Source organism: Nyctibius grandis, chromosome 1, assembly GCF_013368605.1.
Source record: "Nyctibius grandis isolate bNycGra1 chromosome 1, bNycGra1.pri, whole genome shotgun sequence".
NCBI classification, from domain to species: Eukaryota; Metazoa; Chordata; class Aves; order Nyctibiiformes; family Nyctibiidae; genus Nyctibius; species Nyctibius grandis.
Genome location: NC_090658.1, coordinates 90,781,983 through 90,853,736, shown reverse-complemented (window position 1 = coordinate 90,853,736; position 71,754 = coordinate 90,781,983). Strand labels below are relative to the sequence as shown.

The 71,754-nt window shown below is 40.4% G+C and overlaps 1 protein-coding gene across 5 annotated transcripts; it reads left to right on the top strand.

The window, feature by feature from the left end:
• Positions 1-11,163: 11,163 nt before the first annotated feature.
• Positions 11,164-70,766, top strand: ZNF292 (zinc finger protein 292). 5 transcript variants are annotated; one of them, XR_011049803.1, is made up of 9 exons: positions 11,164-11,428; positions 42,145-42,299; positions 42,826-42,904; positions 44,465-44,600; positions 54,628-54,830; positions 57,632-57,768; positions 59,023-59,164; positions 60,889-68,317; positions 70,010-70,766. XR_011049803.1 is itself a non-coding variant. In XM_068419553.1 (9 exons), exons 1-9 carry the CDS (start codon positions 11,267-11,269, stop codon positions 70,039-70,041), a joined length of 7,959 nt encoding a protein of 2,652 aa, XP_068275654.1. In that variant the 5' UTR covers positions 11,164-11,266; the 3' UTR covers positions 70,042-70,766. The 5 variants fall into 5 exon arrangements, 3 of the variants coding, with proteins under 3 accessions (XP_068275654.1, XP_068275577.1, XP_068275458.1); XM_068419553.1 differs by having other exon boundaries at positions 60,889-67,801; XM_068419476.1 differs by having other exon boundaries at positions 60,889-68,022.
• The last annotated feature ends 988 nt before the right edge of the window (positions 70,767-71,754 follow it).

Genomic DNA, 71,754 nt, shown 5'->3' with positions numbered 1-71,754 from the left:
TTTGGAGTCGGTCCTGAAGGGCAAAGGAGTCCAGGAAGGCTGGAAGTGCTTTAGAAAGGAATTGATAAATATTCAGGAACAGGCTGTCCTGGTGTGTAGGAAGACAAGCCATCGGGGAAAAAGACCGGCCTGGTTAAACAGAGAACTTAGGCTAGAACTTAAGGAAAAAAAGAGAGCCTACTTGCTCTGGAAGAAGGGTCGGGTAACTCGGGAGGTCTATAGGGGTGTTGCCAGGTCATGTAGGGAGAAGATTAGAAGGGCAAAAGCTCAATTAGAGCTTGATTTGGCTGCTACGGTCAAAGACAACAAAAAAAGCTTTTACAAATACATCAACAGCAAAAGGAGGGTCAAGGAGAGCCTCCACCACTTGCTGAATGAGGAGGGTAGTGTAGTGTCAGGGGATGAGGAAAAGGCAGAGGTGCTCAATGCCTTCTTTGCCTCGGTCTTTAATGTCAAGACCGGTTGTCCTCAGGAGACTCGGCCCCCAGAGCCTGAAGTTAGGGACGGGGGGCTGTGTGAATCCCCTGTAATCCAGGAGGAGACGGTTAGTGACCTGCTGTGCCGGCTGGACACCTACAAGGCTATGGGCCCGGATGGGATTCACCCCAGAGTAATGAAGGAACCGGCAAATGAACTTGCCAAACCACTCTCGATTATCTACCAGCAGTCCTGGTTAAATGGAGAAGTTCCAGCTGACTGGAAATTAGCAAACTAACGCCCATCTAGAAGAAGGGTCGGAAGGATGATCCCGGGAACTATAGGCCTGTCAGCCTGACCTCGGTGCCAGGCAAGGTGATGGAACAGATCATCCTGAGTGCCATTACACAGCACATGCAGGACAATCGGGGCATCGGGGCCAGCCAACATGGATTCATGAAAGGCAGGTCCTGCTTGACCAACCTGATCTCCTTCTATGACAAAGTGACCCGCTTAGTAGATGAGGGCAGGGCTGTGGATGTAGTCTATCTAGACTTCAGTAAGGCATTCGACACTGTCTCCCACAGCATCCTCCTAGACAAACTGGCTGCCCGGGGCTTGGATGAGTGGACTCTTCAATGGGTTAAAAACTGGCTGGATGGCCAAGCCCAGAGAGTGGTGGTGAATGGGGCAAAGTCCAGCTGGCGGCCGGTCACTAGCGGTGTTCCCCAGGGCTCAGTTCTGGGGCCGGTGCTGTTCAATATCTTTATAGATGATCTAGACGTAGGGATTGAGTGCACCCTCAGCAAATTTGCAGATGACACCAAGCTGGGTGGGAGTGTTGACCTGCTGGAGGGTAGGAAGGCCCTACAGAGGGATCTGGACAGGTTAGATAGATGGGCCGAGACCAACAGCATGAGGTTCAACAAGAACAAGTGCCGGGTCTTACACTTCGGCCACAACAACCCCATGCAGCGCCACAGGCTGGGGGAAGAGTGGTTAGAAAGCGGCCCGGTAGAAAGAGACCTGGGGGTGCTGATCGACAGCCGGCTAAACATGAGCCAGCAGTGTGCCCAGGTGGCCAAGAAGGCCAATGGCATCCTGGCCTCTATTAGGAATAGTGTAGCCAGCCGGTCTAGGGAAGTGATCGTCCCTCTGTACTCGGCACTGGTGAGGCCGCACCTTGAATACTGTGTCCAGTTCTGGGCCCCGCACTTCAAGAAAGATGTTGAGGTGTTGGAGAGAGTCCAGAGGAGGGCGACCAAGCTGGTGAAGGGTCTGGAGGGTATGACCTATGAGGAACGGCTGAGGGAGCTGGGGTTGTTTAGCCTGGAGAAGAGGAGGCTCAGAGGTGACCTTATTGCAGTCTACAACTACCTGAAGGGAGGTTGTAGTGAAGTGGGAGTTGGCCTCTTCTCCCGGGCAACTAGCGATAGGACAAGAGGGCACAGCCTCAAGCTTCACCAGGGGAGGTTCAGGTTGGACATTAGGAAGAATTTCTTCTCAGAAAGGGTTATTAGACATTGGAATGGGCTGCCCAGGGAGGTGGTGGAGTCACCATCTCTGGATGTGTTTAAGAAAAGACTGGACATGGCACTTAGTGCCATGGTCTAGTTGACATGGTGGTGTCAGGGCAATGGTTGGACTCGATGATCCCAGAGGTCTCTTCCAACCTGACTGATTCTGTGATTCTGTGATTTTGTACGAACACACCAGCTCAGTCCCAAAAGAAGCAGAGACACAGCAGCATCTGCCACATCTGAATTACTAAGCTCAGCTGAGAAGCAAGGCTTGTCACCAGAGTCAAAGACATATCCTGGTGCAACTGTATTGCTCCTGTACCCAGGACCAGCACAGCTTAGGTGCCTCTGCACATGCCTCCCTGCTTGGCGTGGAGCTCGCCCGACCAATCTGCCCAAGGCCAAAGACAAGACTCAGTGCTTGAGGGTAGGCTGGCACACACCCTAGTTTAACACCTCGGCATGCAACCCGCTCACACCCAGCAGTGACTATGCTCACCTCTGCTCTCCTTCCCCACCAACACGCTCTCTCCTTCTATCCTGGTATGCTAGAAGGGAGAGATAATTTCCAACAAGAAGACGACATTCAAATACAATTTAGAGCAGGGGATCACACCAGGTCCCCGACTGAGTAGTCTGCAGTTGTTTGCAGGGCAGCCGCTGGTGTGAAGTCTCATTAACTTTGGTAATGTAGCAAGTCCCAGTGATTTCAGAAGCATTTAATCATGCACTTACACGTTGGCTGAGCAGGGGAGGACATAAGCACACATGCTTTGCTGATTACAACAATTTTTTTGACACTAAGCACACACACTGCAGAATGATATCGGGATTGTCAAGTGCAAGCTTAGAGAGCCCAGCCCTTGATCCCATGATACTTATGGAAAAAAAAAAAAGTTAGAGGTGTTTAAGTTAGTGGGCTGTGACAAAATTCACCACGAATGTTCAGAGAACTAGCTGAAATAATGTTTGAATCATCGGTGATCATTTTCAAGAAATAAGAGCAAACAAGGAAGGTTCAAACCCTAGAAAAGTATAAATGCAATACTTATTTTTAAAAGAGAGGATGGAGGACTTAAAGCATTTTATACCTGTCAGCCTAACTTTTACCCCTTAAAATGGAACAAATTAATAAATAAAGAATTTGTAAATACCTGGAAGATGATGGTAATTATCAAAAAACATTCTAAATGGGTTTGCCATGAAAAGAATTGTATCAATTGACACTAATCTCCTTCTCTGACAGGATAATTGCTCTAGCAAATAAGTGCAAATAGCAGATATGATGCATCTTGACGATGATGAGCTTTTGACACTGTCCCACACAGCTTTTTCCTAAGTAAGCCACGATAGGGCGTTTCAGAGGAAATTAGCAAGCTGGTAGGTGCACAACATTTGAAAAATTGTTCTCAAAGTGCAGTAATTGATGGTTTGCTGTCAATCTGGGAAAGTTTCTCTGGAGGAGAGCCACAGGACTTTGTCCTGGGGCCAGTTTTATTCCCCACATCCATTAACAGCCTGGGCGATGGCACATGGGTGTGCTGACACAGTTTGGTGGTGACATCAGGTTGGGGAAAGGGGCAAAGTGCTTTGAAGGATGGAAATAGCACTAAAAATGGGCCTCAAAAAATTGAAGCAGCAGCCTAAAATCAACCAGACAAAATACAAACCAGACGACGCTTTGGTAAGAGAAATCTAATGAGGGAAGAAAGTTAAATATAGAATAGAAAACATCTGCATAGGCAGAAAACAATGTGGGAGATCACAAAATAAAGAGTCAACATTGTAATAGATGACATGAAGAGTAATTATTCCACTTAACTCCGCTCTAGCAAAGTCCCAGGAAGTGTTGCACTGGGTTCATCATTGGTCACTGTACTCCAAGAAAGATACTGGCAATCCACCAGAGGAGGAAGTACGACAGCAAAGAGAGTTTAGGAAATACCAACTGTGAGGAAAGCTGAAGGAACCGGGTTTACGTGGCTTAGAAATAAGAGCACTAAATTGAGAAATTAAGAGATCAAGGTGGAACATTATAGCAGCACTCCAAAATGTAGAAAGCTGCCCTAAAAGATTCGGTGCCCATTGTTCCACCGTGACAACTAGAGAAAGGACAAAGATCAGACAAATTCGCTGCAGAGATTTAAGTCAGGTATTATGAAACCATTCAAACAGTTAGGATTGCAATGCATTGAAACAGTCTATTTCAGAGGCTGTGAAATCTTCCCTCCAGAAGTCCTGATCCTGCTTCTTTTGAAATAGCACATAGCAACTTTGTTTGTATGATTAATAAAAATATGAAAGGTGTATGTGGTCATCAGTGAGTTTGAAAGGTCTGTTTGGTCTCTGTAAGCCAAAAGTTCCTCACCTCCTAATAACTCTACATCGTTTCAACTCCACATCACAATGATTCAATGTTTCTGTAAGCACAGGCTGGAACGGCAACAGGATCAGACCTACATTTTTCCTTACACAATGGTGCCTAAGTAACAGAATGCACGTCTCAGATCTTTTAATGTAACATAATTTAATGCAGTTTTTGTATGTGAATAGTATGCATAAATCACTGCAAAAGAACTGCTATCTCACTGTAAGAAGAGAGCTGCTAAACTGTGTGTCCTAGACAAAGGAAATATTTTTCAAGTGGTTTGCCTCAGGGGGGATTTATATGGAGGAAGTTAATGCATTCCAGCAAGAATCTCCATCACTATAATACCAGTGGATTAATTGTAAGTAAAGCTAAAGCTGTGAGTGAGGAAAATCTGCAGCATAAGGAATGCTGATGAGAAGTGTGGGATGGCTGTTGAAGATAAATACATAATTTGAAATTAATTTTATTTAAAAATGGTTATATTTTTCAGCATTTTGTTATTCCCATGACTAACTCTCAGCTGTAAGAAAGAGTTTTTCATTTTATTCCAAGAAACCATTTTTTAATCAAGAATTCATTACATTTCCATCTTTTCATTTTCACTGCAGTGGTTTCTTTCTCTGTGCAATGGTTTTATCATCTGATTGCAATCAATATTGCTGTAACAGGCAGTACATGTAGCTCATCATCCGTCAGAGAATGGTAAGGGATTACAGAGCATTTCTACTACCCATTCTTAAAAGCCATCCCTCCACCTCCTCCTCCTGCCCTTTGCAGGCTGTACCTTTTTTCCTTCTATTGACACTGGGATCTGTATTACACCAAAGGTTTTCAGTATTAATTTGCCTAAAAATTCAATTAAATACTCTCTTTTAAAAATAAATAGGTTGCTGTAAGACATACTTTCAAGAAGCATTTTTATGCCTTATCACAGCAAAGAGCTGTGTGCCACTACTAGGTAATAAACTGATTATAAAATAGCTAAATCACAGAGTCAGGAATGCAGAATGCAGATCAACATGAAAAACAAAATCTTATTTTAATTGACCTCACACTTACCAGCAAATTCTTCCTTTACCTTTTAGCAGGATATTCACAGTTGTTATTTTAAATAAACTCTCTCCCTACCCTCCCCGAGTTGTTCACAACAACTGCCCTATCCTGATGCCCAATCCCTTTCTTCTGTGCTCATGAAAAAGATGCAGTTCTTAGACACAAAGCTAAAAACAAAAAAAGTGTTTCTGTGGAATCCTCCTAATTTAAATGCCTATCTTGTCAAGTGGGGAAAGGAATGAAGAAAACAGTGCTATGATGGGAAAACATATCCATCTCCTGGACAGCCTTTCTTTCTTCTAAAGATTTTTTAAAGTATAGACAGAACTCTCTTAGATTCTCTCAACAAAAATAAAACTATCGAGGATTAAGGCAGTGTGCATTGGGCAGTGAAAAAGGAAAATGAGAAACAGAAAAGACAGTTGGAAAAGTAGAAAGGCACTGTTAATTACAGGTAACAGTATTGTGGTTTGTATTATATAATGTAAAACGAGAACACAACTGCTCCCCTGCTTTTAAGATAGCTCAAAAACTATTTTGTAAGATTCCTTTTAGAGAAAACAGCTCAAGTCATGACCCAGGCTTATTTTCAAATGTGCTGTCCTCCCTCATCATTAATTTGCTCCCTCTGGAATAGAAGGATTCTCCCCGCAATCTGAAAATGGATATTGCAAAAACTTTCTCCTTTCCTCCTTCCAGCTCATGAAGAAGACAACCTACAGACCACATTCTGCACAGTTGCTTTTTTTTTCTTGCTGAGGGAAATTTAGACCACTTTGGTTAGAAATAGCACTACTTATTGTCTAACATGATAGCTATGTCTGTTTTGACATATTCAGCAATCAGTTAACACCAATTTTTCTTCACACAGTATCACCCTTTAGCATGAAAAGCTCCTGTCCTGATGCTTACTTTCAGTGTTTCTAGACTGAAATCACACTTTTCACCTTTTGTTTCACTAACCTAAATGAACCATTTTCATTCTCCTCTCATAAAACACATTTGCCATTTTACTGATCATCCTTTGAGTCCTTCTCAGTACCTCCTGCAGTGCGATCAAATCTTTTCTGAATAAGAGAGACCAGAATGGCACAAATTGTTTCAGATGAGACCAATGCTTTTATCTGCAGTATCTAATGGAAATAACTGACCTGTCATGTGATTTTAGTAACTTTCTTTGCAGCTGGATCACATCTATGACTTGGTCATCGTCAATAATATGATCAGCACTTCCTACCTACTGCCATCTCCACCTAATGAGGTGTCCCCCCCCAGCAGAAAGTACTGCTATCGGTCTCCTTGCACATTGTGTTATTAAAAGGAATCCATTCTATTATTTAGGTTCTCAAGGTCATCCAGTCTTGATCCCTCTCATACTGAAAGTGTCTCACTATTTTGTGTCATCAGCACATTTCATTATTACAGCTCATGTTTTTGTACCTACATCATTAATGGAAATTTCTGGCTGAATAAAGATCTGCTGATGTTTCAGATGGGTATGCGATCAGTTTTTCGCTTTCATCTCAAATCTGGAAACATTCGTTTTCTTATCTTCTTTCTCATTAGCCCCTGCTTTAATTTCCTTTGTAAGGAAACTCAGCTGGGCTTCCGACAATTCTCACTTTATTCTTACCCTTCTTAATATTTTTCAAGCAATCATTTTGTTCCATTCCTTTCAAGCTTTTGATTGTTCCCAATAACCCTTTTGAAGTGGCTATTTATCCAGCTGGGACTGACTGTCCCTCTTGTTTGAGATATGAATTCCAGATACTTTTTTTGCAGAGAGACTTGACAGATGCGAAGCCTTCTCCACATGCAAGTCCTCAACCACCTAGATCCTAGATGCAGTTGTCATCGCTAACTCATTCCCTGAATTTCTCAAAGTTCGACCTTTGAAATTAAGAACCTTAGTTATCAACCTACTTTTGCTCCAAGTAGTATTTTTCCTATTAATCTTACAAAACTATTTCTCTCCAGACTTGAACCCAAACATCTCTAGCACATCTTCATGCTCTCTAACAGAAGCTCTTTGCCATATTTCCCAAATACTGACTCAAGTTCTACTTTCTTTCCTATTGCTGTTTCTTTCTTTAATATCTATCACCCTGCAAATTCTAATCCTCCATCGATCCCCTTTGCCTCCCAAACAGCATGAGTGTTTTAATATTTGTGTATTCCTGTCCTCATTTCTATTGTTACATCTTTTGTTATTCCTAAAGGATCTAGTTCTGTTGTCTGGGCTCCAATGATACACAACTATCACAGCTGGTTCTTGCTAGCACGACATTCTCCCTGGAAGAGTCTAGTTCTTCCTCCAACGATCAGCTACATAGTGTCTAAGCAACATTCTCACTACTATTTCAACCCTTTTTCCTCGCTGTCCATCATTCTAACCTCTTGTACTCCTGTGGCTATTCACTTGATCTTCCTCTTCCAGCATCTTAAAACCAATAGTGTGACATCACATAACTTGTTTCTTTTTTTTTTTTAAGCTATTTCAAACCACTAATAGGTAAATAAACCACATACAGGGGAGCTTAGATTGTGAAGAGTCCTTTTTCTCTTATGCATCTCTAGCCAGGCCCAGCATCCCAAAACATACAACCAGAGTGTCTGAAGAGCCATAGGAGATGCCTCCTCTTAATGACAGGTTTATTTGAGACATGAGAATCAAAGTGTGGAGCTAGGAAAATACCACACTGTGGAAATACTGAGTTGGTCAAGGAAGTGGCAAGAGTAAGAGAGGAGGGGAGAGTGTACCTGAATCCCAAAGGAATTTTTGATGAGGAGGAACCTTTACTGCCACAAGCCCTTATCTTAAATCTTTATTTCTGACACACCCTAATAAAAAGCCTGTCAATTCCTCTTAACAAGAAATTCCATTTTTATACTGGTGTAAAACTCAGGTCCTTCCCCTTCCAGTCTTCCATCCTTTTTCTGTTCCTTTTCACAGTCTCCACCCTCTTTTTATTCCTTGGACTGTTTTGGTTGGTTTGTTTTGTTTTTTTTCTTTTCCCTCATGGGATTCATTGTCCTTCCCCATACGCACATCTTCCTTATCTGCTTCTTTCTCCTCTGTTTTCCAGTACAGCAAATGCCTTCCTTGACTATATTTCCCCTGCAATAGTAAGCCTCCTCTCTCTTACATTCACATTCTTTCACTGTAGCATAGTCTGTCCCACAAGTCCATGGAGAAAACAGGTATCTGAAAAGACTGTCTTCTCTGCCCAATCTCCCTCCCTCCTGTCACAGTCAGGCACCAGCTCTTCTCTTCGATTAGCTCTGTCTACCACAGTGTAGTTTCTGTCAGGATTCAAAGCCAGGACAAATACCACAGCTTTGTATGCGGTCATGCCCAGTATTTTTTACCTCTTCCTCAGGCCACCACCACGCTTGCCTCAGTAGCCGTCATCATATTCTCACTGTTGTCAAACAAACAAAAAAACCTCTTCCCTTATTCACTGCTGTTTGTGGTCATTCCTTCTACTTACTAATTCCTTCCTTGGTCTCTTAGGTGTAAGCTTAGCAATTAACTGCCTGGGAACTGTGATTAAAGACAGGAATCCTCCCTTGCACAAGGCCCCCGGAGGCCTAAGTGCAAGTCCTCTTCAGGATAGGACAGCTGAAGGACAGGCTCCTTTCCACTTGATCCTGGTGAGAACAAAACAACCCACCCTTACCCTACCATCTCTGAGTGCTAACCTTTTGCATGAGCAAGAAACTCATGCTCCACATTTCTCCTTCCTTCCTGGCCTGGGCTCAATTCAGAAAACCCTCTGGGCAAGGAGGAAACAAGAGGGCAAGCTAAAACAAGGACAGACTATGAATACGAATTTGGCTATTGTGGTTTACCCTTAAGTGAAAATAATTACAAATAGCGCAATATAGGACTGAAAGAGTTATCCAGAGGAGAAGCTATTTTATCTCCTACAGATAAATTAAGTGATTGAGAAAGAATAAATAGGTCTTTGTGCAGTTGTTTCTAGTATTTGCATCACTCATTAGTACTGGTGTTACAGGCAGTTTGGTGGTAAGTAATACATGCAAAACAGTTAAATTTTTCTGGTACTACCTTAAGTCTTAAATGGGAAAGCTGAAAGTTTTCTCTGCTTCTGCTTGGGACAAAATGGGTTTAATGTACAGTAAAAATCAGAAACTTTAAAAGTTTCAGGCTTACAATGGCAAATAAGATATTTATTTGGTTGCTTGTATGGGAGACTAGAAACATACTACTTTGGGTTTACTGTTATGACCCAAAAAGTGGTTGGTTTTGGACCAGACCCCCAAACTTGTCTCTAAAAATTTGCATATTCAATACTGTCACTGTGTACATCTACACTTGCAGACTAACGTTTCTGCAATCTCAGAGAAACCACTTTTCTTTCCAGCTCTCATTTAGTGTTCATTCCATCATATGCCTCAGCTTTCAACTGTAGCACCACTTTTCCTTCGTGACAAAAAAAAGAGAACATAATCATCAAATCAGTCCAATGGTCATACAAGGTAAGTTAATGGGCGTAGGATATCATACTAAATCTGGGTCCGAGCAAGACCAACTGACATACTGAGGAATCTGCAACTACAGTGTCTTCCAGCCAAAAAAGTGTTATACCTGATTTAAGTTAGTGCAAAATACCAGAGCATTCCTCATTTTCCAGATGATGTGAAATGCCCAGCTTACCACAGTGTACCTTCTCTCACTGCTGGCTAACAGAAATGATCCAGTCCTGACAGTGCTCTCGCTGCACTAATGCATTTCCTCCTCAATTCCTTGGCGAACACTGGCAACGCAAAGAGTATGAAGCCATCAACCTGTGTAAACCTATACAGCCTGGAAGACTCCAAAACATGTATCCACGCTAATTCAGTGCCCATCAGGTCCATCTTTTCCTGCTCATCAAATTCAATGCCTCAGGCCAATCTCCAGTATTTCTAATACTTGTGACAGGCAAAAGAGTTTCCTCAGCTTCTTCGGTAGATGCAGGGGAGGTCAATGCACATCACTGGACCTTTCTACTCTTCTGAGTACATCACCAGTCTGTGAGAGGGAGCTCGGCCCAGCACCAGGACTGCACGAGCAACAAAGACCTCCAGAACCTCCATCTCTCAACTGCTTCATTCGAAGAGTAAAGCCGTACTTCTCACTTCCAATTATAATAAATGCAGGATGATGCAGGCAAGAAGAAGACAACTCGGCAGCATCCTTGAGGCTAGCAGTCCCATTGTTTCCCACAGAGGAAGAAAGAAGAGGGAACAACATGCAACAAAACTCCAACGGTGCTGACCATGGCTGACTCAGCAGAAGTTGGTGCCACGCAACACTCCCAAGCAGGAGTGGGGAGGAAATAATCCATTCAGGCCCCTGGGGAGAGCCGCAGCCTCGCTCCAAGCGACGACGGTCAGGAGGAGGCTGTAGCTCTGGTATGACCAGGCCACACATAAACTGTCGCCACCTTAAGAGCTTGAAGAATAGCAGCGCGAGCTGCCCCAGTGAGGCCCTTCCGCAGCAGCCCCGGGAGGCATGGCCGCCGCCACGAGCCCCGGGAGGCATCGCCGCCGCAAGCCCCGACCGCCGCCATTTGCTGCCATTTCCCGCCAAAACGCGTCGGCCGGAAGGCGCGGAGCGCCGTCACGTGGCCCCGCGGCCGTTGGGCGCGTGACGTTACGTCACGTGACGCGAGGAGGCCCCTCCTCCTTGCCGCTCTCGCCCCGCCCCGGCCCAATCCTGCGCCGCGGGCGCTCCCCCCCCACTCCCCCCCCCCCCCCCCCCCCGCGTTGCCTGGCACGTGACCCCTCCCCGGAACGTGGCATTGTGTAATCACGTGACCTTGGTAACGGAGCGGGGAGGCCAGGACGTGGAGGCAGGGACGGGGGGGCTGCGTACGCGACGGAGCGGGGTGCGAAGATGGCGGACGAGGAGGCCGAGCAGGAGAGCGGCAGCCTAGGTGGCGACCTCCTGGAGCTGCGGCGCCTGCGGGAGCGGCTGGTGGAGCTAGAGACAGGGCTGCGGGAGAGCCCCGAGCCGGCGGTGCAAGCGGCTACCGAGTACTGCAAGCAGCTCTGCCAGGTCAGGCCGCCTCTCGCCTTCCCTTCCCTCCCTGCCCCCGCCCGCGGTCTCCCCTCCCCCGCGGGGTGTGTGTGTGCTTGTGCCCGGGTGAGAGGGAGCGCGGAGGGCCGGACGGGAGCAGCGCCGCCCCCGCCGGGGCGCCGGGGGTGGGGGGAGCCGCAGCCAACGGCCCGGTGCGGCGGTTGGCCCGGGCGGGGGGAGGGGGCGATAGGAGTTAGTGCTCTGGGCCGGGCCGGCCGCCGCGGGGCGATGAACGCCGCCGCCGCTGCTCATTGTGGGCTGAGATGAGGCGGCCCGCCCCCCTGCGCCGGGAGCCGCTCCGGCCGGGCCCGTAATCCCCTTCCCCCGCCTCTCCTCCCCCCCTCCCCGGCGGCCGCTCCGGTTCTCGCGGTCTCTAGGCCCCTTTGTTGTGCTCTGCGGCTCGGCTTATCGAAGGGCCCTTTGTTCCTGGCGGTGGCGGACCGAGGGCCCCCCCCCAGCCTCCCCGTCCGCTTCCCTCCCGCACCCCTCCTCCCCTGGAGGCGAAGGGAGGGAGGCGGCGGTCCGGGCGATGGGGGCTCCGCTTCTCCGCCGAGGGGCCGGGGAGGAGCTGAAAGCCCGTCCCGGGGCTCCTGCTCTATGCCCGAGCGCCTCCCTCCTCCCCCCGCCCCTTCCCCGCTCCCTTCCCTATCTCGTACCCTGGAGGGATGGCGGCGTCTTTGCCATCCTGGGAAAGAGAAGGCGGTGGGGTGGTGGTGGACTAAACTAAGTCGCCAGCGATAGTGGCAGGTCTCTAGGTCTGCGATGCTGCTCTCCGTTTTCTCACCCTGTCAAGGGAGCGCGATCCCACCTCGGGAGAGGGCTAGAGGGCTCCTGAGCTGGCTCTGGCTGCAGCACCATTGTGTGTGATGGTTCTGGCTGTGGCGGCCGCCGGGAAGAGGCCTGCTTCCCCAGGGCTTGGGCTGCTCCTGGAGCAGGGGTGCTTGCAGGTGTTTCTTCTGAACTGGTGACCCTGCTGAGTGTCCCTTTCTATAAACAAACTTTGTGGTGCTAGCCCTACAGTTAAAACAAACTGCTCTGTTGTATGTGTCTATACATCACCTGGATTTCTCTTAGATGTCCTTTCTCAGCTAGCATTAGGTGTGAGACAATGCATAGAACAAGTTGTTAAATGTTTCAGGCCACAGAAATTCACAGAAACCACTACTTCTGTAGCTTTACTATGGGTTTAATAGTGTATCTGATGAAATTGATAGTGTTTGTTTACACATTACTGTCACCCATTCACGGAACATAAGCAAATTCTTAAAAGGTGGAAGGGGTAAGAGTGAATTTACGTGGTCGATTTGAATTGTGTTTTATTTGTGATTTTGTACCTGTTTTCTTAAAGAGTTGACTCTTGGTGGTAGCCATTGTAGCATGCTAATTTACATGTCTGTCACTTCTGTATTAAACTGGGCTCTACTTTTTTGCTAACCAGGGAGATTCACTACTAAGTTTTTTAAGCATATTCCTTTCTCTTGTTTTATTTCATATACACAGGAGTCATATTTCAGGTTCTTTTTCTTTGGTTAAAATTTACCATATAGTATGTATTTGGGTAGAATGTCCGTTTAGATGCACAGAAACAAGATTGGTTTATGTTGGTTCAGATCACTGTGTTCTCAGTCTATTTAATCTTTGTGCCTGCTTTCTTAAATTCATACACTAGGAGGTGGAAATCTGTGTTTCCTGGCTCCAGCTCAACTTCTGACTTATGAATGAGCTGTTCATTGAACTGAAGTAGTTGGGTAGGTGGGACTGAAGACACCATTCTTGTAGATTACTGGTGTCTAAAGCAGACGTATCACTGAAATTATGGTTGCATGTGCTTAGTGAGTGGCTTCAGTAGTTGATTGATTGATTTAAAGTTTAACAAAAATGAGTATTCTTATTATTTTAATGACTGTTGCAAAAGGCCATTGTAAGGCCCAAGTTTACTAATTTTCTTAAACATACACCTTTTAAAAACAAGTCTCACTGAACAAAACAGTTATGTAGAAAATGACTTAGATAAAAATCCATGCTGTTTTGAAATGAACTACTGTCCCTTCTGTACCAAGATTTATAGGAAGGCTGTGTCTGGTTTTGCAGGCTGAAGACTGATGTGTAACACCGAGAGTTGAGATATGCCATTCAATATTGAAAGATCCTGCTTTTCCGAGGATCTTAAAATGTTTAAACTGAGGTCTAAACAGATGCTTAATGTATTAAATAGTGTTGTTTAAATAGGGCAGGTATTTTTTATATTGGTTCAACAGAGATTTTTAAATCTGTTCACCTGTGCTGGTGGTGCCAAAATACTTATTCAGCCTCTTCCACGGTTTTAATCCTTTATTGAGGCGAACACAAAATAGTATTCATGATTCAAATAGTAGGCTTAGCTACTTAGCTTGCACTGCATGACACAGGTTATAGAAAATTCACGTAATAGTAAAAGCCATCTCAGAAATCTCTTTTAAATAACAGTTTAAAGACATCTGCCATGATTTCTAGAATAAAGTCTTTGAATATATACATGTGAAAGAATAATTTGACTGGTCCTATATACAAAACTTAGTGTCTTATTTATATACTAAGTCTGGAAGTGCAATGCTGAAGTTTTAGCATTTATTTCAGTATGGTTTATCCTGCTTTTTTTTTTCATGCTTAGTTTCTAGGCATGAAATAACTGCACAAAACTTGGAAAGTCTTGTGCCCTTATTTTATTTTGCCAGGTAGTGACTCTGGAGCCATAGCAACCACATAGCTTGTTGCCATAAATCAACTTTTAAACTTTTTTTTAATGAAGTGGGTAGCATAATGTTTGAGAAATAAGCATATTTTCATACTGAAGGAAGCTAAAGAATGTGCAGTAAAGTATTGAAAGATGCTTAGGTTCAAAGGTGAATAAGAGATTTAAGTATTCTACTCTCATTAAATAAAGGGAGAGTTGTACGGCCAAATCCCGTGCCTGGTTTTGAAAAATCTCAATTTGAACTATTTCAGTGTTTGTAACCCACAGTGTAGTACAACTGCTACGAACACAGAAAAACAAGAGCTCTTGTACCTTGACAGAAAATAAGATTGTAGAACTGTTTTCTTCTCTTGTAAGAATAAAACTTACTTTAATGTGTTTTATGTGCAGCATTTCATTAGCTGTAAGTATTTTTGTGTTTTGCTGCTGGTTGCACTGTGAAATGATGCAATTATTCTTAAATTTTAAGGGGATTATAGACTGGACCTTAATCCTGTGCCATATGTGTGTGAATGTAGTTGTGTTCACCATTGTCAGCATGCAATGGAGAGCATTATTTTTAATTATTATCAAGTGAAATTCACATCGGTACAGATATATGTAAAATGACTTTTTAATTGTGATTCATGATCTTCTATAGCAATGTGGTAATTAGCAAATCCGTTACAAATGGTTATGTTGTCACAAACAATATGTATGCAGACTGGGGCAGACAAAACAAGTATCTTCAGCTGTAGTGACTAAACATTGAAAGTGTGAATTTTGCAAGAATTCAGAATGGTCCAAAGAAAGATTGCTGTTCTTGTCACCAAGTGGTGGCTAATTAGATTATTTTCAAACTTTGCTCTTAAAGGTGATCTGTTGATTGTATTCAGTTAGAAAAGACCAAAATGTTTGGATTTTTTTCCCTGATGGGTATATCGGAGCTCTTCACTATGGACTGTGTTCCCTTCCAATGGGTCATTACCTAATGTAACTTTTATTGTCTTAAATACCAAATTGCAGGCTGGTAACAAATTTTGTTTTGTTGCTAGTTGGTTGTGAAATCTTTGTGGTACATCTGCTTATCCTGACTGTGTTTCTGTAGTTGACATGTTTCATATTTGAGCTTATTAGTCTTCCCTCCATTGTTGTTTTTGACTTTTCATCTCTTTTCTGAATCTGCTTCTGAGGTTTTTTCTTTTTTTTTTTTTTTTCCCCCGTCTTGCTATACTTTGTGGTACAAATTCTCCAAAACTGTAAGATGGTCAGGTTTGTTGTACTGATATACAAGTTCTCAACATATAGTGAGCTCCAAACAAGTTGTCAACATAGAGTGAGTCCAAAATATTTGGACTGTTGTGCTATCCTTCCTCAGCAACTTTGCCTGTACTTTTTGTGTCATCTGTTGGTTGATTTGTCATGTCTGCCTTTTATGAGGAAATCCTGTGTTAAAATGTTAACAAGCGTGCTTAGCTGTCAACAGACACATTCATATCCTTCTAGTGTAGACAGTTTACTCAATATTAACCTAGGATCTTCTTGACACTAGAAGCTAAAGTGTAATGCTGTGGAAAAATGGGAGGGCAAAGGTTTTTAGCTACTTAAAAAACCCAAAACTTATTTTAAAAAAAGCTTGGTTTTAACTGATGTGACTGCATAGAGTTTGTTCTAACTGTTTTAAACTGATTTTTATTGTGTTGAAGTACTAGTGAAGTATTAGTTGGGGAACACATGTATATTGGTCCTACTCAAGACCTTAAGGTCCTACCCTATTTTTTTTTCTTGTGTGCTGACATGCAAAGAGTAGATCTTGGTGATTTTGGGGAATATATACTGTACTAATCCAAATATAAGATGTCCTTCCTGAAATCAAACAAATGTAGCTCTACATAAAAAGCTTTTTTTTTTATTACATACCTGTAATCAATATACAATACAGTTATAAAGTTTTCACTAACGATTTGTTTCCGTTGGAGGTTAGTCTTGTGTTCATCTCTTATACCTTCCTACAATTGACTTTCAGTTTTTACACCTCACAGACTTCGCAACTTTCTGGTGCTGTCGCCCTCTTCACTGTTGTCATCTTCCTCCCCTTTAGTCTCTGTATTCTCAGCTTCCTCTTCAGACTCAAGATGACAGAAATAATCTTCAGTTCCGTCCATAGAATTTGAAATAAAGCCTTTCTTAAACCTTTTAGTTACAACTCCTGGATTTATCCAAACCCAGTCTGTCTTAATCCAATGCCAAAGAAGTGTTTCAGTAGGCTTCTTCATTTTTTTTCCTGTAGGAGTTAGAGTATGTTCCCTTGTCAAGAGTCTTTCTGTATATAAAGACCTGAACAGTCTTTGAAGGGCTTATTTGCTGTTTCATCAAGCATCTGCAGTTGTGATGTCCTTCCTCCTGATGTGACCGTAAGATTGGTATTTACTGACATTGAAAAATGCCATCAGCAAAATGTCAGGTGCCCTTTTGATACAAGTAGAAGACATTTCGTCCTTTTCTTAATATTGTACCTGGTCTCTTACTCCAGACAACATTCATTGAACTCTTCATTGAGTGTGTAGGTAGACATCCACCCTCAATTTTGTTTGGCTCAACAGCTAATAGTGAGCTTTACGTAATATAGTCACAAACTGCTGGAATGTGAATGTTGGTAAGGTTGCTATTTTTTGAGCTTTCAGTTTAATGATTTCATGTGTAACTAGGTCTCTGTCTCTTCTTTTGAGTATGCACAAATTCTACAACTTCTACTTCTTTAAGTAAAAAGTGTTTTCTTTTGAGTCCAGTGAGTGATTTCTACACTGAGATAACCCTTAAAAGCTTCTGTTTTGATGTTTCCATCTTTGCACATTTGCCTCCTCCACCCTGTATTCCTTCCTGGTCTCACAGTTGCTGGTTTTTTCTATATATATGTTACTACGAATGTAAGATTTCCATCATATCTTCTAATACTTTTCCATTTTGCTTTTGTACCTGTGACCTTCAGATGATCTGCTATTCAGGGAGAAATGTACAGCTGCTAGAAATCACAAGGAATCCAGTAAACTATATAGTACACCACACAGATTCCCAAGTGCATGAAGAAAAACAACTGTCATTGCTGTGTCATCTCATGCAAACTCTGACCTGCCTCAGGCATTTTTGTGCTCCTTCATTACTGTAAGACCTCCTGTGTCAAACAGTCATCTTATTGACCTGAGGGCGGTGTGGAAATGACACCCCTTAATTTTTTTAAGTTCAACTACAGGCAGTCAGGGAAATTGTCTTGCTTTCAAATAAATATGGTATGTGTGCATATCTGGATATAATGTGTATGTGTTTAGAAAAAAACACCCTCGCTGTTTAGACTAAGTCTAACCAATGAGCATAATTGTTCTAGTCCGTGTGCTCAGTAATGGCATCAAGCCTCAGCATCATGCCAGATTGGAGCTGGTCTTCATTAGAACTTCTGAGCTCTGTACTATAAGTTTTTATTAATACAAATTTTCCTGTGTCAAAGTAAGTGGGTGTGACTGAAATAGTTTATTTTTTCTACTTGTGTATCTCTCTGAAAATCAGAATCTCATTGATTTGCTTTTCTACTCATGCTAACATCTAAGCTTTCTGCCATGCTGTCAGTCCTTTTTTTTTTTTATTTGGTCGTGGTAATTTTAGTCAAATATGTTAGGGCCTGAAAAGTACCAAGATGTGATACATGTTGATTTTTTTTTTGGAGAGATATCTAATGTGTTCAGGCAGCAAGTTTAGTTCAGCGTGTGTTTAGCTCGTGTCTTGCCAAGTGTAATGATCTTGTAAAATGTAGCTTTCTGTAGTTTATTTGAATTGTTTCCCAGTTACGTATTATGTTACTTGAACAACCAGAACTGGTGCAGTTAGTTTTAGATGTGTGTTTTCTTTATAATCTGCTTATGAAAAAAGCCAAATCTTTAATAACAGCCTTTTCGTATTATTGTTGGGCAGAGGAGAGGAATCTTAAACTCATTTAGGTTAAATATCTGCTGCAATACAAATCAAGTCTTTTCATTTTTGTAAATGGCTGTCAATGTAAATGGAATCATTTGTATTCTTGATTTTTGAATAAATTGTTTCTTCTGTATTAAAATTTCCTTAAGTATAGGTAGGTGGTTAGGAAAGAACAGTCATAACATTGTGGTTTAGTTTTGAAAACTTCCCTTTTGAGCTAGCTGGATTTGGCAGTATTTTCCCGATATGGAACACGTATCTGGAAGAGATCTCACTCAGCTAGACCATGATTCCAAAGCAGGATTAATTATTGGTAAGCCATAGCTGCAAATGCTTGTTTAACCTGTTCTCCAAAATTTCCCGTAAGAAAGATTCCAAGAAAACTCCCTGGATAATACACTTTAGTTCAGTTTTCTTTGCCTTCAAATGTTGGGAGGTTTTTGTCCCCTACAGTCTAACTGTGATTTATCCTATCCCATATAGACATGGAAAGTAGCATATGCCTTTTCTGTTGGAAGCACCTTATATATTCAAGGCTATTTTCAGTCTTTCTCTAGTTTCCACTTTTGTGAACAGAGTTCTTGCAGTCCTTGATTTTAAATTTTTCTTTTTTTTTTTCCCTTTCCTTTTTACTTTGTTACTATATCCATGTAATCTGTGTGGTTTTGAAGTACCTACCTGCAGGGGAGGTAACAATCTAGTAACAATTTGGTAAGAAGGTGACAACCCATGTAAGACTTAAATCCTAAGTACTTTTCCTATAAAACATACTATTTATCCTTCCAGGTACAAATAGTCCAGAGAAGAGTGATAGTTCTCAAAAGAGTAACAAATTAAGGTAGTTAAGAAGATGACAAAATGTAGATGGAGGGATTAAAGTTAATAAAACTTCAGAATCTTTACAAAAGCTCACCTTTCTATGTAAGGTGCTGCATATCATACGAAAATCAAGCATTTTGCGTAGTTACTGTGGGAAAGAAAAAAGCTTTCAATTTGGCAAATAGATACTTCGTTTCATAGTTACCCTAATGCACAATTTAAAGTTACTTGATGCTTTTACTAAAGTTATTAAGAAAACCCCTCCTATCAACAAACTACCATTTCTCCAATAAACACTTTTAGCCAAAAGTTAATCCTTACACAGTATGAAGTGTGATTACAGTTAGTTTTCCTCCATAATAACCTTGATTCATATTACCCATCAAAGACTATGAGGCATTCTGCTTTACACAGTCCTTCAGCCATTTAAAAAAAAATCTGAAGACCTTAGCGTAGACTTCAATTTACCCATAGTAGTTGGCTGTAAACAATAGCTGCACATCTATGCTAGCGTAACTAAACGTATTAGGTACTTTCTGTACTGGCACATACATTCCTGCCTTTACCTTTTCCCACAAATCCAAACTTTTTTCCCCACTTTTGAATAATGTATATCAATAACGGCTAGGTTGCTTTTTAAAACTACGATTACTGAAGATTCACTGTATAAAAATATGAAATATTGCCTATGGGAAACATCTTCCTTACTGTGCAGGACTGTACAAGAAATATATATATTTGTTAATATTAATGTTCAGAAAGGCATCTCGTGTTATCAAAATATCCACGTTATGTGTCTCAGTTTCTTGATAAGGAAGTTATGTATCTATTTGAATGTTCAGTCCATTTTCTATCTCTCTTTTAATATTTTTTTTAATTGCTGTTTCGTTAGAGAATGAATACCTCAAACCATAGATCTTGAGGGAAGGCAGCAAAAAAAAAAAAAAGTGCTTTTCTAGGGTATCTTTGCTTCCATTGTGACTAAGAATCAGGGAATTTAATCTGGCCTTTTCCATTTACTTTGCCATTTAAATGTCATATTTTTTTACTCTAGGCTTTATGCAGACATACTATATATTGTAGGTGGTTTCTCGCTAAGACTTCCCTAAATTAGGGTTCAAACTGGAACTGTTAGGAGACATCATCATATTGTTGCTTCAGTGTGATTTATTACCTAAACTGACATACAAGCCAAAGAACTGTTTCAAATCCATATGTGTATGGAGCATATCTTAAAGAAATAGTGCTCCAGGCATTGATTTATATCTATCAAAAATTTTTTGTTAGCATTGTTTTTAAAGGTCTCCATATAAATCCTTGAGCAGTTGCAATACAGTGTCTATAATTCTTTAGTTTTCATGAGGGAAACTAGCATGACATTCTTAGACCATCAGCTTCTCTAAAATGATGATGTACAACAACTTGCAAATTTTTTAGATAACAGGTAAACAATGTGACTTGAACCTATCTTTTGAAATAGTGTTCCCCATTTTGTTAGGTCTGTGCTTTTGCATATGTGAAGAACAATGTCTAGCATTTTAAGAAGGGTGCAGGTGGTTTTTTGAGGTGTGGAATAATTTTTTTTCTATTGGTCCTTCCAAGTATGCATTAAAGACAACTCCATGGTATTATTTCTGGGATCTTTCATCTCTAAGGATGAACTGCACTGATTTCATTTGGGAAGAGTTAATCTAATAACACCTAGTACTTGGCAGAACAAAGACATTCAGAAAGAAGGTATATGTAACATCAAAAAGGCAATGGAGCTTTATAAAATTATTCTCTGAAAATAGGCCTGATCCAATAGGAAATTGGACTAAACTTGCACAAACGTGCCTGTAGTTTTTGGTAAGAATATTTTGATCAAATTTCTTCTTCATCTTCTCTTCTATAACTGTTGTACAGTCTTCTGGGATGTAATATTTCTGGCTTCTTGATTCCCTGTATGAAGCTAAAGTAAATTAATCTTTCATCAGAGAATCAGGAAAATCCTGTGCTAACGTAGTTCTCACTTGATTACTTTGTTAATTATTCTGAGCTAGTCACACAATTCTGTATCCTTATAGGGACTCGTGTAACATGGACAACTTCTGCCAAAGCTCCACCTGGCTTCAGATACTGACTCCTAGTGTTCGTTCTCTCCTAACTGCTGGACAGATGCATTTGTTGCTTTGAGAAACTGGATTAAAATTCTTTAGGATAAAGACCAGTCCTTATTTTGTAACTCCCCGTTGTCTTTTGGGTTGAGTATAGTAGTTAACAGTTTTTATTTGAGCTGGTAGCGAGTATGGTGTTGCAGAATAGAATTTGGTAGGACTTCTTTTGTTTTCTGTTATTCAAAATGATGGAGAGAATTGATTCTGGTGAACAGATAAATCCTGTTTGATATTTATATATCTAATACACTGAATACTGTTTTGATGAATCAGTAAAGGACTGATCAGGCATTAAATCAAATTATGAGTGAGGAGTTTCTCAGTCTTGTGATTCCTACTTGTCTCAGGAGCTTGTGATAATATACAGTTTTATAACAGAACGAACACAAGGACGAGGACAAGAAGAGAGTAAATGTTCAGTATCACAAAAGACAATCTGAACTTCATTTTTACTTTAATCATTGGAGGGTATCTGTTATGAAGAGAACAGCTGGGATAAAAAGTAACTTCTGATTACAAATCCATAATAGTGAAGATGATAAAACTTACATATCTGAATTCGACAGACCTGGAACTTGTATAATGTTCTAGTTGGAACTGGCATGGCAACTGAACCCTGCCTTTGGGTACGCAGCCAGATTTCATGAACCACATCAGTGTGATGGCAGGAGCTCTGAGTTCTGCTTAGGGTTGCTAACATATTCAGGAGAAAGTGTAATCTTGGCTCCTCTCCTTCCTCACACATGGACACAGTGACAGTACCTCGACACATACACAAGGACACACTTGGTTTTTAGACTCTGAATCAGGTAGACGTTGCCTTGTTCTTCCATAGGAAATGCAGATCAGGTGGAAGCATCCTTTGGGATGCCAATTTGACTGTGCTGAATAGACAAGATTAAAATGGCAATTAAGTAACCTTTCTACTGAGGAAGAAGATTATCTTAAGTTCTCATCAGACTTAAAAAGGTTTGAAGTAGCAGTTGGAGAAGTTGCATTCAGCAGATAAAGACAGCTCATATGAAAATGTAACACAGATGAACTACAGAAGTATTTGTAATGTCTCATTTCACTTGACTGAGAGAGCAGGTTCAAGTGACCTATATTGCAAGAAATGCATGTATTTTCAGATTAGGCACAGTTATTTCTGGCTATCTTCCTATTTTTAATCTGTCCATATGCCAGTCTGATAATTAAAAGAATAGGTAAATCAGATTTCCTGGCAGTGGATAAAAGATTACTGTAATGAACATCCCACCACATTCCTGAAATGCCTGTTTAATAGCCAACTGCTGAATATTGTTTTTAACTAAACAGATTAAAACATGAAGGTTGGGCTCACAACATTAGATGGAGACCTGAATGAAAACCTGAATAGAGAGAAAAGTAGCCTAGGACTATGACAAGTTCACTTGTTATGTAAGGATGCAAGAGAGAAGTTAGATACTGCTGACAAGATCAGAAGGAGAATATTGAATGCAAAATGTTGAAAGATTAAAGGCAAGCCTAAAGAAGGATAATTTCTACTACTTCATATGACAAAGCATGAGGCTTAATGAAGTTATTTCCAGGTATTTTAAATAATCTACTTGTTTTAGAACAGTTTACGGATGTAAGCAGAGACTGTCCATTAATTTTCTAGGTGTTTCTGCTGCTATTTCTAAAACTAGCCAGGTTTTGAATCTTAAGCAAAACAGTGACTGAAGAATAATGGGAGGAATAGCACCAAGGTAACTTCTCTTTTGTTTTGCCTCTTTCAGTTAGCAATCTGAGCTCATGCAGTATGTTCAACATACCCAGATGAAAAACATACGAATTGCTTGTTCCTTTGGACTTATATTTGGGGAGAGAAACATCTCGCTGTTGGTTAACAGAAAGTTCCATGTTTGGCAATTAACTTTCCAGAGTCAGTCATCTCTCTTCCTTGCGGTGTTTTGTGTGATATTTTCTTGGTGATGGTAGATGACATAATTACTGTTCTGAGAGTTGTAGCAGCCTTGAGCCCTACAAGCCTTTATTCTATTTCTGCTTCTGTATCTGCTGAGGTGCTTTTTTTCAAACCTTCCTCCAATGTAGACTCTGCCTTAGAAGTGTACATGTATTTTTGGATGGCAACTTACATCTGTCCTGGTTTTGTATCTGTAAATTGGGGGCAGTGGTACTTCCCTGCTATTCAAAGTTACATGCATTAGAGGACACACCTGGATTTTTTTGTTATTGTTACTTTATCTGCCTAGTGAAGTAGAAATAGTTGGATTAGAGGCATGGTTGACTTCTTATGCTTGTGTGCTAAAGACTCAGGGCGTTAGTGTCCTTACAAATTGAATTATAACAATAAACAAAAAATCTCCAAAAAGTTAATCTTAAGAGTGAGTTTCTTTATGTTGTCATTCATCATTACATGGGTTCTTCCTGGAATTAGTCTTAACTCTTTACCAGAGATATGCACCAGGAGAGTGAGTTAAAATCAAGTAGCTGTAAAGAACCATGAAGATCATTAACGCCTTAGGTGATGTAAATAACTGTAGGGAAAGGAGAGGGGAGTTCAGATAATCAGTGCACTCTTGCATCTACAGGAATGTTGAAGTTTGTTTAGTTATTACATATTCATGGTAACTAGAGCTGTGGTGAGATTTATTGAAAAAGAAAAAAATTAAAATTTCCATGAAGGAGACCTAGGTAGATGTGGTTATTTGGGGAGAATCTTTTTGGGCAAGTAGCTAATCATAGTTCTTATTAGCTTCCTATCTTTTTTCCTCAAGTTTCATGTTTTGTAATTTTCATGGAATGATATTCAAGAAACTTATTTTGCATAATAAACTACTATGTATAATATATATACACACATTATTTAAACTACTATATAGATGTATGAATGTGTGGGGATTGAACAGAATGAAAAAATGACTCATTCATTGCAGGGTAGTTGATCACCTCTAGTGGATTTCAAGTGTGTTCTATTTTTTTCTATTAAATCAAAATTAATTAAAAGTTAGTATTGGTTCTTTAGCAGTTACCTTTTCAGTGGATGTGTGTATTTCTCTGAACTTATTTACTATTTCTGAAAACTCTCCAGGAGGATAGCTTGCTTTCAGTATGGATATATGCATGAGTTACTGCAAGATAAATGTACAAGGCTTGATTTCTTGCTGTTTCTGTGGATCTCCTTTTCCCTTTCTGGTGAGGCTTGAGCATAAAACTTAGATCTGTGTCTTTTTTTTTTCCAGCAAAAAAAATTGTGCAGCTGTAATTCAGTTTGTTCTTTGTGTTCTGGTTTGATAGACAACATTTCAGCTTTACGTGGTTGTTCTGAAAACTCAGACTGAATTAAAAAAATTAAGAGTATGGTGAGAGGAGAATGTTTATTTAAAAAAAAATGCCTGAGGCTTGTAGATGGGTAGCATTTTGCAATGCTGCTTTGCAGATTACCTTTAAAACTGTTTAGGAAACTAGTCCTTGAAAGTATTTGAGCTAGTGGTTTTTTTGTTTAGGTAACACATAAACACATTAGTTCTTAATAAGCGATGGTTATCTGTACCAGAGAGTTAGTACATATGTATCTGGGTACTGAAGATACCAATAATAAAAATCAGTGCCATCGTGGAGGTGGTACTTCACTCTAAGTACAGAACAGAAGGTGGTTGTTTTTCCCCTCATGGAAGGAGAAACTGTAATAGAGACAAGAGTATGAAAACATACGTGCGGATGCACTGTGACAAAACTGTCTCTCTTTAGTAGATGAATGAGAAAGTAAATGGTTGAAATAACAGTTTTCAGATAACGTAACATATATAGTGGGTACATTAGCACTCTGGGTCAGACCAGAAGTTCACTTTGAAAGTGATCTTATGATCATTCCTGCTTACCATACTTCGTTTCACATTGTGGAGCGCCTTTGCAGTGGGGAAATTGAATATATTTTGGGTGAAACTAAACCACAAGCTGTGCTTCAGAAGTGATTGCAGGCAGTCTGCTTCAGCCACTAATAGGTATCCAGTTAATGGAACCAGCTGAAAGCTAGTCCAAAATAGTATCTCCTGTGGTGGATACACTGGGGACTTGGGTTCTCAGCACCAGCTTTTCTGCTGTATGGATCTGCTCCTTATACAGTGCATTGCACTGAAGTGCTATAGTCATTGTGAGCTTTTTGTGGACCAGCATGTAATTGCAAACTCCAATTTTGGTTTTGAACTTAATCTCTGAATGAGTCTGTCTTGACTTTGTGAGTATTGCTTGGACTCACTAATTCAGTACTCACTAATCTTGACTTCCCTTTGCTTTCAACCGCAGGATAGAGAAGCCGTTGGTGTTAGGATGGGGGTGTAAAGTGTAAAAGCAGCTGGAGTTTTCTGTTTGAAGGAAAAAGAACAAACAGTGGAGAAGACTGGAACTGCAGACTATCGATGGAGGAGTAGTAATGGGAAAAAAGATATGGCATAGCTCTGCACCATGCCTGCAGAAATTGAGAAGGAAAACAATTGCTTAAATATCTTGTAATAAGTGATGGAATTAAGAGTCTGGCTTCAGTCCTCTCTTCTGGGCACAAGTGAATATCTCCATTAGAGTTAAAGTAACATCAGCAGACTCTTCAGCCAAAGACATCTTGGCTTTCTAGAGCTGTACTTTGCTTAACCACCTTATAGTGAAACAATTCAGAAGGCCCATTCAAAGTAAAAATAGCACATAAACCACTTAAAATCTTGAAAGGTTTTAAAAACTAAAACTGAGTAAAAATTGGGATTGGTGTTCTTTGATTGTAACCATAATTTGAACAGTACTTGTACACTAGAAAAGATAATCATATTTGATTATGTCATCCTTAGTTTTGTAAATGCAATCTCATATTCTGTACCTGCTGAAGTTTTGCTGTTCAATCCTGGGTTGTGTTGTATTATAATAACAAATATGTAAGAGCTAATACTGTCACAGCACTTGTCTAGCTGCAAGATCAAGGTAACAGTGCTAAGCATTGGTAAGCAAATACTGAATCAGTTAACTAGTACCAGTTTTAATCTGCCTAATTAAACTGCTTTGGAAATTAATTGAAATACAATGCTGTAAAATGACTTGTAAAATGACCTGTCTGTGCACAGTTCTAAATAAATAGAAATTGATTTTGTTAACTCATATTGATATGACCTGATTCTTTATTTTGGTGTAACTATGAGGGCAGCAGTGTTTCAGATGGTGCTGTTCTCTCTGATGCTTCTAGTGGACAGGTTTGAAATATCCATGCTTTTGCTTGTAGGGCATCCCAACTAAAAAAAAAAACAAAATGGAAACAGGTCATTTATGTTTAAGGTTCTTTGTTGGAGGCAAAGGTGAAAGGGAAATGAAGACGGATTATGATTATGGTGATAGGGAGAAATGCCTTGATCAGAGGGTTGTCATACCACAGAGAAAGGAACAGATACTCTTCCCCCCCGCCCTGCTTTCTAAAATGGGCAGGAGGTATGATGGGGTTCATACTGTATGTAAACATTTAGCTTACTCTTTTAAATGCTTTAAAAATAATCTGTTGTAGTATTTGTTTCTAATGCCTTAAATAGAGAAGTCTCATGCGCACTCTGAGGTAGACTTGGTTTAAATTAGACGTTGTATTAGTAAGGTTTTTTTAACATGCAGAGCTAGTTCAAGAACTATTAAAGTCTTTGCTTGAATATTCTGTTAGATTGACATCTTAATTGAGTAGTCTGTCCTTGCACAATGTGGACATAAATGCTGGTTGCATCCCAGCTACTCCTTAGCTGCCTCTAGTCTCCTCCAATTAAAGTGCCTTTCGTGGCAACCTTAACCGAACAACTTTTTTTAAAAAAAAAGTTTTAAAAAGTCAAGACTCCTGTTTTTTGTGTGATTAAAGGCTTGTTCTCCATATTCTGATAAAACACTGAACAACAAGGAGGAGAGAAAGCAGATCACCAAAAAAAGGAGATATCTTCAGCTCTAGGAGCTGTAGATCATCGAGGCTGAGAATAATGGTATTTCAACACCTGTAAAGATTGTTTTGGTGTCCCTTTAGGATATAACTTTGCTATAGGACTTCACGAGGAGATCACCTGGTGCTAATGCATTGGTACCAAAGCCTCTTGACTCCAGAGATGTCTATACTGGGATATCTAATATATTTTCAGTATCCCAACTACTTCATTAAAAAGAAAACATGTTATAAAGCTATTCTCAACCAGTCAGTCCATTTTCCTCATGGTACAGAAGAGACACGTCACAGGCAATGTTGCTGCGTTCACTTAATCGAGTTCTGATGGTCTAGAAATGCTTCTTGAACCAACTCATTTTTGGATGCTTTGACGACATGACTGCCAAGTGCATTTTCTTTTGCTTGTCGGTCATGCCTACTATTATGCTAGTCATCTTCTAAATTACAGCGGATTCTTGGGACAGGGATGATTTCAACATTGCAAAGCAGGAGTAATGCTCCACTTCGACAGATCTGTTCCCTTACTTACACGTTTGTTTTTATTTTACCAGTTCAGTTCCATGACTTGACTTTTCATTTGATTCTGTAATGATACTGGCACAGGCCTGGAGTTGCACAGAAGAGTCAAGGCCAGAAGTCCAGCTTAGTTTGTAAACTATCATAAATTGCACCTTAACAGTAGACTGTTACCAGCTTTCCAGGAGTTTTGAACAGTGCTATTTTCACCACATGCTCAGTTCTTTAATGGTTGCAGCAGCCAGGGAGATTATGCTTCAGGTTCACAGTTTTACTCTGAAAAACACACCCCTCAAAAATGAACTTCATTTGAATGAGATGAATGTCTAGCTCCAGCCCAAGAATCAGCATATCAGCTGTGTTTCCCAGAAAAAAAAACCTTTTTCTTGTTAAGTCAGAAGACATCATCAACATCATGATTGTTTACCTAGCTACTTGATCAAGAATACAGATCAAGTCATCATGTTCCTCATGTTTCATCTCTTAGGATTCAGGGGCTTTGCCATGAACTAAGCTGTCCTGCAATTAGCAGCACTTGATTAGTCTCCAGTACCCATGTTCTGTTGCTGTTTAAGGGCTTGTCACCTCTGCATGCAAGTTGAGAAATTCCTTCTTGCCTATCCTAAAAAAGAATAGAGAGCATTTCATCCTGTTGTCTTTATTCCTGGAAAGCAGTGTCTTATACAGTGGACATTCGGTGTTTGACTCCTTTGATAAAGGTGTTTTATTTCTCACCATATTGTTCTGTCCCTGATCTGAGGAATTGGTTTATGTATAATAAATTTACATTCTTAAATGTAAAGGTGAATGCATTACATTCTTAAAATACAGTTGTGTATATTTGAAAGGTAGTTCTTGCTCATCTGAAGTATTACACAAGAAATTTGAGGAAGTGAGAGTTGAAATAATTGCAAGCAGATAGTAACATGGAGCTTTTAAAGGTCAGGGTATTAAAGTTACCACACTCTTTTTGTGCTGTTCCTTAGCTGACCACAGGCAATATGTTTCATGAGCTGAAGGAAATAAATACATACAGCCTTGTATTTCCCCAGTTTGCATGGAAAAAGAAAACTACAAATGATGAGTAGTACTTGAGCAGTAATTCTGTGTTATATGGAGGAAACAGTACATGGTACTACAAATTCTACTCCCTTTCACAGAATCACAGAATCACAGAATGTTAGGGATTGGAAGGGACCTCGAAAGATCATCTAGTCCAATCCCCCTGCCGGGGCAGGATTGCCTAGACCATATCACACAGGAACGCATCCAGGCGGGTTTTGAATGTCTCCAGAGAAGGAGACTCCACAACCTCTCTGGGCAGCCTGTTCCAGTGTTCGGTCACCCTCACCGTAAAGAAGTTTTTCCTCAAATTTAAGTGGAACCTCCTGTGTTCCAGCTTGCACCCATTGCCCCTTGTCCTGTCAAGGGATGTCACTGAGAAGAGCCTGGCTCCATCCTCTTGACACTTGCCCTTTACATATTTATAAACATTAATGAGGTCACCCCTCAGTCTCCTCTAAGCTAAAGAGACCCAGCTCCCTCAGCCTCTCCTCATAAGGGAGATGTTCCACTCCCTTAATCATCTTCGTGGCTCTGCGCTGGACTCTCTCTAGCAGTTCCCTGTCCTTCTTGAACTGAGGGGCCCAGAACTGGACACAATACTCCAGATGCGGCCTCACCAGGGCAGAGTAGAGGGGGAGGAGAACCTCTCTCGACCTGCTGACCACACCCCTTCTAATACAGCCCAGGATGCCATTGGCCTTCTTGGCCACAAGGGCACACTGCTGGCTCATGGTCATCCTGTTGTCCACTAGGACCCCCAGGTCCCTTTCCCCTACGCTGGTCTCCAACAGGTCTGCCCCCAACTTGTACTGGTACATGGGGTTGTTCTTGCCCAGATGCAGGACTCTACACTTGCCCTTATTATATTTCATTAAATTTCTCCCTGCCCAACTCTCCAGCCTGTCCAGGTCCCTCTGAATGGCTGCGCAGCCTTCCGGCGCATCAGCCACTCCTCCCAGTTTTGTGTCATCAGCGAACTTGCTGACAGTGCACTCTAATCCCTCATCCAAGTCATTAATGAATATATTGAATAGTACTGGTCCCAGAACCAACCCTTGCGGGACTCCGCTAGACACAGGCCTCCAACTGGACTCAGTCCCATTGACCACCACTCTCTGGCTTCTTTCCTTCAGCCAGTTCACAATCCACCTCACTACCCGATCATCCAGACCACACTTCCTCAGGTTAGGTGCGAGGATGCTGTGGGAGACCGTGTCAAACGCTTTACTGAAATCAAGATAGACCACATCCACAGCTTTACCATCATCTATCCACCGGGTTACGTCCTCATAAAAGGCTATCAAGTTGGTTGAGCATGACTTCCCGTTGGTGAAGCCATGCTGAGTGCCCCTAATGATCCCCCTATCCTTGATGTGCCTAGAGACAGCACCAAGAACAAGTTGTTCCATCACCTTTCCGGGGATGGAGGTGAGGCTGACCGGTCTATAGTTACCCGGGTCCTCCTTCTTGCCCTTTTTGAAGACTGGAGTGACATTCGCTTTCCTCCAGTCCTCAGGCACCTCTCCCGTTGCCCACGACTTAGCAAAGATGATGGAGAGTGGCCTAGCAATGACTTCCGCCAGCTCCCTCAGCACCCGCGGGTGCATCCCATCAGGGCCCATGGATTTATGGACGTCCAGGTTGCTTAATTGGTCCCTGACCCAGCCCTCATCAACCAAGACAGATTCCTCCTCTATCCTGACTTCTTCTGAGGCCTCAGGGGTCCGGGGCTCCTCAGGACAGCCTCCAGCAGTATAGACAGAGGCAAAGAAGGCATTCAGTAACTCCGCCTTCTTTTTATCCTCTGTCTCCAGGGCCCCCACCTCATTCATCAGTGGGCCTACATTGCCTCTAGTGTTGGCTTTACCTGCAGTGTATTTGAAGAAGCCCTTTCTGTTGTCCTTGACCTCTCTTGCAAGGTTTAATTCCAAGGAGGCCTTAGCTTTCCTAGTTGCCTCCCTACATCCTCTGACAACAGACTTATATTCCTCCCAAGTGGCCAGCCCCTCCTTCCACGATCTGTACACCCTCTTCTTCCACTTGAGTTTGCCCAGCAGTTCCCTGTTCAACCATGCAGGTCTCCTGGTACCCTTCCTTGACTTCCTACCTGTTGGGATGCTCTGATCTTGAGCTCGGAAGAAGCAGTCCTTGAATGCTAACCAACTGTCTTGAGCCCCCTTACCTTCTAGTACCCTGTCCCATGGGATTTCCCCTAGCAATTGCTTGAAAAGGCCAAAGTTGGCCCTCCTGAAGTCCAGGGTTGTGATTCTGCTAGCTATTCTGTTCCTGCCACATGAGATCCTGAACTCTACCATCTCATGGTCACTACAACCAAGGCTGCCCTCAACCTTCACCTCTTCAACCAGACCCTCCTTGTTAGTGAGGATAAGATCCAGCAGCGCTCCTCTCCTAGTTGGCTCATCCACCATTTGCATCAGAAAGTTATCATCAATGCACTGGAGGAACCTCCTGGACTGAGGATGGCTGGCTGAGTAGGCCTCCCAGCAAATGTCAGGGTAGTTGAAATCCCCCATGACAACCAGGCCCTGTAATTGAGAGACTGCTCTCAGCTGCCTGTAGAAGGCCTCATCACCCTCCTCATCCTGATCCGGTGGCCTGTAATAGACACCCACAACAGTATCACCCCTGCCAGCCTGCCCCTTAATTCGCACCCACAAACTCTCAACTCGCTCCTGATCCGCCCCTGGACAGAACTCAATACATTCTAGCTGCTCACTCACATAAAGAGCAACTCCACCACCTCTCCTTAGCGGCCTGTCTTTCCTGAACAAGACATAGCCATCCATGACCACATTCCAGTCATGCGAGGCGTCCCACCAAGTCTCTGTAATTGCCACTAGATCATAGCCCCCCGACCGAACACGGATTTCTAACTCCTCCTGTTTATTCCCTTTGTTTTCACCTTTGTTGTGTGTTTTTAAAAGGCAATATCTGGCAATGGATCCAAGTTTATCACAAGATCTAATGTAGAAGACAGCTGTTTCCGAAGAACACCTATTTAAATCCTATTAATTTGCATATCTCACTCTCCTTTTCTTATAGTCAGGTAATAGTATCACCACAGTAAGGTGATTTATTCCTTTAAATAAAAACTATGCCTGTCTTTCAGGATATGGACTAACCATTTACTTATTTCTGTGTGCTGTGTGTATATCTGGCATTCCAAGCTAAATTAAGACAATTACAGAATCACGGAATCAACCAGGTTGGAAGAGACCTCAGGGATCATCGAGTCTAGCCGTTGCCCCTACACCACCCTGTCAACTCGATCGTGGCACTAAGTGCCATGTCCAGTCTTTTCTTAAACACATCCAGAGATGGTGACTCCACCACCTCCCTGGGCAGCCCATTCCAATGTCTAATGACCCTTTCTGAAAAGAAATTCTTCCTAATGTCCAACCTGAACCTCCCCTGGCGAAGCTTGAGGCTGTGTCCTCTTGTCCTATCGCTAGTTGCCCGGGAGAAGAGGCCAATTTCCACTTCACTACAACCTCCCTTCAGATAGTTGTAGACTGCAATAAGGAAATTGTCTGATTTTTTCAGTGTCTGAAAAGTTACATAGGATTTTGACTAGAAACATCTTTTCATGTACTTTTTAGAAAAGGAAAAATAAATATTTTTGGCCATTAATGGTTTTGAACTATTTGGCAAGAATAATTATTTGAGATTTTTTCCATAGCAGTCTAGTAAACTCAAAGTCTTAAACAGGCAAACTTTAGACATTCAGATACAGAAAGAAATCATGGATATATCTCTTCCTGTGCTTTTCAAATTTCTCTTCCCTATGTTATAATCTTCTAGAGAGAAAAAAAATACCACAGATCAATTTTATGTATTGTCTCACTGAATCGAGAATAATGAAAATTTATCAGAACTGTTTGAATGTAACAGTATTCATACAAGATTGAAAACTGAGAAATAAAGCTGGTACGGACTGTACAAAACCCGAGAAAGAGTTAAACTAGGTTCGATGGGGGAGGGGGATAAGACCAGGGCAGCCACAAATGAACCTAGGGGTGACAGGCCTGCATCAGGGGCAAGGCCGCTAGCCCAGCTGAAGTGTGTTTACACCAATGCACGCAGTATGGGCAACAAACAGGAAGAGCTAGAAGCCACTGTACAGCAGGAAGGTTGTGATGTGGTTGCCATCACAGAAGCGTGGTGGGATGACTCTCATGACTGGAGTGCTGCTATGGATGGCTATAAGCTCTTTAAGAGGGACAGGCGAAGCAGGAGAGGCGGTGGGGTAGCGCTATATGTTAGGGAGTGCTTGGACTGTGTCGAAATTGAGGAAGATGGTGAGGATGACAAGGTTGAATGTTTATGGGTGAAGATCAGGGGGAAGGTCGGCAGGGCGACATTATGGTGGGAGTCTGTTATAGACCACCCAACCAGGATGAGCAGGCAGACGAGGCATTTTACAAGCGGCTGTCGGAAGCTGCCCGGTCACCAGCCCTTGTACTCGTGGGCGACTTCAACTTGCCGGATGTCTGCTGGAAATGCAACATGGCAGAGAGGAAGCAATCTAGGAGGTTCCTCGAATGTGTGGAGGACAACTTCCTCATGCAAGTGGTAAATGAGCCCACTAGAGGAGGGGCCCTGCTTGACCTGTTGTTTGTGAACAGAGAAGGACTAGTGGGAGATGTGAGGGTCGGTGGCCGTCTTGGGAGTAGTGACCACGAAATGTTAGAGTTTTCGATAGTGGGGGAAGTAAGGAGGGGCAAGAGTAGAACTTCTGCCTTAGATTTCCGGCGGGCAGACTTTAGCCTGTTTAAGAGGTGGGTGGACAGAGTCCCTTGGGAATCGGTCCTGAAAGGCAAAGGAGTCCAGGAAGGCTGGACATGCTTCAAAAGGGAATTGCTAAATATTCAGGAGCAGGCTGTCCCAGTCTGTAGGAAGGCAAGCCATCGGGGAAAAAGACCGGCCTGGTTAAACAGGGAACTTAGACTAGAACTTAAGGAAAAAAAGAGAGCCTACTTGCTCTGGAAGAAGGGTCGGGTAACTTGGGAGGTCTATAGGGACATGGCCAGGTCGTGTAGGGAGAAGATTAGAAGGGCCAAAGCTCAATTAGAGCTCGATTTGGCTGCTACAGTCAAAGATAACAAAAAAAGCTTTTACAAATACATCAACAGCAAAAGGAGGGTCAAGGAGAGCCTCCACCACTTGCTGAATGAGGAGGGTAGTGTAGTGTCAGGGGATGAGGAAAAGGCAGAGGTGCTCAATGCCTTCTTTGCCTCGGTCTTTAATGTCAAGACCGGTTGTCCTCAGGAGACTCGGCCCCCAGAGCCTGAAGTTAGGGACGGGGGGCTGTGTGAACCTCCCGTAATCCAGGAGGAGACGGTTAGTGACCTGCTGTGCCGGCTGGACACCTACAAGGCTATGGGCCCGGATGGGATTCACCCCAGAGTAATGAAGGAACTGGCAAATGAACTTGCCAAACCACTCTCGATTATCTACCAGCAGTCCTGGTTAAATGGAGAAGTTCCAGCTGACTGGAAATTAGCAAACGTAACGCCCATCTAGAAGAAGGGTCGGAAGGACGATCCAGGGAACTATAGGCCTGTCAGCCTGACCTCGGTGCCAGGCAAGGTGATGGAACAGATCATCCTGAATGCCATTACACGGCACATGCAGGACAATCGGGGCATAGGGGCCAGCCAACATGGATTCATGAAAGGCAGGTCCTGCTTGACCAACCTGGTCTCCTTCTATGACCAAGGGACCTGCTTAGTAGATGAGGGCAGGGCTGTGGATGTAGTCTATCTAGACTTCAGTAAGGCATTTGACACTGTCTCCCACAGCATCCTCCTAGACAAACTGGCTGCCTGGGGCTTGGATGAGTGGACTCTTCGATGGGTTAAAAACTGGCTGGCTGGCCGAGCCCAGAGAGTGGTGGTGAATGGGGCAAAGTCCAACTGGCGACCGGTCACTAGCGGTGTTCTCCAGGGTTCAGTTCTGGGGCCGGTGCTGTTCAATATCTTTATAGATGATCTAGACGTAGGGATTGAGTGCACCCTTAGCAGATCTGCAGATGACACCAAGCTGGGTGGGAGTGTCAATCTGCTGGAGGGTAGGAAGGCCCTACAGAGGGATCTGGACAGGTTAGATAGATGGGCTGAGACCAACGGCATGAGGTTCAACAAGAACAAGTGCCGGGTCTTACACTTCGGCCACAACAACCCCATGCAGCGCTACAGGCTGGGGGAAGAGTGGTTAGAAAGCGGCCCGGTGGAAAGAGACCTGGGGGTGCTGATCGACAGCCGGCTAAACATGAGCCAGCAGTGTGCCCAGGTGGCCAAGAAGGCCAATGGCATCCTGGCCTCTATTAGGAATAGTGTAGCCAGCCGGTCTAGGGAAGTGATTGTCCCTCTGTACTCGGCACTGGTGAGGCCGCACCTTGAATACTGTGTTCAGTTCTGGGCCCCGCACTTCAAGAAAGATGTTGAGGTGTTGGAGCGAGTCCAGAGGAGGGCGACCAAGCTGGTGAAGGGTCTGGAGGGTCTGACCTACGAGGAACGGCTGAGGGAGCTGGGGTTGTTTAGCCTGGAGAAGAGGAGGCTCAGAGGTGACCTTATTGCCATCTACAACTGCCTGAAGGGAGGTTGTAGTGAAGTGGGAGTTGGCCTCTTCTCCCGGGCAACTAGTGATAGGACAAGAGGACACAGCCTCAAGCTTCTCCAGGGGAGGTTCAGGTTGGACATTAGGAAGTATTTCTTTTCAGAAAGGGTTATTAGACATTGGAATGGGCTGCCCAGGGAGGTGGTGGAGTCACCATCTCTGGATGTGTTTAAGAAAAGACTGGACATGGCACTTAGTGCCATGGTCTAGTCGACAGGGTGGTGTCAGGGCAACGGTTGGACTCGATGATCCCTGAGGTCTCTTCCAACCTGGTTGATTCTGTGATTCTGTGATTCTGTGAAGAGCCTGTCTAGTGCAAGGAAAGTAACTCTTTGGGGCTTGTATGTAGTCTTGTTGCTTTGCAAACAATGCCCAAGTGAGTTGCTCTGGGTAGGGTGCAGTTTCTGCAAGAGAACAAGCAACTGACACTTTTCTTCAGCTGAGCTGATTAGTAACGTTCTGAGGTTGCTGAAGAATAGTGAAATGAATTAGAAAATTAATTCAGAAGACTCTTAAGAAAGCAAAGAGGAGAATTTTATCTTTATGACCAGTGAAATTCTTGGTAGTTTACTTACTAGTCATATTCAATTCATAAATCATTAATTGAATGTATATAAAACATCTGTGGCCAGTTCTTAATTTTCATACTGTTTTAGGGGAAATTCTGGTTGCTCATTTCAAAAAGCGCATTAAACAAAGTGGATCTGAGCTGCATGTTTTTACAAGTATTGGCATATAGGAGATAAAATTAGGGAACATAGAAACAGTGCACACATCCTGCAAGGCAGCTGTCATGAAAGTCACTGCTTGTATTATTATTATTCAAAGAAGAAATCAGATAAATCTGCTCACGTTGTCCTACTGATTTCATGCAGTAGTTTAAGAGTCTTAAGACAGTTACAGTGTCAGGCACATTAGGGCATACAGCATCTCTCTGTATCTGCCTCTGTATGATTATACCAAACTCGGGATCCCCAATTCATTTTCATTTGCTCGTGATCCATCTAATGATACAATGCTGTGGTCATTAGAGCATACCTGCATTCTTCACAGAGGAGAATCTTAAGCCAAGAAAAGGTTCTTAAATCACATGCATGGTTGATACGTGAGACCTGCTTCACTGGTTTTATGTTATCCTCTTTCTTGACTGTAGCCTTCACTTTCTTTTGAAATTTCTGTTGATGCTAGCAGAATTGTAGCCATTCTTTACCAGCTTTGAATAAAGCTTGCCCTATTTTCTTGCATCAGACCCTTTGCTGGTTCCTGTGAAAGCATCTGCTCTTTTGAATCAGTCAGTTATTGACAGGTGCTGGAGGAGTGAGTAGTGGGGTTGTACCAACTGAAGGGGAGCCCTGCCTTCGTGGGAACGTGCTCCACGTGAACATGAAGTGGCAGAGTGGTCTCACGGAGAAGTGCTGTCGCTCCTGAGTCAGGCTGTTCACGTGGAGCTCGGTCATCATTAGCTACCTCTCCCGCTGCGGATGTTGGCTTTGTGGAGGGAGTTCCTGCAGCCACTCTTTGTGCGCAGCTCCTAAAGGGTCGTCTCCAGACAATTTGGTTGTATCAAGCTTGTTGCTTGGACTCTTCTCCTATGTGGATGTGCTTGAGGAAAATTGCTGAAATAGAGGTTTTGCTAGTTACTGGAGTGGTTTGAGAGGTGCAGCTTACCTGTATGACCACTCTCTGTCACTTTCCCTGCCTCTTAGGCCCTTGGGCTTAGCAGGGATTGGAAATGGCAGTCCCAGGTATGTTCCAACGTATTTAGGTAAGCTTGCCCTTATTCCAGTACCTACAAGGGTAAGTAAGAATCTGATCTTAAGAGATGAAGAAACATGTAGATGTGGACTGTATGTGTGAAACTCTGGTTAAATAGTAAATAATGCCTTCTTTTAGTATGAAACTTATTTTAACACAGCTTTGGTATTGTAGGGCTAGTTTTAGCCAAGAAGGTTGCTCAGTATAACATTTGAAAGTAGAAAAGCATCCTCTGGTGGGTGCACTGCTACTGCAATGTTCCCTGTAAGGGTTCTGATAAAGACTGAAAAAGATAAAATGTATTGTCTGAATATTACCCATGGCTAAATATTTTCCACAGTTTAAATCACAGATATAATACTTATTGATTTTTATTGTACAAATTGAGATAATTCTGTTTTTTGGAGCATTCTTGACTATGTAAGCTGCTGCTGAAATAAAATGCCATTTCAGTCTCACAGAGGAACAGTACTTTGCTGCTGTACTCTGAATACAGTACTTGGCTTGATTAACAAGCATGTCCTGACTAGGGAGATAAATAACTTAATGAGGCCCAGGGCTGGGGGTAAAATTCTTTCTTTTTATGGTTGTAAGCGGAGCACAACAATGATTCATTAAGCAAAGCAGAATGAATTTGATTTTCTTTGTACAGTGGCAGTGCTCTGCAGTCTGGGGACATCCAGACAAGGAAATCTGTCATACTGGCAAATACTTTTGAAGGGCGTGGTAGGTGTAAGTGCTTAATATAGTTCATGTAATGGCTTGGAAGTGGCTGTTCTATATATATATATATAAGATTAAAATAGAGCTATTTAATGCTGAAATTAGTGCCACTATGTTATAGTGCAAACTGCTTGCTTTATACAGAGTTTGCCTCTGTACATGCCACTTTTAAAGGACAGTATTGGTAGTAAGAGTTCACCAACATAACAAATACTTTTTGTTAGGTGGTGGATTCTGAGAATTTGCCAATGTGTTGATTATATCTACTTTTATTTTGGTTTTGGTTAACTACTACTAAACATCATATTTTCAAAATTAAATCTTACTTGCTTCAATTTATCCATATTAATCGGAACGTGGATTGGAGTAGTGTTGGTTGGGCTTTCATAGGTTCTGAAAGTGCTTTTGTAGTTCTTCCCCAATCCGATTTTCTGGTATTAGTGACTACATACTGTAAAGTTCTGTAATTATCTGGGAGAATTTGAGCTGGGTTCCGTCATAATGGGCCTGCGGTCTTCAGTATCCTCCCTTGTGCAAATTGGATGGTGATACTGCCTAGCTGGAGGTTTTTTAGCACGCTGGCTACCTATAAGGTCTCTCTTTCCTGCCCCATGAAACTTGAGATCTTCTGATCTGGTTGTTACAGGTCTCCATGGTCACTTGGCATGGCTTGCTTTATGGATCAATGTCTCTCTACTGAGGCCATTAGTTTCTTCTTTAGGTTCTAGGTGTTGCTGTCTTTGCAACAGCTGGTGAGAATCCTCTTGATAATTCTTCAGTCACGCTTGTCAGATGACCAATTGCTTAGTTACATCTCCCTGCTTCCTTTTCCTTCCTCACCCCTTTCTTCTTCCCTCTTCTGCTCAACTATACACTTGGAGAGTTTCAGGATAAGTTGTCCTGGCTTGGTAGCTAACTTTGAAATATCCTTCACTTGCCAAAGCTTGCATTAATCTTCCTAGATATAAACTTATGTTACTGGCAGAAGCTATTTGGCAGATACATGATGGCCGCCAGCTCTGTCAAGTTTGGACCATCAGCTGGATAAAACTGAATGGCAGTATATGCAACCTGTTACTGCCTTGGTCTGATAAGTTATCTACTACTTGGGGTTTTTTTTGGTTTGGTTTTTTTTTTTGTGTGTGTGTGTGTGGTTTTTTTTAAATATTTAGTCTAAAAGGAGAAATATGTTGTTTCAAATTAATCAAAAACCAAAAATAATTCATGATGATAACATTAGCTTTAACTATTCATCTGCAATCATGAAGCTGACACCCTGTTTGAGCTAGGTAGCATTCCAAGCAAAGAATTTTCCCAGCATATTTAAGAATCCATATGAACAGTAAGATATACTGAATGTTTTATTACCATGTTTGTCCCTCTGTTATTCAATGTCACCAGGGACTTGTTTTCACATTTCCTCTGTGCAGGGAGAATTGTTTCTTTTAAGCAAGTGTAAATTTGGTTAAGCTGTAATATTCATTTAACGAAAAGCAGTTGTGTGTTGTTTTCTCCAGTGCAAAAATACAAGTCATACCCAAGCACTTAAAAGAAGGAAGAGTTTATTCCATGAAGAAAAAAGATTATACAAGTATGCTTTTTATTTTAAATTTTCTATAGTACTACACTGTGAAAGGTGCTGCATTGATTGCTGTACTGTATTCTTAACAAGAAACAACATCAAGTTAAGGAGAAAGGGTTTCTTCTGCAAGTCTGGCATTCACATAAACCTGAAGCTTGTCGCATTCACTCTTTTAACGTGGATACTTCTGTCAGCTGGACGAGGGGAAGGAATCATTGCCCGTTCCGTCCAAAACATTGCTTCAAGACCCAAAGAGGGAAGGATGTAAAATGTACTTTCATAGGCTCTTTTCTTTTCAGCTTTGCTGTTTTACCACTAGCATCTTTAAACATGTCTATGACAAACCAATAGCTGAAATCATAGTACATCTGGTAATGTGAGTATTTGGGCAGAAGGAGACTTTTTACTGGGGTTTCTTTCAAGATTGTTTGAAGCCAACTCCTTTGTTCTGACCTGATTATTCTAGTGCAATGATCAAAATTGCTAAATGGTATTGAAATAGATGCTTGCTAACATTGTTAGCAGCTTGTTTATCCAGTCCTCCTTTGTTGCTTCTTTCATGCTTCTGCTGTATTTTACTCTTCCTTGATTTCTCTGTCATGATCCGTGGTGCTTTTTTGCTGCTGTTAGGAGAGCATCGTATTGGGGTTACAGTAAAACAGACAATATTCCAGCTGGGTGCAAGGTTCCAGTAGGGAGCACTAGATGCTGCAGCAGCATCTGCTGCTGCAGCAGGAAGGTAGCGTATGTAACTTCTTTTAAGGTGAGTGTATATTAAGACGTCCTTTTAAACCAAAACAGGTTTTAATGCAACAGTTTGTCAAAAACTGCATATTTCTTGCCTGTTATATCCTTGACTGGGATACCCTTGGTCTGTGTTTTGTCTGTGCTGTAACCTGGCTGCAGTATTGTGACTGAATAACCACATTAAACAGTTTTCTGATTCACTTTAATATAGTTGACATTTTTTATTGAGAGGATTTATTTTGGACACTGCCAAATATGAGAATTTTAAGTATGTTCTTTAATAGTACCACTAGGTAACACACTACAGAAATCTTACATAGACAGGGCAATGCTAAATTTAACTTGCGCTAGACGTAGTAGAGTTGAAGAGAGGAATAAACTTAGTTTTGCTTTGTCTTGTCTTTTCATGTGACTGACTTGACCTTCCTGAAGAATTAATGTTTGGTTTTCTTACTTTCTAATACATAAAGCCAAAGACAACTTGCTCAAAGTCCAATTTTATCGTTTGAGTTTCATTATATCCCAGACATAGCAAATTCATTGATTATTACATTTGCATATTAAAATGAGTTGAGAGCCAGTTTGTTCTGGTTTTTGTTCAGGTGTGGGGGGGATTCTGTAGCAGAAGAGCTTTATTGTCCAGAGGGCTCTGATTTTCCGTACCAGAACAAACCTTGTCAGAATTGAACCAATATTGTCAAAATTGTTTTAATTACAGCTGATGTTAATAAAAAGGGGAACCATGACTTTTGCTAAATGGCCTTGACAGTATGAGGTGTGTAAAATACTTTCACACTGACAAACCTGATTTCCTTCTGTGATGAAATGGTAGGTTCTGCAGGTGAGGGGATAGCAGCAGATGTTTTTCTGCCTGACATCAACGAGGCCTTGGGCTTTGTCTCCCATAGTATCCTTATAAACAAATCCATGAAATAGTCCACTTATCCCTTTATTGAGAACATGTGGGACTGCATCTAGGTACTGGTCGGGGGGAAATCCCAATAAGTGGTAGTCAGACTCAGAAACAGGTTGCCCACAGAGGCCGTGAAGTCTCCGTCCTTCAGGATACTGACAGCTACATCGGACATTACTCCAAACAACTTATTCTAATGGTCCTGCTTTGAGCAGGGTGTCGGACTGCTGTCTATTACTCTGAGCTTTCTGCCTGTTATGCTCCTCAAGAAGCAAACAGCAAAATTGATCATCTTAATAAGAAAGGCTGCAACCTGCTGTAGTGTAGAAATTAGTTTGCAATCCGTTAAGCTGTCCCAGGCTTGAGAGCAGAGATCCGAGGGAAACATGGTTTGGATGCTGACAGGAGAACCATACTAGCTACTCTACCTTAATATTTGTCTGAGCCTGAGTTCCCTGTACCTGATTGAAATGAACGGAAGCCTTTTGTACTTTGGGTGGTGGTGGTTATTCCATCACTCTCATGAGTTTTATTTCTAAACCATTGTTTGTAGGTATTCATGTGGCAAAGTAGGAAAACAACTTCTTGACTAATGAGTTTTGGGTGTATATAATGCTGTCTTTAAAATGCATAGTTCATATTCCTTTCAGGACCATGTAAAAAGCAATATCCTGAAAATACCTGTATCAGCAAGATGGCAAGAGAGGAAATGTAAAACTGTTCCAAAAGTAGACAAGTTAAAAGAAAGGCTAGTGCTTTCAAATTTACTTGCTTTAGAAGCTGAACTGTAGAGTTAAATATCTAAAGAATGAGTTTTCAGTCCCTTAAGTATGTTACATTCTCAGATATGCTCTTCGGGCTTTTGTATTTAGAAAATATGAATGTAAACTGAATTTTACAATGATACAATAGGGGGAAAGTGTCGGTCATAACATTTTTATATGATAAGAGAATGATTTTTGTGTGGAGTTTTAAGTTCCAGTTGTTAATGAAACAACACATTTTAAGGAAAAGGGGCATATTTTAAGAACATGTAATTCATATTACAGGAGATAAAGGAGATACAGGTAATCATTAAGAAGCGTAGTCTACTAGTGAGGAGTATAAAACTAAAAACTTACATGTGTTCCTGAATTTTGGTGTTGTTTGTTCCTCTTCCTAAACAGACTTTGCTGGAATATGCGGAGAAGTGGAAAACATCGGAAGACCCTCTGCCCCTGTTAGAGGTGTATACAGTGGCTATCCGAAGTTATGTTAAAGCACGACCTTATCTTACCTCTGAGTGTGAAAATGTAGCCTTTGTGCTTGAACGTTTAGCACTGTGAGTATGTTTTTCAGTTACTAAAATCAACCTGTATGCTATTAACTTTTGCACTGCCTAAATGCTTTCCCAATCCAGTTCGCAAGTTACAGAAATTCTAAATAGGTTGGGAAGCACCTTCTTTCCTCATGGTGAATGTTGTATGTGAGAGAGAATATCTTTGGTTGTTGGAAATGGACCAATCTTGAAAGGAATCTTCTGATATAGGACAAGCCAACATCCCTGGCTTGAAACACTTCGCTGCTATTGATCTGCATGCAATCTGAAAGTGCATCAATTTACACACAGTGTTACAGGGTTGAACTTCAATGATAAATCCTTTTTTTTATTAGTAGTAGTTTTTAGAGAGTTTGCTTTTACTCTGCAAGAGTGTCCATGACCACCTTTTCTTTATATGTTCAAACAAAACAGACTTGTATGGCTTTAGCATTTCAAACAAATAACTGGGTACTAGAATTAAGAACTGTTGATTATACATTTTAAAAGCCAAAATTTGTGTCAAATAATATTCCTGTTTGCCTTCCAGAAGCTGTATTGAGCTTCTACTGTGTCTGCCTCTTGATTTTCCTGAAAACAAATGGGAAGAATTTCAGGCTTTTGTACAGGTGAGTTTGATTTACAAAATGAAGACTTAACGGCTTTTAAGAATGGCTTGGAAACTTAGGGATATTAAGTATGTAGCATGTATGTAGGCTTGTTTCCTGGTGGCTGATAAAGATCAAGCCCTTCAGCTGGAAATGCTATGTACCCTGCAGTAATTGCTGTCAGCCATATCAGTTGTCTGTCATAGTTCGTGTAGTAGCTTTGGAGAAAAAATATGTTTAGATACTTGAAAGAAAGCTCATGTTTTAAAAGATATTTGTCTATTAACACTGTTAGAAATGAAATAATACCATATGAAGTCATTCTTTTTATGCACAGTCTAGGCACAGGTTGCCTAGAGAGGTGGTAGATGCCCCATCCCTGGAAACATTCAAGGTCAGGTTGGATGGGGCTCTGAGCAACCTGATCTAGTTGAATATGTCCCTGCTCACTGCAGGGGGGCTGGACTAGGTGACCTTTAAAGGCCCCTTCCAACACAAACTATTCTATGATTCTATGGTTCTTTGCTATTTGTGGTTGTACATTTGAGATTTATGATGAGTGAAAGATCTATTGATACTGCAGGATTGTTAGATCTCCCACAGGGCACTAGCAGGTTAAGGATTAGAGCTCTGCTTTAATGGAGGGTGTTGAAACAAGTTCTGCTCCTCAGTATTTATCGGAAATATGTAGTGGGAGGTCCTGCCTACAGTTTGGGGGCGAGGGGGCGGGGAAGTGGGGGTTAGAGAGAAGGAAAGAATACAGTTACCTCAGGTTTCTCAGCCTAAATAATGTAGGAAGATGCAAGGCTGATTTTTTAGAGTGAATTTTGACTAGCAACTGCCTGATGTAAATCAGTTCTGAAGAGGTATGTTTTGTCCCAGGACGTTCCACAGCCTTCAGAGCAAGGGGAAAAGTAAAAGAAGGTAGAGATGACCCTTTCTGGTTTTTTTAGGACCAGTGTTAGTTGCACATTGCTATTTAAGCCACAGATTTTTCAAGGTATTTAATTGATCCCAAGCATCCCTCTGTTTCCTGAATCTATCCTAGTATCTAAATAGCAGTAGAAACTATTTTAATTGATTTTAAGACTCCAGCCTGCCTTCATCGTATTTGCATAGAACCATGTGGTGAGGTCTTAAAGCTTAAGTCTTTCACCTCTACAAAAATACTTTTTTTTCAGTGTCTCCAGTGCATAAAAATTGAGCTGCTGAAGAGGCTGAAAAAAGTAAGAGTTTAGGCTGCTGGTTCCAGACCAATGTGTGGACCAGAGAATTTGCTCATCTATTTTTAAAAGGGAGGCCTATTTCAAAATATAGTTTCAGAATTTTAAGAAGTAGCCCTGTTAACAAATCTCAAGGCAAGTTTGGGGCACTCAATCTTTTTGGTTTCTCTGTCTAAATCTTAGGCAACGGAGGCAGAAGTAAAACCTATATAGGCTGAATATTAAGATTGTTTTGTTGTACATTTAACTCTTTATCTGGTAAGGGGTTGTTTTTGACATAAGGTATAAAGGAGTATAAAAGGCACATATTCTTAATTTTTTCTTAACAATACTTTGTTTTGTAAAATATATCCTTCAGGTGGCTCATAAAAACTTGATGGAAAATGGCAGCCAGGAACTGCATATTTTAACTACACTTACACAAGAGAAAGGAGTGTGGAAGAACCCAGTGTTGTGTGGTATTCTTTCCCAGGAACAGTTGGATCCAGATAAAGGTAAAATTTAAAATTATAGTTTGGATAAAATATGCCTCATTTTTGTAATGTATTGAAATATTATTATGATACATGGATGTGTTTTGTTGAATATACTCTATGTGATAATTTATAAGCTATATAAATAAATATACTTGTAGCATTATCTGACTTACTAAGACACTATGTTCCTAGGAATATAAAAGTAATTTAATGTTGGTATTTAGTATAAAATGTAGTCATAGCTGCAGATCTTGCGTTATTTTCTTTATAAGCCATGTGAAGGGAGGTTACGTACAGGATATGTTACAATGCGGTAAGTTTAGTACTGGTAAATAAAAATTACTTGACATAAACCAAAAAATAAACCCCACATTTTTTTAAATGAGTATGGCATTTACTCAGTTATGAAATGCAAAGAAGGCCATTACCAAAGATTCATTTAGACCAGAATTCTGAGCATGGCTAACAGCAGTTGCATAAGGAAGAGTATATGATCAGCAAAGGCATGCAATGATACTTTCCTGATGTATTATTTCCATTGTTAATTATTTGCAATTCAAAAGTGGTATCCTTGTGTTAATAAATTTTAGCTAATTTTTTTTTGATTCTTTGCCTAATTGGTTTTAGAATCTGTATGAACCATCACAACTAAGCGTCTGTGGCAGAGTTACACAGTTCTCATGTCAAGTAAAGTAGTTCCTCTTACTGTCTGCCTCCTTTTAGCCTGATGCCTGCTTATTTCGTGTGATATTCTCTCTTTATTAAAAAGTAAACTATTCTTGCATCTTTTAATGAATGCATCTTTTCGGTAAGACATGATTCGTTAGACTGCTGTCATATCCCATCTTCTCTCTTTTGCAGTGTCTTTATTACATACCTTCTTCTTGCTTTACTGTTCCATTCCTCATGTGGGGGACCAAAGGTTTATTCAGCAGTCAACATGCAGATGTACTGATTTGCCACTTCATTCTGCATTCCTTTCAAAATATTTCCTAATATTAGACTTGCTTCTTGACTGAGCGTTGAACTGATGTTTTCTTAAAACTGTCTGGTTTAGTCCCGATTTCTTTCTTGAGGAGTAGTACCTGTTTCAGTGTTAGGATTTTCCCCTAACACACAGCATATTTTTCTGTATGTACAATCGGGAGTGCATTTTTGCCTCATGAAAATCACTGGGGTTTTTATCAACACTTTAATTTTGTCTGTTACGCCGTGTTATGGAGTGCAGTCCCCTTCAGTCTTTCACAGTTGGCATGCTTTTACTACCCTGTTTTTATCAGCATGTTTTATCACCTTGTTCTCTAACCCCCTTTTCCAAATATTTATGAAAATGCTGGACAGGAGAGGTCCTGGTACAGATCCTCAGGGAACCAACTTAGAGTTTGTTTTCTTTTTTCCCTTTTTCTTTTAACTGATAATCATCCATATAAGGATGTTCTTTTTACTACCAAGATAGGTTGGTATCTTTAGGGGTTTTGAGCACCTTCTTTTAATGCCTTTGGAAGATTAATTGGATCTCCCTTATTCATGTTATCATAACTCCCTCAGATAAGTCCAGTAAATGTATAATGTGATTTTTTTTTTTTTACAAGTCATGCTTACTCTTCCACAAGATTTGCATTTTGTCACTTCTTTTAATAGTCTATTGTGCTTCTAATGCAGATGTTGGATTGGTATGCAGTTCTCAGAGTCCCCCAGAGTACTCTTTTACTAGTTCTCTTAACAGTAAGGTACTTCTGAGAGAGTGGTTTAATTAATATTTTACTTGCCTTATATTTGAGGCTTTTTAAGAACTCTCTCATGAATCTGGTTTTGATAACTATTCATTTTATCAGTGTTTTTCTCTGAAGTTTTTTACGGACATTTCAGGATTCCTTTTACTCCTGAATGCTGTTTACTGAAAGATGCTTCTGGTTTGGGCTGACTGACTCATTCCTATTACAGTTATTATTTGTCTCGATGGCAGAAAACGCTACTTAACTAAGCGCAAGTATGTGTCATGATAAAACGTCATCAAAAGTAAGAGCTACCCCTTTTGCAAAGTAGGGAAGGCAAACAGCAGTGTGGGTGATATTCAGGAGGAGGAGAGTTCTCAAGCCACCCATTAGCTTCGTAACTCTGAGTTCTGTCCACTGGAAAATGGGTAACAAAGCCATTACTATCAGGGTGCTTGGTGTTTAGGAAGTTTGTCTGGCTTTTTTGTATTTGGAAGCCTTATTAGCCTCCCCATCCAGGTAACAATGGCAATGTGCAAACCATTTTTGACATCTGTACTGGCAATTTTTGTGGTTTGAGACTCAGTGATCCTGGATATAAGTTTAACTTACTTTCGAGGAATTAGCTTCCATCTTAATGTCACTGGGAGCAGTGCTGAATCCAAGCTGTAGTTACCCAGGGCACTTGTGTGGGAGACCAGAAGATGCTGGGACACTGAAGAATTTTGTTTTTCTCAAAAATTATTAAATCCTGCTGTTTTGCTTTTTTAAGAGAGGGCCACGTGAAGGAACCTTCATCTTTTTGAGTGAAGATGGGCAATCTTTTGAACAAAATAAGAGTTGTCTGTGGTTTCAAGGTATTTTCTTGTTGGGGTACAGGTTGGTAGGTTAGATGATGTTTCCAGCCTGGAGATTGTCAGTCAGCCTTCCATCATTTTCAGTTTTATACCATGTTTCATCCATTCAGCCAACATGAACCATTTGGTTGGGGGTGGAGTGCCATCCTGTGGATATGTTTGGAGGTTTTTTCCCCGCCTTGTATCAGTGGCAAGATTGTCATACTAATTACCCGTATTTTTGTTACTCAGTTGACAAGCTGTTTTCTAGCTATTGTCATCCTTTGTAATGCATTGTTTAGTGTCATCTTCTTGCTAATTTGAAGGATATTTTAGTAATACCAAAACTCCATTGCCCAAAGAGCTGTCTTTCTTGTCTGTAATCCAGCCCCCCCACTGGCCACGACTTACCATTTTTCAGTGGGCAACTGTCTCTCAGCAGTCTTCAACCTTAACTCCAGTCTAACAGTCTTTGGAATATTTGTAAACTTCAATTACAGGATTCTGGTTTTGTTCTTAATGTTGCCCTTACCATTCACTGTTTCAGAAGTTCCCAAGTATTTAAGTAGTCGTCTTGTTACACTGGGGTGTTATCATTTGGCAGATTTGATCAACTGGGTCTTTGAGTAATGGTTAGAGTAAACATTTTATCTGTTGGAGATGAAACAGCTAGTTGAGACTGGTGGTGTTTTTCATAAGCTTTTCTTGTCTGTATTTTTTTTCAGTTGTTTCTTTATGTTTGTTTTATTTTATTTCAGTCTTGGTAGTCTCAATTATGACCTATTCAGAATAATTATAACCTATTCAGAATCTTTGACATAACTGGATATCTGCTGTATTTTCAGCTAGTGATTCTTCTTGAAGGCCTCTGTTGTTGACTCCTGAAGGTCAGTTTGCCTCTTTGTGTCTCCTGGAGGAAGCACAACTAGGTGTCTGTTTCATCTCAGAGACAGATTCTTTTGAATTCCTCTATTTTCAAGTTGTACATACTCAGGACAATAGTGTGAGAGGCAAGTTCATTTTCTCTGACCACACAGCACAGCTGGCTCTGATTACAGTCAAGCAAATGCAGGCTTGTCTGAACTGGACTATTCTCTTGCTCCCCCAGTTTTGGGAATGGATTGTTGCATGGGTTCCACCTAAATATGATCAGGAAGTACTCGCTTCCTAAGATGTTGGGGACATTGTTCTCTGAGTGCCATGTCATTAAGTAATTGCCTTACTCCTGACTGCCTTGGGCACAGCTCAATTTTCTGATGAATGTATGTCTGTAAGAATTCGTGTGCTAAGGAGATCAAAAATAGTAGAGGATGGGTACCCAGTTGTTTGAAGCACTGATGAGAACAGCATGCCTGTCACTAATTTTTTTGATGCTGATGGGTGTTACTGCATTACTACAAGATGTTCATACATTATTATGATATAAAATAGTAAATCTGTCTTGAACTGTACTGCAGAAACTACATACCTACAGTAGATACAGATTTATGTGTGTGTGCACACATAAAATCTTTTGGCACCAGGAATATTTTCCAGCCACTTGATTTGTCACCTGCTTGGGTGACAAACATTGGCATTGCCCTGGATTTTTAGCCCATCTCTGACCACATATGTTGGGGAACCTGGCTTAAGTTACCAGATTCTGTCCAATAGATGTCACCAAATAAAAGAGAATCTCCTGTTGGGAACTATTGTAATGCTGATACCCCACTTGAGTTTTTGAAGAAAATTTGTCTCTTTCCTCCTGCAATTGGAACATCAGCATTGTCATTTGGGGCTGTGGTCGTTCCCACAATGCTAGTCTGTTTTGTATGGAGGACCAGTTGGGAAATGGGAATTCGGATTCCTAATGAGCTGAGGGATATGTTTTTTTTCTTATTCTTGACTGATGACTCCAAAGAGAGTTTATTTGCAGAAACTGAATTGTCAGCAGGGTCTTTGGATGTCATTTGTGGGCCTCCTAAGCGGACATCTGGAGTTGATAGCACTACTCATGGCTGCCATCTGAGAGATTTCCTGAGAGAAGCTCCTTTTGAGTTACCTGAATCTGTTTGGTATTGTGTCACGAATCAATCTACATTCATTTGAAGAATGCCTAGGCAATCTTCCACTCCCTCAAAGCAGTTCAGTGCTGAAAAGAGAGATCCTTCCCCCAGTTCCACATATCTTATTGTTTCTTGCTTCTGACCCTTGCCTATGTCTTTACCCAACAGGACCCACAACAATTATGCGAGTAGGCCTGCAACGTCTGGATTCAAATTCTGGTCCCTCAACAGTATTATCTCTTAAAAGTGTGCTCAGGAGCTGTAAACTACTTGCTTGTTCATGTGAATTTTCTTCTTTTTCCACCTAAACCTGTCTCCTTTAAAGAATGTCTACCAAATTTTGAGTTTTGGCTGTGTAGCATCATGGACATTTTCGACTTAAAGAGATCACCCAAAGTTACATGTTCCCATTGGGTCATGAGGATAGCAAAGCACCAGTCTTCTCAAGTAATATTTCAGAGATTCCTTATGAATACATTGGTAACATTTTTTGCCATGGAGCACCGCTCAAATATTTTCCATCAACCTCAAATAGTGGGAACAGCTAGTCTCGGTACCAAAGCAGAACAAAATTTGGAAAGATTCAAGATGTGAAAATAAAACATCTTATCCACATCATTAAATTAAAGATGGCAGTATTAGCTGTGATCACTGACTAGTCTGAAAGTAAATGGTTCACCTGCTTTAGCATTTGGCAACTGTTTTCATATTGCTCTCAGACATTTCATTGGATTTGCATGTTTACTGGACCTGCTGCTACTTCAGGTTTCAGCTGAGATTGCATATGATGAACAAGAAGCGCTTGTATTTGGAGAGAGGAATTTTCCATGTTTCTCTGCTTCATAGATTGGTTGGGGAAGGAAGCCTTAGCAAGATAGTCCTAATTCTTCACATTAGTGGGTTTTTTGTCTTATTGGCCTCCTCCTGAACTACCAAATAGCTTAATTAGAGATCAGGACTGATTTTAATATTGAATTGAAGCTGATCTGAATTAATGACAACCAGAATTTATATTTCTTGATGTGGCTAATTTGGTCGGCCTTATTGCTTAGTGTACCAAAGACTGAAAGTTGAAGTATGCCTAAGTGGTTTGGGTTATGTGATAGCCTATGCAATGGTAAAACACACTACTACTGCATTTCTACCTTCAGTTTCTGTCTGTGTAGCTTGTGCTCTTCAGCATGAACCTATATTTCCATCCTCAAGGTTGTCATTTTCTCGTAGTGATGATGAAATCCTTCAAAGCTGTCATTGGTCTCTCCTCAGCTGGCACTGAGGGTGAGTGGAGAAACTGTCTAGAGGAAAAGGATCTGAGATAACCCTACAAAAAGCCAGGCTGCTGCTGCTTTTTTTATCTGATTCTAATTATCCTTAGAGATTTAAACCTGGATGTCAAGAATTAAGTTCTTGAATTTTTCATAAGTTTAAATGTAGTAGGCAGACTTCTGAAGTATGTCCCACTGAAAAGACGTCCAAGGGTACAACCATCACTACTCAGAGATTATCAAGGTGGATAACAGGCAGGTTAGAATTCAAACAGCCAGCATGGAACTATTTTCAGTAATCGGAGCATCTGCCACCAGGAGTTGAATGATACTAGCAGCCTCACTTTAAAAAACAAAAAAAAAAGTGTTTGCATCCTGGATATATTCAAAGCAGCCTCCTGGAACTTCTTTTACCCTTTCACCAGACAATATGCCATTGTAGAAGCATTCAGGATTGGTGCTGCATTCAGCAAAATTGTGCTGAGATGTTGTTTGCATGAAGGATTCTGAGACCAAGCTCCAGGTAAATATGAAAGTATCGAGTACAGTTCAGAGTCGCCCGCAGTGTGAACGCACGTGTGGACTAGCACTTGAAGATGACTAAAGAGGTTACTGACTAGTAACTGAAGTTCTTTGAGATGGATAGTCCACATGTACATTCACCTCCTGCCTTAATCCTCCTTGGCTAGAGCAAGGCTGAGAAGAAATAAAGGTCTGTGGTAGATTAAGATATACCTACCCAAGAATTGGCAAAGGGTAGAGTTAGCAGGATTATGAGTGCTTTCAGTAAGGCAAAAGTTCTTTGCATTGTGCTCTGTAAGTCCTTCAGTCAACCAAAACATAACATACATGTGGACTGTCCACCATCAAGAACTTACTACTACAGAACTGTGCTCGCGGCTTATTCATGCTCTTGTGTGCTACTAATCTACGGATTATCTCTTCTCTTTTTTAATTAATGTATGATATAAGCATTACCTGTAAGAAAAGTTCCTAGTAGTTCTTGCGGACTTGACGTGGAATCACTTGGTAGTATGACCTGAGACTACAACTATGGGATTCAAGGGAATAACGGTGAAAGTGTGTCTAAAAGGTTAGATTCCAGTATCTCCAAGTTTATTTGCCAGAGTTAGAAGATCATAGTACCATCTGTCAGATGTCATCTACTTGTCTTTTTTTTCCCCTCATGTTAGCTCTGTGATTTTATATGAATTCTGCACATACCTTGCACAAACATAAGTTTGTGAATTTTAAGGAATGGTGGAGCATTGCACAAAAATTACATTTAATAATTCTTCCAAGAATCATGCTATTGATAAACTATATAATTCTTATTAAATACTTCAGGTTTTGTGCTTATAGACGTTAACTGACTTGTGCTGAAAAAGCTGGTGTGCCTCAAAGCATTTTTATGAAGCTATATTTGTTATGGTAAACTAACAATTCGTCTACAGTAACTTTTGAAATAGACATTGCACTATAAAATATATTTATAAAATGTTCAAACAAACAAACAAACACAAAAAAAACCCACAAAAAAAACCCCAAAAAAACAAACAAACAAACAAACAAACAAAAACCCAAAAAAACCCCCACAAAATCTTATCCTTAAGACTCTTCCCTACCATAGACTTGCTCCTGCAAACTCGGCACCGTTTTTTGTCTTAAAATGTCGTACATTGTTCAGTTACGAAATCCATATAATTAAAACTTGTGTTTTGAATGAGCTTTGAAATGTTAACTGTAATGATTATAATCACTTGGATTAGAATAAAGGCTTAAGAGCTAATATGTAGCTTTAACCCTGAGGTCTTCCTATATCTTGTTGAGAAGATAACAGAAAATGTTCTGATGCTTATGCAAGGTAGGCTGGCTGAAGCAGTAAACACTAAAGGAAGGGGATTACTGAGGACTAGCAGATAGGACACAGTCTCTAAAATATTAAATGCAGTAATTATAATAATAAATCAGAGTGAAACGTCTTGGGTTACCAATATAGCTTAAAGTCTAAGGTCTTCCTGTATCTTTTACAGAAATAAAGTAACATGTTCCAGTGTTAGGCCAGGCAGCCTAGCTGTGAGTAAACGCTGTGGGTGAAAGGATTACTGGTACCTGGTAGGAGGGAAGAGCAAGGCTAAAACTATTGAATGTAATTAATCACTGGGTCATTTGTGGGTTGACAAGAGTATTAACTTTTTTTATAAGGCATTGGTAATGACATTAAAGGAACATTTATTTTGCTTAAAAGGCAGATGTCCTCTAATAAACACAGAAATGGCTACCGTCTACCAATTGTCTGTTAGTGGGCTCTAGTTTTCCTTTGTTCCTACATGAATAAAAATCTGGTCATATCTTCACCGACATGGAGAGAGGAAGAAAGAACTCGTATTTGACTGAATGCTCTTACACATCAGTGAGCCATGGCTGATCATTTGTAATAATGCACAAGGATCCTGAACAAATAACTAACAACTTGGTTGAAATGATAATGCAACCATAAATCTGAAAATGCATGAAAGATAATGATGGGGTCTAACAGGCCAGATTTCTGCAAAAGGCAGTATTTTCTGCCCTAAAATTCTGTGTGCTAAAATGATAAAAAAGAAAATGGTTGACCTAATTTCAGTTGCAAGCTTGGCTTTTAGTAATATCCTGTATAAGTAGCTAGAAGAAGGAGAAAGGAGAAATCATGAGAGAAAATGAAAGACAGTCATGATTCAAAAACAAACTAGCATGGGAGGAATCAAAGAAGAAAATGAGATTATGGTTTTTCTTTCAGTGAACCTCATGTTTGGTATACTAATACTCAAAATACTAGACAGATAATTAATTTTACAGATGCTGAAATTACTTAATTATTTCCTCAAGAACAGGACTTTGAAAGTCAAGAAAATATAAATTAGGTGAATAGGCAGCACAATTCAAGTGAAATTCAAGGCGAGTAAATTAAGAGGAATATAATGATTGTTTCTACCAAAATGTGTCAGAAAGTGAGCACTGCAAATGCCCAGAAGGTTTTGGGAAGGGGTGATGAAAATACTCAAAGGCTGGAAGAAATCTGGTTTAGAAAGCATCAAGATTTTACCCTAGCATTGAAAGAATACCATGTATCTGCTGTTTTTCACAAAAGAATGGAAACAAAAACCAGTAGAAAATTCTGTTTTTTTAAAAGATGAGGGAATGTGTCATGAAATTAAGATGTGGGTAATTGAAAACCAGAAAGATTTTTCATGCAGTGTGTAACTAGCTTGTGGAAACAGTTGTCACAGGGAGGGTTGATGTCAAAGGATTAAACAAAATCGATTTGTCTCTGTATCTATCTAGTTTTAATAACTAAATTTAAATATTTTGGAGGTAGTACTAAACCTCATGCTTCAAAGCTGAAGTAATTTTGATCTTGAAGATCTGGATGAGACCCGAGATGTTTGTGTAAGAGTAGGAACATTAACCTGTGCTACCCTTTTTTGTAGGATTCTTACGCCTGCCACTGAAGCACCTAGAGTTGGGTTGTTAGCACAGACAGTCGAGTTTTAACTCTGGTAGCATCATATCTACAGAATATAGTTGAATAAAATACATCCATTTCCTGTGTCTTTGAGTTTTAAACTATACACAGTCAAATGTATACAAGACAGGCCTCTTTTTTGTAGGAAACTTATTTGGCTGAAAAACTTTTAAAGTAGTTTGACTGCATTGTATAGATGTATAATACAAAATATTCAACACCAATACAAAATAACTCTGGTGATTCTACACTTGTCACATTTATCCTTCCTTAGGGAGGTCTTTAAAAGGCAACTATTAGCAAAGGTGTAGCAAAAATGCAAGCATGTAAGAGTAGCAGCTTTGTGTTGATTTCTTACTGAAGAACTATAATTAAATGGTATCTAAATATTTTAATACTTACATGCTTTCTAAACCTGTTTTGTGTGCAGCTATTTTGCCAAAAATTAGAATGAATTAAAACCTTCAAGTAGATAAAAGGTCTGTAGCAAGGAATCCTTATAATAAACAAGTACAGGGTCTCAAAGACACTTTTTATCGTCTATGCTTCATGCCTTTTTGTACCTTTTTTGATTTGTATAAATTTTAGGGGTTAACCATGAATGTGTAAATGCCAACTGTTAATTTTGTAACCTGCTGTGAAATAAGTCTGTAATATTTTGTCTTCTTTTTCTTTGAAGTGAATGAATTTTTAGCGTTTGAAGGCCCTGTCCTGCTGGATATGCGTATTAAGCACCTAATGAAAACAAAGCAATTAACGCAAGCTACTGCCCTGGCAAAACGGTGCTCTGACCATCCAGAAATCAGTGCAAAAGGCAATTTCAAGCAAACCTACCTGGTCTGTCTGTGTTCAGGATCACCAAATGAAAAGCTAATGGAAGAAGTAAGTAAAAAATGAACTTTTTTTTAGACTTATTTCTTTAATAAAATCACTAATCATAAGCTGTTTTTCTGTAGAAGAGGTTTTTCTTCTAAAATATGATATAAAATATTTTTGGTATTTTGTTTTTTTCATTTAAGTCACTTTTAAACTGACTAGTAATGAGTCTATTAAAGCGCTTATGGAAGTGTAATATTAGGTCACTAGTAGGCATTTTCTGGCTCTACCACAACTTTGTTTGATTTTCCTTTGAAGTATTTTAAAACTTTGCCTCAGATCCTGTTAGTAAGGTGTGAAGATAATGTTTTTCCCACTCTTAATATTTTAACTATAGCTTTTTGTGTAGTACTTAGTATATAGAATGGACCCCTTTAGATGCTACTTTCAGTTCAGAAAATAAATGTAACCTTTTTTGACCCAAATGCCTGGTTGAAATTGAAGATGAAATGAGATATTTGATCTGGTTTGAAATACAAAATCCTTCTTATTTAAATGCAAAAGTCACAGAAGAGATGACAGCCTTGCTCTTCTGCATTCTTTCAGGTGACATCTTCATTTCTTACCCCACCCCAAAGTTTTCTCTGAGCTTTTTTCCTTCTTAAAGAAAAACTAACTGCAATTGTCAGTTTTCTTGACTGTCTGCATCTCTCTGCTGTCTTTTTGTCTCTGTCATCTTTTTATGTTAATAGTAAGTATTAAGCATGTTGAAACTGATCTTAAAGGGCTGAAAACTATTTAGTGATTAGAGTTGGAAAAGTTTCCTACTCCAGATATAGACTAAATTCTAAGATGACCGCTTCTCAGTGGGCGTGTTCTTCTGATGCTCAGTAGGATCGGATCAGTCTTACCCTCCTAGCTCTGGCTGCTGTAGGCCCTGCCAGAACAGGCTCAGAAGGAGCTGTGACAGGGCTGTGGAATCTCATGTTTGTTTGCTGAAGAATCTCAGTGTAACTTGGTATTTGTGACCTTGCAAACATGTTTCCTTCATTACTGAGCGGCACTGTGTTCCCAAAGCAGAGTGGGCTTGGTCAGGGAATGAACTGTGTGTGAATCCTGTGGACAAAAGGACAAAAGAGTAGCCTTTGTTCTTAGGATGCCGTAACATACAGATAAGTTCAAACTGGGTGATCACAGAGAACCTAATTCAGATATTTCCAAACCTTGAATTGCTTGGGTTGCTTAGCTTTGCAGCTTCAGCTGCAGCACAGTTTGCAGTATTACTAACCATTCTGGAAAGTTCATGTGTTACCAAGAGAAGGCAGATATGCTATTAACATGTCAAGGTGGACTTCTGAACTGAGAAGGATAGTAGTTTCGTAGTGTGAGAACAGTAAGAAAATGGAAAAAAAAAAAAAAGGTAAACTGTAAAGAAGTACAGCTCACTCCTCAGTGGTATGGAAATTTTTATATCCATTCAGAAGAGGCAGAAAAGTAGCATTTGAGTTCATTTTCAGCTTGGATTAGTCTAATAGTTTGCTTCAATAATGTGAAGAATTCAAATCTGTAGCATGTGAAATGCTAGACTGACAGACTTGATGGCTAGACCTGTACAGACCTTTGCTGGAAACCGGGTCCCTTAGGAACTCTGAGACGCTGGAAAAATGTTTCAGAAAAAAAATCCCTTTATTGTAAGTTCGGTTTCTCGTATTCTTCCCTAAGCTTTTAACTGATGGTCCCTATCTGAGATGGGGTGCTGAGCAAAGCAGACCTTCAGTCTAAATTGGTATTACAGATATGTTAATCCATCCTCTCTGAGGTCTTGAGAAATGCAGTTTTCTTTAGAAGATGACTTTGAGGTTATTGAACCTCAAATGATGTTCAGTGAAGGGTTATTAGGGTATTTACAAAGTGTCAATTTAGAGGAAAAAATGAGTTGTTGTGCTGCCACCTTGTCCAAAGTACCAGACTAGCTGGGTGTTTGGGTGGGTGCTTCTGCTTCTTGTTTTGAGTGGTCTTGTGATTTCTCAAGAGAGACTTCCGACAGTGCTGTTGCAATGGTCAAGTTATTTTTCAGCTGCCAGTGTCAAAGAATAAATCCTGGCATGTCCTGCCAGATGCACTAATTGATGTAATCAAACCAGTCTGCTGAGAATCCAATTAGACAGTAGTTGTTATAACAAGTGCACTGTTTCAGTACTGACACAACTGTCTAGTCTTACCAGGTGACTCTGTTTTTTCTTTTGTTTTGCCACAAAACTAAGTGCTTCCATCATTGCTTGAACAAGTAAGTCACATTGCAGAGACTGTAATGTTCTTCTGGAAAAGCATTCAGTTGCCCTGCTTCTTATTGTAAGCTTCCCTTTTCTTTTTATCTTTGATTTTTTAAAAAATACTAGAACATTCATGTTCAACTTTGGATTCATGAATCGCCCAGCTATGGTATTAAAGCAGTAGTGACATCAGCGACTAGTAAACTGGGTTAGACTTTCAGGCAATAATCTCTTTGTGTTAGGCTGCAATTTAAAGTTATAAATCTGCTTATTACACTTATCGTATGTATGTCATATATATGAATAATGTTGTACATAAAAATTTTTAGGTGACTAGGACAGTAGATACAAATAAGTTATGTCTGAGACACAAGTTTATATTCACTTTAATAAAACAGTTTTTCTGGTGGCATAATCAGTTTTGAAACTATCTAGAAACGCACTGATTTGCTTTCAAGCTTTATCTCTATCTGACAGAGTTAAATATTCACTAAGTTCTAAATTACTCTCTTTTTGCAAAGGATCAGATGACTGTATGTATGAAAATGAAACCACTTTCTTAGTCTTTGTCTTGTTTTCTTTCCTACCTTCTAGATTGCAGAAGTAGATTGCAAAGATGCTCTAGAAATGATTTGTAACCTAGAATCTGATGGAGATGAAAAAAGTGCTCTGATTTTATGTGCAGCATTTTTATCTCGCCAGCTGCAGCAAGGAGAGATGTACTGTGCCTGGTGAGTTTGAATATTGTTTTCTGTCTAGTGGAACAAAAATTAGTTTTGGGAAGATAGAGCTGATACATAAGCCATAAGTTAACTTTCTTTAGCCAATAAAATCTATAAGCTAAACAGGAACAAGATAAGGCTCTTGGAAAGCTAAAAAAAGAAAAAGTATTTGACAAGATTAGCTTCCATTAATGGGAATATGAAGGCTGCATGTATGATGAGGCATTTATAAATACCAGTAGCTGATGATTAATTTTTCTTGACAATGATCTTACACTGTAGAAAAAAGGAATTTAATATCTGCAGGCAGCTGGGCAGCATCATGTCAACATTTAATGCATAAGTACTGCTCCCATCTGTCCTTATTTCATAACACAGTATTGTATTAGTATCTCTAACAAATTCTGGAAAAGAAGGAGCTCTTTACTACTATAACCAAAATAATAAGCTAGATGAAGATACTTACTGTTTAGGGCTTGCTTTCATTAACGTGGGAACAAATAACTGGTCTTTGTTGATAGATACTTGAGCTGTTAGGGTCTGAATTTCCAGCTGCTAAGAGTTTGTTTGTACTTCCAAACCTGTACGATTCCTGAAGGATTTGCTTTGTTTGTGCACCTCCTTTATATGTGCAGCAGCAGGAGAACATCTGCTAATGCAGGATTTTGCTTTAAAAGATACTGCTAAGGTTTTGGGGGTTACACCATTCCATGAGGTACTAAACACTCTTGGCTATTTGCACCTAAGGAGGAATGAACTAATGAGTTAATGTAGATACAGTAATACTGTTTGGCTTTGGGGCTAATTTCTCACTAAATCACAGTTATATTCAGCTCTTAAAGCAGAGCACCACAAGAAAAATATATCTACCACAGAGAAAAGCTATCCTTCTATAGCTGTGAGTAATTACTAAGAATTCAGAAGTCTAAAATTCCAGTCTGTGAAATGAAGAGTAAACTACTTTGCAAGACTTTTTCCAAGACCACATCATGAGTCTGTAAATTATGTAGCATAAATTGTGGTAATACTGGTTTTATTCTGATCTGACCTTCTGGAATTGAGTCATTGTAATAATTTTGAAAATTAGATACTATTAGATACTGAGTATATTAATAAAATCTTCTCTCTGTAAGATAAAGTGTGAATAAATTCAGATTTTTTCCTTTCCCAAAGACAAAACAGAAACTATTCTCAACCTTGCATTTCTTGTGATCAGATTAGTGGTTGCGTTGCTGGCCCTGAAATATTGTTCTCTTGTTCTAGGGAACTGACACTTTTCTGGAGTAAACTGCAGCAAAGGGTAGAGCCTTCTATTCAAGTGTATCTAGAGAGATGTCGTCAACTTTCTGTGTTAACTAAGACTGTTTATCACATTTTCTTCCTGATTAAAGTAATTAATTCAGAGGTAAGGATACTCCTGAAAGAATATTTTTGTCACTTTTAATAGAACTGTAATCAGGAAAATTTATGAAAGCTGCTTAGATGTCCTGTCTCTTTGCGTAGCATCAGCTTTGGGGCAATCCTAATTGGTTTTAGGAAAGGCCATAGCAACTTCCTTCTGCAGGTAAACTATAAGTTGAATAATTCTGAATCATTAAAACTTCTGTGTTCCTTTGAAAAAAAAAAAAAATTGGGGGATAAACAGAAAAGCTGGATGCCGCAACTGAGATGAAGGAAAAACTAAAGCCTCTACTAATGTCCATGTCCTCTAAATGAGGTATTTTCCATTAGCAGATCCTAACATTCCTCTTCATTATTTTCCGTATTTCAAATATTACAGAAAATGGAGGGGAAAGGTTATGAGGAGAGGAAATAAAGGCTTTATATTAATATATTAAGAAAATTACAGAAAGTTTTTTTTAAAAAATAAACAAAACACAATAAAAAAAAGCCTTTTGAATTGCCACTAAGAATGCAGTTTGTTTTGATAAATGAAATACATGGGTGTTGTGGACTTAGATCCAAGGTTGTACTAAAAGCTCTGTTCAGCTCTCTCAGCTAACCTTGTCATCTAATTTTCCTAGTTTCCTCTCATTAGTAGTTGCACTATTTAAAGTTTAGAGCTAAATCAAGCTCTTTGAAAGCTTTTAGTTGGGGGATTTCTGTAATTCAGTATATTAATTCTAAGAATAAAAATTCCTTTTTTCCTTTTGCAGTGTTCTGGTATGGCTAATCCTGGGCTTCTAATCTTAAAGATGGTTTTTTTCAAAGATCTGAACTAAACTGGGGTTAGAGAGGGGAAGGAAAATAACTTTCACAGGGGCTTGTGATATTAAGAGCTCTGTCTGCTCCATGCCATACTGATTTTTCTCTAGTGAGCTGTGGATCATTTCATTGATGGCAGAAACTGGAGAAGCATGTGGGTAGTAGACTTGTGCATTCATAAATTCGCTGGACTTTATTCTCATGTGTACCACAGCCTCTCTGTGTATCCTTGGTAGCATAAAGAGCCTGTAAAGTGGACATAAATGTAATTTACATGGCCTGAGCATATAAATGAGAAAAGACCACATGACCTTTGGAACACTTAAATGTTGGAACATTTAACTATATTTACTACTTTCAGTTGGAATGAAGCCATGTGTTCAGTTGAGGTCAGTTGATTTTGAAGTGGCATAATCTTTAAAAATAAAAAATAAACCTTTATACCTTAAGCGATTTCCAAATTATAGATCTTTTGGAAGATCACATGCTTCTCTTACTTTAGCTGTAGCACTTTTTATCATTTGAATTCTACACAGTTTTAACTTAATGCTCCATAGAAGCTCACCTCAAATAACTGACACAACTGGCAAGCTTTATTTCATGGAAAAGGCTCAATATTGCTCTAATATAAACTGAACACCTCTAACATGCAGTCCCAAAGTCCTCAAACTAGATAGAACATACAATTAATTTGTGGCTTAGTTGTATGTAAATTTTCACATATTTTTTAGTAGCATGAAGACAAATTATGCAACTTAAAGAACAGCATCTAAAGATAAACCACTGTGTTTCTTAAAGTAAACTTAAAGTACAAACTCCAGGTGCATTTTTGTGACACTTAGGGTTGAATAATGATGTCTTTTATTTACAAATATAGAGAGGGTTATGATAAGCTGAGTTACTAAAATTAATCTTGCTTTACAGATTGATGGTGCTGGACTTGCAACCTGCATTGAACTGTGTGTGAAAGCATTGCGCTTGGAATCCAGTGAAAATGCTGATGTCAAGATATCTATTTGCAAGACTATCTCCTGCTTGCTTCCAGATGATTTGGAGGTTAAACGTGCTTGTCAGCTGAGTGAATTTCTTCTCGAACCCACTGTGGATGCATATTATGCTGTTGAAATGCTCTACAATCAGCCTGACCAGAAGTATGATGAAGAGAATCTTCCAATACCAAATTCTTTGCACTGTGAGCTCTTACTTGTACTGAAAACTCAGTGGCCTTTTGATCCAGAATTCTGGGACTGGAAGACTCTCAAGCGTCAGTGTCTCGCACTGATGGGAGAGGAGGCATCCATTGTGTCATCAATAGACGAACTAAACGATAGCGAAGTTTATGAGAAGGTTGAGGATTGCCAAGAAGAGACTAAAGAAACTTCTGTGAATGGGCTTGCTGGCACTTTTGATGACACTACAAGCCTTCTTAAGGGTATCAGAGATGAAAAGCAGAAAAAGAGAGAAATTAAAAAACTCAGAGAGAGGGGGTTCATATCAGCTAGATTTAGGAACTGGCAAGCTTATATGCAGTATTGTGTTTTATGTGACAAAGAATTCCTAGGTCATAGAATAGTTAGGCATGCACAAAAGCATTATAAAGACGGAATTTACAGTTGCCCTATTTGTGCCGAAAATTTTAATTCTAAAGAAAACTTTGTTCCTCATGTAACTTTGCATGTTAAAAAATCCAGCAAAGAGAGACTGGATGCTATGAAACCTCTGAGAAGACTGGGAAGACCTCCTAAAATAGCAACTGCCAATGAGAATCAGAAAACTGATCCTGTATCCAAACAGGAGCAGCGACCCATTAAGAAGAACAGTCTCTATTCAACAGACTTCATTGTGTTTAATGATAACGATGGCTCAGATGATGAAAACGATGACAAAGATAAACCTTACATACCAGAGATAGTGCCAGTTCAAAAGCCACTACCTGTTAATGAATTCACCTGCCCTGTAACATTTTGTAAAAAAGGCTTTAAATATTTTAAAAATCTAATAGCACACGCAAAGGGGCATAAAGATAATGAAGAAGCTAAACGTTTTCTTGAAATGCAAAGCAAAAAAGTGATTTGCCAGTACTGTAGACGCCATTTCGTAAGTGTTACTCACTTGAATGATCATTTACAAATGCACTGTGGCAGCAAGCCTTATATCTGCATACAGATGAAATGTAAGGCTGGTTTTAACAGTTATGCTGAGCTGCTGACGCATAGGAAAGAGCATCAAGTCTTCAGAGCAAAATGTATGTTTCCTAAATGTGGCAGAGTGTTTTCCGAAGCCTATTTACTCTATGATCATGAAGCACAACACTATAATACCTACACCTGCAGAGTCACAGGCTGCGGAAAGGTATACCGTTCTCAGCACGAACTGGAAAAGCATGTTGAGGACCACAACCAGCAGCCTGAAAAAGTGCAACAGCCTGAAAGCCAGACTAATCAATCTGATCTTAGTCAACCTTCTAAAGCTAATGAAAATACTGATGGAGTTGCTGTTAAAGAGGAATTGACATCTCCTCTGGCTGACAACCAAAGTAGTTTTACTGAAGGAGAAAACGTCATCTGGAATCAAATCAAAGCAGAACCAGTAGGGAACGAAAGTGTAAACGCATCAGCAATTATACTGCAGCAAAGTGATTCCTTGCCTAATGCTGGTTCGGAGCAGTCTCCTACAGGTTCAGTGAAGACAGAAGTGGCAGTTCCAGCAAGCAGTGTTAAGGTGCCTGCTGTTAACCAGAAGATCCGAGATAACTTTGTGAAAAGAGGTAGATTGGATGCTACTGCCAGTGAAGTGGATACCACTAAACCTGGAGCTCAGCAGTTGTGCTCATCGGTTGACTCTTGTCTTCCAGTTTTCCAAGAGAGAAAGGAAGAAGACTGTCTCAGTCAGACTCAGAATATTCAAAATATTTCTGTGACCTCAGACACACTAAAACCAGAATCAAAAAGCTTAGAAAGACAAGTGAGCATTGTAAATCCATTCAGCGTGCAAAATCAGGCAGGATATCGAAACAGTGTACCCATTTCCAAACTTGAAATTGAAGACAGTATTAAGGCTGCAGCTAATCTATGTAACCTGCCTTTAAAAACTTTAGAAAGTATTACGTTTGTTCCTTCGCAGCCTAACATCAATAGCTCTTTAGTTCCAGCTGTGTCACCAGCAGCCCCAATTCAGAAATTTACTTGTCAGGTTGAGGGGTGTACTCGAACGTACAATTCATCACAGAGCATTGGCAAACATATGAAGGCAGCACACCCTGACCAATATGCTGCTTTCAAAATGCAGCGTAAAAATAAGAAACCACGAAAATCCAGCAATGTGCAAAATGTGCCAAATGGTAAGATTGTGTATCTTATACCATCGCAAGTGAGCAATCCCAGTGGTGCTGCTTTTACTGCACAGAACAAACCTAATCTGAATCCCACTTGTTCCAGTCAAGTGCAACATGTCTCAAGTACACTTCTCCCAACCCACCTAGAAAATTTGGCGAATCCTATCTTGCCTATAGTGGAAAGCGTCATGAATCCAAGTTTGTCTACTCGTATTAAAAGTGAGCCTGAGAGTGTTTTATGTCCACAAATGGAAAGTCTGTCTGGTGCAACCTTACCTTCCCAGTTGGACGATCTGGCAAAAACAGTTATGCCTCTGAATATTGACGGCGGTTCAGATCCTTTTCTTCCTTTGCCTGCAGAAAACGGTCCAATGTCTCTCTTTCCTTCATCAGCAGAGAATCCTCCAAGTTCGGTCTTCTCTCAGCTGGAAAATAACGCGAATAACTTTTCATCGCAACTAGAAGGAAACAGTAGTTCTGCTTTCCCAAAAGAGGAAACTATTGATCAAATATTTCCCTCACAATTGAGTAATGAAAATAACTTCAATGAAACTAGTTCTCAACATCCAGCTTCAGAAAAGGTGAAAAAAGATCGTGGCCGGGGCCCAAATGGGAAAGAAAGGAAGCCAAAACATAACAAGCGGGCAAAGTGGCCAGCAATAATCAGGGATGGCAAATTTATCTGTAGCAGGTGTTTCAGAGTTTTCACTAATCCTAGATCACTTGGTGGTCACTTATCTAAGAGATCTTACTGTAAGCCTCTTGAAGGATCAGAAATTTCTGCAGAAGCTCTGCAGGCTAATGGACAGTCTTTGCTTGCCAGTATGATTCTTTCCTCAAATTCATTAAACTTGCAACAACCCCAGGAGTCTGCCTTCAGTCCAGAGACGTGTTTTAAAGATCCATCATTCCTCCAGTTACTTGCAGCTGAAAATCGTTCCACAGCCTTACTGCAGACTATATTTCCACAGGCCAATGTGACTAACTTTAATACCGGTGGGAATGAGGAAGGAAATCAAATTATAAAACAAGCCTTGGAAACTGCAGGCATCCCGAGTACCTTTGATAACACAGAAGTACTTCCACACGTAGTTACAACAGGTTGCACCACTGGTACGACTCAGATAAATGCAGCTGTTCTCCCCAACTCGACCGCGTCCCCTCTGCTGCAGACAGTCTGTAACAACAGTACCCTGCTAACAGACCAAAACAGGACCCTCAATGCCAAAATTCCTCTAATAAAGGAATGCAAGTGTTTCCCTGGTCTTACAAGAGAGGACTTAATGCTAAAGACTGTTGAAAATGGCTTACGTCCTAGCTCGTTTTCTAATACTGTTACAGCAGTGCAAAACTTTGCAGGGAACAGCTCACAAGTTTCAGTTATAAGTAGTCCCAAGAATTCAGGATCAAGCAACTTGAATAAGAAGGGAACCAGTGCTTCAAAGAGGAAGAGAAAAGCAACTACACCCTTGATTGTGCCCAATATGTCACAGAAAGTAGTAGCAAATAATACAACGATGGGACTTCTAACCAAAAGCACTGAAGGAAAAGTGCAAGTACTGGGAGGAAGTTTTCCGTCCAACTTGGTGACAAATTGTTGCTGTCAAGCAGTGGTGGAGCATCTCGCACAGAAATTCAATAATGTGGACAATCAGTTATTCATGGCCAGTATCAAAGAGAACTTCAAAACAAATCTAGAGGCTCGTACAACGTTACCCCCTTTAACAGTAAAAACTGAAAATGGAGATTCCCAGATGATGGCTGTAAATTCTTGTGTGCAAAGAAATTCAGAGGAACAGATTTCAGAAGACAGTGTTATACAGAACTTGGAAAAAACTCTGGAAATAATTAAAACTGCTATGAATTCACAGATACTTGAGGTGAAAACTGAAATTCAGGATACTGTCACTGCTTCAGGACAGAACTCGCAAGTAAATAATGCACAGACTTCTTCAGGAAATTCTGCACACAGTGTAAAACTACCCACTCCCGCACAGTTTGCCGTGCACGTGGGGAATGTCACTGCTGCAAAGAGTAGCTCTGCTCAGTCTGAGACATCTCAAAAGGATGATATTCAAATATTGGAAATTTTGGAGGGCTTGCAAAAACTGAAACTGGAAAATGATTCACCCATTCAGGTCTCTGAGACTGTTTCCCAGTGTCCTCCAGCAGATACGCTAGCACCAGCAGTTCCTGTGGTATCAACTGAAAATAAACCCCTTGTCCAGATATCTTCAGAGGCAAGTAACATTCAGTTTAGTGATAAAGTTAATAAGCCTTTTGTATGTCAGGATCCAGGCTGCAATTATAGTGCTATGACAAAAGACGCATTGTTTAAACACTATGGCAAGATTCATCAGTACACTGCAGAAATGATACTAGAAATTAAGAAACATCAACTGAAGTATGCCCCGTTCAAATGTGTTGTACCTACGTGTCCAAAAACATTCACCAGAAACTCTAATCTCCGAGCACACTGTCAGATTGTACATCATTTTACGACAGAGGAGATGGTAAAATTAAAAATTAAAAGGCCTTATGGCAGAAGATCTCAAAATGAAACTGTAAACACAGCCCCGCGACCTGTGGAAATAAAAACTTTGCAGACACTAATAATAGAAAACAAAACTGCAGCTCCATTGGTCAAAGAAACTCAGATAAAGGAAATTGTAGAGCCTGTAAAAGTGTTGGAAAAACTTCTACCGGAAAATAATACTCCTGAAAGCCTGGAAAAACCTCCTCAAGTGATTTCTGTTCCACCAGAGCAGTATGATGCAGCCTCTTCTGGTAGTACACAGGCACAACCCAAAGTACGCAAGGTTAGGACGTACATGAAGGAAAAAGAGGAGAGAAAATGTAGGAAGCCCGTAACAAAATCTCTGGAGTTTCCCACTAGATACAGCCCTTACAGACCATACCGATGTGTCCATCAGGGCTGCTTCGCGGCTTTTACAATACAACAAAACCTAATCCTTCATTACCAAGCTGTGCACAAATCAGACCTCCCTGCCTTCTCTGCCGAAGTGGAGGAGGAGAATGAGCCAGGCAAGGAGGAACGCAATGAGGTGGAAACCAAACCCGCTGTCAGAGAGTTCAGGTGTGAGGTGAATGACTGCTCTCGCATCTTCCAGGAAGTTACCAGATTGATACAACATTATATGAAGCTTCATGACATGACCCCAGAGCAAATTGGAAACATGAAATTGGCTCCAGAGGTGGGGAGATTTTCTTGTGATCAGTCTCAATGTAAGTCTTCGTTTACAGCATATCTTAACTACATTGTACATCTTGAGGCAGAGCATGGTATTAAGATAAGGCCAAACAAAGTAGAAGATGACGGGGTATTCAAGTGTGACTGTGAAGGCTGTGACCGTATTTATGCTACTAGGTCTAACCTCTTGAGGCATATTTTTAACAAACATAATGACAAGCATAAAGATCATCTAATAAGACCCAGGAGACTGACACCAGGTCAGGAAAACATTTCAAGCAAAGCAAATCAGGAGAAACCATTGAAGTCCAAACAGAGAGGACTAAAAAGCAGATCAGGAAAAGAAGGTAACAGGCTGTCAGTGAAAACAAAACGAAAGAAAAACGTGAACTTGGAAAACAAAAACTCAAAAGGAATGCAAGTTCAAGAAAATAAGGATTATTCGCTGAGACGTGGCAAGCAGGTGTATTCAATAAAGGCTAGAAACGATGCCTTATCGGAATGTACAAGCAGGTTCATAACTCAGTATCCATGTATGATAAAAGGATGTTCATCTGTAGTTACAAGTGAAAGTAACATAATAAGGCATTATAAATGTCACAAACTGTCCAAAGCATTTACTTCCCAACACAGAAATCTTCTTATTGTATCTAAAAAGCACTCTGTCTGTCAAGTAAAGGAAGCCTCTTGTGAGCAAGAGGAGACTGATAAAAAAAGTGACGTGAAAGAGCCTGAACCGAGTTTGGTAGCGAGCAATAATGATTCAAGCACATCTACGTTACCGCAAAAGGAAACTGAAAAAGGTGAGAAGGATGAAGTGGATGAACTGACAGAGCTATTCATTACTAAACTGATTAACGAGGATTGTTCAAGTGCTGAAAACCAAGCAAAAATCTCTTCCAATAATGTAAATAGTGACTTGCAGGAGACCAGCTCCTGCCCCTCAGAAAAGCAAAAATCAAACAACTTAAAAAGAGCAAACAAAGAAAAAAATGTATCTCAGAATAAAAGGAGGAGGGCTGAAAAAACTGAGGAAGTACTGCCCGTTGACATGAGTAGCATGCACAAGGAGGAAGAGACTGCTGTCGCCATTCAAACGGCTGAAGAGCAGCCTGCAGCTTTTGACTGGAGCTCTTTTAAGCCGATGGGGTTTGAAGTGTCGTTCCTCAAGTTCCTTGAAGAGTCTGCTGTGAAGCAAAAGAAAAACACTGAAAGAGACTACCATAGCAGCGGAACCAAAAAAGGATCCCATTCGAACTCGCGAAAATCCAACGAGAAGACCTCCGTAGCAAGTAATAATGTCACTTGGTCATGTTCTGAAACTGAAACCCTTGTACCATTTGCCAACCGATCACAGCTTCCATGTGGTGATAATGTAAAGATAGTTTTAGACAAGACTCCCAAAGACTGCACTGAGCGTGTGTTGAAGCAGCTTCAGGAAATGAAACCTATCATCAGTTTGAGAAAGATCGAAGGACGTTGGGAGGTTAATCCAGAAGTTAGAGCTGCAAAGGTGGCTGTTATCGGTACTGGGGAAGGGGAGTTAAAATACTAAAACCTAATGTGTTTATCAGTGACCTGTAAAAAAATTTATTTTGAATAGGAAGCCATCAAGCATGCTAGTGACTATGGAGCTCTTTTATTTTGAAGTGATTTAATCTAGCAAAAAACATGATATGAGTCATGTAAATTTCTTATTTGTTTTTATCCCTATGGGACTTGAAGAACAGAGTGATTGCTTCAGATTGTAAATACTTGATCAAAACCTCAACTTTCTATCAGATGTCCTTTCCATGAACTAAATCTTTGTGAGTCATCTGTGATTGGTATCTTTCACCAGGTCACTGCTCATGTATAACAGTACTCTTTATTTGTAGATACATTTTTTTTTTGTATATATTTATTATTGTAAATCATTTGCTGCCACCAGCAGTCTGTAAGTCTAAACTGTTAAATGACACATTTATATTCAGAATTTTAATTTGTAACTAAGTCAGCAAGTTTTTAAAACTGTCCTTTAATTGTTTTAAATTAAGAACTTTTGAACTAAAACTAGCGAAGTCTGCCATATCCAGTTTATTTTGCATAAAGTGTTTAGTTACAGGAGAGGAGCTGGATGAGATCACATTTCATAGGTTAAACGTACTGACACGCTCTCATTTTTTGAATTTTTAACATCCAGTATCTATGGATGATATTCATATGTAGTTAACTCATAAATATAATAGTTTTCTTATAGCTACATTTTTCATTGCTTTTAATTGGATACAAAGCATTTATGATTCCATAAAAAAAATGAAAATGTGAATAAAAATAGTTTGCTACATTGGAGATTTAAAACAATATTTGGTATTAAAGAATCCGTTGTGAATGTGATAGAAAATTAGTAGTGTGGAGCAGTTTATATATATTTGAGGTGGTGATTTGTGAAGTAGCCCAGTATTGCCTTAAATAAAATCACATTTCATTTCTTGTTTTATACATGTGATCTTATAAAGGTTATTTTTGTTTCTGTAACTTAGATTGGTGTATAGTTTAATTTTTGTTAAAAAAACAAAACAAAAAAACTTCAGAAACCGTTTTTGTAAATAGTGGGTTTATAAAACAGATGGTTTATTTTGATAATACCAGTTTGGTATCTATCTATAAAATACATGAGTCCTTATGCCATACCATTGAAAACTGAATAAACAAGGCACTTTCTGAAAGGGAAGTGAGATGTGATCTTGCAGATAAACTCGGTGGTTGTGCTCCATTTGATGGCATAGGCTCCCTCCACGCTCTTCTGCCGCTTGCTGACTGTACCTGGCAGCGGTGCCGCTTGTAGTGCCAGGGATTGGAGCAATTTCTCTGTATGCTGCTAACCGAAACGACAGGTATCCAGTTTGTTGAGTAACCAAAAGTGTGCGTGGATGGGAGCTGTCAGTACCCAGGAATCTACAATATTGGTTTTCATGTGTGACTATTCTTAACTCGGATGGGACAAGCCAGCTGGATTGTGTGGTACCAAAAATTTTTCTTGGATTATTCTCATTACTGGATGTGACCTACCTTCAGTAGTATAAAATAGTCTTTAACTTGGGAGAGATTGGCTAGATTTTTTCTCTATAAACTTGTCTTGCCAAGTAAATCTTTGCATTAAATGCTACATTTGATTGCTCTTAAGCTATTCACCTGGAATCTTTGACAGTTTACTTGAATATCAAAGCAGAGGGCACATTCCTACAACCAAATGAAGTGACTTGTGAGAGTGAGGATTATGTATGAAAAAGTGGAAAGGCAGCAGCATCGCAACTTGGGCATAGCCCTTGGTTTACTATCCGGCGCTAAATCACATGCCTTCTCAGAAAGCCCGTGCTTCCATTTGAACGGAGCCTGTTTGCTCCTCTCACTTTCAATCCCTCCCAAGTGACTAAACTGATAATTCTGCCAAGTTAGTAAATCAAAGATGTGGTCTGAGAATGATGAAACCAAAACAAATCCTTGCGTTTTAACTCTAGGAGAGATCATTGGAATCATCGTAAGCGCGTGATGCCACGTTCTACCTACCAGAGGCTGCACGGTCTCTCTGGATGGAGTCGCTGTTGGATGTCAGCTGTGGTGATTGCAAGAGGGGATCTTCTGCAGAGGAGCAGCAGGCAGAGAACCTCGTCTGGAGAAGATCCACAAAGCTCACCTGAAATATCTTGTTTTCTGATGTACCAACCACTGTAGTCGCTGTCAACAGACCTCACAACTGTTAATTTTGAGAAGAATTTTGTGTTGTCTAAGTTAGTTTCAACATTGATATTCCCAATGATACATACTGCATCATTTGCAGGTTTTAGACTGCTAGCTACACCATCTGGTTACACAGTGCTATACTACAATGTTATTAAAAAAAAAAAAAGGAAAAAAAATTCCGACGTTGTAAACATCCAGGAAATAATTTCTTGTTTGGATCTGAATGTAGGGTCTGAATTTCTGAGAATGAAATTTTTAATATCTTATCCCAATTAATCCAATTAAAGTGAGTGCTGTACCAGTATAGTCAGTGCCCTCCATGGCACACTCCCTTTTAGGTGGGTACTGACAGCCTGTCCAACAGGTAGCTAGTACGGTTTTTTTTTTCCTTTTTAAAAAAAATGTATTTTAAACTTAAAGTGGGGGACCGAAGGCAGGGTCTGATTTAAGAAGTCATGGACTGCAGAGGGCACTGTGTGTTGGGAAAGCCACCTACAAAAGTTCCTGAGGAAATAAATTTCTTTGGTATTTGCATTGATGTTTGCCTTGAGTGATTTATAAAACCTCCTGCGATAGCTGTGGCAGCATGCCTGAACTGACAGCTCCTCTGGAGCCGTACCCTTGCCCATGGGGCTGCCGGGGGGGATAGGGCTCCAGGGTGGCCGAGCCCAGTTCTACCATCACCACTTCAGCCTGTGGGGTGCGCTGACACCGTGGGTGCTGCTGGCTCTGCCACCCGGTCCCTCTCTGTCTTGTTCCCTCTCTCTTTCTCCTTCCTGCTGTGTGTCTTTGTCTTCCAGACATGTCACCCATGAATTGTAGTGCGTTTGAGCAAAGACGGTTTCTTTTAAACCCCTTGTCACTGTCAGGAATGTGCTCACTAAAGCAGCAGCAGTTGTTGCTGATGGGGGAGCAACCAAATCAGGGAGTCTGGGTGTTGAGTACAGACTCTTTTGTGGTTGAAAGGCAAATTTAAACTGGCAGTTAGCCTCCCTTGTGGTTGACTATGTTTGTAAAGAAATCATGTATTGTCTGAGCCCTGATTCAGTGTAAGTAAGAGTTAGTGGGTTTGTCCTCACATGTTTTGGGGTGGTCATTGTTAGGGGGATGGGGGCACTGTTGGTCCTAGAGCGTTCTGGCATGTCCTCTCTATGGCTCTTAGATAGCAAGGGAGTGATGCTTTTAAAATTAACACTGAAAACAGTCATTGGCTCAGGTGAGAAAAAGTAGTTGGCTATATTCTTGCAATTAGTTTCTATGCCAAAGAATTAGCATGGTTGGGGCTCCCACCTGCACGGTCATGCTGCCCTGAGGGTTAGGCCACCAGGGCTGGAGGAGCTCAGTGGAGCTCAAGTTGGGGCAGCAGCTCCTGCTCATGCCCTGCTTTTTTCTGTGCCACTTTTTACAAACCTTGTCTGTCACAAGGCAAAGACATCACTTGGCTTTTAAAGAAAATGAGGATCTATATAAGGTTTGACTCTTTTAAATGTTTGCAGAGATCTTTTGAAATATGAAGGAGGTA

What these genes read in the sequence shown, in the direction of transcription:
- ZNF292 (XM_068419357.1), top strand. Translation starts at nt 11,267, where the DNA reads ATGGCGGACGAGGAGGCCGAGCAGGAGAGCGGCAGCCTAGGTGGCGAC. An exon ending in GTGCTTGAACGTTTAGCACT is followed by an intron (nt 42,300 to 42,825) that starts GTGAGTATGTTT and finishes TTTGCCTTCCAG; the next exon opens with AAGCTGTATTGAGCTTCTAC. An exon ending in TTAAAGTAATTAATTCAGAG is followed by an intron (nt 59,165 to 60,888) that starts GTAAGGATACTC and finishes CTTGCTTTACAG; the next exon opens with ATTGATGGTGCTGGACTTGC.